The sequence below is a fragment of the Gossypium raimondii genome, chromosome 4, assembly GCF_025698545.1.
Source record: "Gossypium raimondii isolate GPD5lz chromosome 4, ASM2569854v1, whole genome shotgun sequence".
NCBI lineage: Eukaryota > Viridiplantae > Streptophyta > Magnoliopsida > Malvales > Malvaceae > Gossypium > Gossypium raimondii.
In genome coordinates, this window is record NC_068568.1 from 31,775,175 (window position 1) to 31,847,263 (window position 72,089).

The following is a 72,089-nucleotide window of genomic DNA, read 5'->3' on the forward strand; positions in this document are numbered from 1 at the left end:
AGTGCTCTTCGATTATTAACACATTTATGTTTTCTGTATAATACTTTAGTGCTTTCTGTTTAATAATGCATAATAATGCACCTCTATATCAGTTCCGTATATCCTAAGTGTTCTATTTAATCTACTGGGCCTATGGTAAAAAGGTAAATAATTTTCGTTTCAAGGTAAAGGTTTATCTCTGATTCATGTTTGAAATATTGAATTAAAAATAAATTGTGAAATGAAAGAATAAGTTCATGATCAAAAGAAAACAAGGAAATTTTGAGGATGAAATTTATTTTAAGGGGGAGAGAAATGTAATACCCAAAAATTTTTATAGTAAAATATTATCTTTGATATAATAAAATAAGGAAATAAAGCGATAAAAAGGGGAAATTTTGGAGTTATGTCAACATTGGCAAGCATATTATGACATATTAGTTCAAGAAATGATTAAATAGCAAAAGTGAGAAAAGTTTTGTTGCCCAAGAGAAAATACTGAAAAATTGAGGGGTTAAAATGTAAATATGAAAAATTTGAAGGACCAATGGTGTAAATATTTCAAGGGTGGAATGATCTAAAAATTAAGGAAAATGGATGGATTAGAACCAAATTGAAAAAGGTGAAGAATTTTGAGGGACTAAATCACAATTTTACCAAATCAATTGATGACTCAAGGATAGAATTTTAAAAGATCATAAGGGCAAAATGGTCAATTAGAAGAGAGAGAAATCTAGAAGGTAATGATGTTGTTTGAGATATTTTATATTAAATAAATAAATAAATATTAGTTTATTAGTATTTTAATTTGATTTTTAAATGATATTTTATTATTTTATTATTATTTTATTTAGTATATATATAAGAAAAGGAAGATGAAGAAGCATGCAACCCACCATTTTTCCATGCACCAACTTGAGAAAAAGAGAGAAAGAAAGAAAGTTTTGCTTTCTTTACAATTTGGTCCTTCCACCAAAAATTCACCATTTTCATCTACAAATCAAAAGAATTTCCATAGCCACCAAAAGAGAAAATTGATAAGGAGACTATTGGGAGCTAGAATATCAAGTTAGATTTAAGAAATAAAGGTTGGAGGAGAGAGAAAATCAAGTTGAAGATTGAAATCAATAGAGCAAGGTAAGAACATTAAGATTTCAATATATTTTTGAGTTTGATATTATTGAAACAGTAGGGAATTGATGTTAATGTAGGGATTTATTATATAAGGTTCTATGTTCTTGATATGTTGGTGAAGGGAAGCAAGAGGAATTGATAGAAAATAGTGTAGAGAAAGGAAAGGAGGGTGTTATAAATTTGATTATCAACATCTTGCACTAAAACAGTTTTGGACAAATGTACTAGGTTAACTTTGAAAAATCACCATAAATTGTGGAAATTGAATTAGAGATTGAATAAGATATGAAATGAAATTTTAATGAGTCTATTTTTACATAATAGAGACAGAGCAAGTAAAAGAGTTATATTTGAGATATTTGAATTTTAGTGAGGCAGGTTGGATTGATTTTAGAATTCCTATTCTAAATTTTATAAATCATTATAAATTGTAAAAAATAATTGTAATTTTTAATTTATATGATTAAATTTATTAATGAGTCTAGTTTCAAGAGAAATAAACGACACTACCATCAGAATTTTGTAGTAAGAGATATTCGATTTTTAGTGAAGAGATGTTAGAAACGGCAGGCAATGAAATAGGAGAATCTTTAAAGAATAAACTATACCAATTGGCTAAACTAAAAATTCTAAAAATTTTACGGTAAAAATATATATGAGTCCAATTTCAAGGAAAATTAACGGTGCATAATTTTGAGTTCTGTAGCTCAAGATAAAAATAATTTAGTGATACTGACTCAGATTGACAGCTTTGAATATACTTAAGGGTGAATAATGAAACTTTAGAAAATATTATTTCTAAAAGTGTTAAGTACATTAAGGATGTGGAATGGATTGGAGGAGGAGGAAAATATATGAGAATATTCTGATAATATAAGTTTATTTTAAAAATAGCTAATTTATATGTTTTAGGTTCAGGGACTAAATTGAATAAAAGTAAAATTTTTAGGGTAATTTTGTAAAAATGGAAAAAAATGATGAAATTTAAAGAATTGAATTGTTTTACTTTCTAAATTAATAAATTGAATGAAATTATTAATTTAGATCAAGATCGTGTGGAAAGTCGAGGGAAATGGAAAATTTTCGAAATGCCCCTGTATCATGGTATTTCTGCAATTTAGCCTAGTAAGTTTGTATTATTGTAATTCAAATCTAATTATTATTAATTATTGTGTTTTAATTGAAATACATGGTAATTAAATGGAAATTGCTAGTGATATGATTTGAATTGTGAGCATGAGAAGTTGTGAACTAAATGAAATGGAAATGAAACATTGAATTACATGGGTATGTATCGGGTCTCGTAGGCCCTATTTATTATGAATATAATATTTTAAGGATATATTGTGAAGAATTATAAAAGCATGTTAAAAAATTTGAAAGTTTTAATTTAGATGAAATTGAAAGTTTTAATTTAGATGAAATTTTATAACCTGGTTAAATACGTTTACAAGTGTATGTGTTCTAGTAATGCCTCATTCCCTATTCCGGCGTCGAATACAAGTAAGGGGTGTTACACATATCATCAGATTTAATGAACATAACAATTTATGCTTATGTAATAATGCACATTTCAGAGGATTTCTTACCTATCTACGCTACAAACCAATATCGAGTTCCCCAGAACTAGTCCATTTATAACACACCATTTGTGGACAAGCCACCACATAGACACCGATAAGTGATCACATAACACATCGTGGACAAGCCACCAGATAATTATCGATAACAACCACATAATCGCATTTAAACTGCAACATAGCTTTCTTCCTTCACAATCCCGCCCATGCATATGATATGAACATTTTAACACATATGTTTCACTTTTCACTTTTTTCACATATTCATGCTCGCAACTCATATTTCTTGGTTTTTACACATATGCATGTATCATGCTCACATTTTCACGTATCACATAGTTTTAATTTTAACATGCTTGAATATACATATTTGTATTAAAACATGGATCTGAACATACACATACATATATCACATGTTTAGATCATCACATATCAATCTAGCCATAAATCACAAAACATAAAGTGAAGATCAACATTACATACATCGCATATCACAAATCATGGATTTTCACAACACTTAATAGTTTAGGACACTTACTTAGATTCATGTTTGATTGAGTTTTTCAACTCCACTCGAGTACTTAATGTACTCACAAATTAATTAATTAAATAAAATTTTGTTAAAGTAAATAAAATTATATTTCACTTAAAACGAGAGTTAGATCCCATGCCTTAAAGCGTAGATCCGATTGCCAGAATCCTATTAGAGGAGAATTCACTTGGATCTAAGTCGATAGATGAATCTATCACATCAAACACATTTTTTAGTTAGATCTATCAGATTTTATTTTCAACAATTCAAGTTTCAATTGTATAAAAAAGTTCTCACCATCACTTACCCTTAATTTGAGACTTGGATTAGTTGTCTTCGTTGTCACACTAAGGATCTCTTTGATCAGCGTCATTTGGTCTTTCAAGTTGATACAAAATCATATTAGTACTTATGTTAAACCAATAATAAAATAACTTGATGATATGAAGAAAATTAAAAAAATAGAGATTAGGATGGAAATGAGTTAGTGGACGTCACAAGGGGTGTCTGTAGCTTGGTCAACCATGACTTGGTTCATTGTATCACAATCTTATGGCAAGAGAGGATGTTTTGGAAAGGGAGTGAAACAATAAGTGAAAAAGGGGATGTGGCTCACAACATAAGGCAAGTTTGACTTGCTAAAGAAGGAAAAGAATCCTCCACATATGGCAACAAGGGGGTGGACGGCAAGGCTTGAATGCACATGCCAATTGTGTGCAAAAAATGAATTAAAAAATTGTGTGCCAATTGTGTTCATTTTTGTGCAAATAAATTAAGACATAGGAGATGGCAATTTCATTGTATTACAATTAATAGAAAAAAAAGGGATGTGACAGTACCTCCCTTGTTGTTGTACAATTCTACCACTCCATATGGGTAAACTTTGTCGAAACCATTTTTAAATTTGAAAAAACAGGGATCGACTTTTAAAATGAAAACAGGAGTGCCACCGATCTTTTATTGTGGTGTGCTCGGATCACCTTGAAAATAATTTTAGGTCTGTGAATTTTTGAGAAAACAGGTTTGGGAGTCGATTACGCACGAGGAAGGGTTAGCACCCTCGTGACGCCCAAAATTGGTACCGAATTGATTGTTTAATGTCTTAATGTCGAAATTTTGAAAAGATTTTAAAATACAATCCTTTTATTTTGAATAAAATGAATTGGAAGATAAAACTCATTTATATTGTGGTGTGCTCGGATCACCTTGAAAATAATTTTAGGTCTGCGAATTTTTGAGAAAACATGTTTGGGAGTCGATTACACACGAGGAAGGGTTAGCACCCTCGTGACGCCCAAAATTTGTACCGAATTGATTGTTTAATGTCTTAATGTCGAAATTTTGAAAAGATTTTAAAATACAATCCTTTTATTTGAATAAAATGAATTGGAAGATAAAACTCATTTATTTTAAAAAAATAAATTGTTACACTCAGTAAGTTAGAGTGCAACATTTCAAATCCTCAAAATTAAGCTTATCCTTTGATTTTTAAAACCTATGCGTTTTGAGAAGGATATCCGATTATTTGGGTCAAATGAGAAAATCAAAACCCAGTAAGTTAGGGTTCGATTTTACAAAATTCCTAAATATCGAACATTGCCTTTATTTTTAAAATCCTCGTTTCGAGAAAATAACATGTCATATCCAATGCGTTAGGACACAACGTGTAGAATTCCCGAGAATGGGTTTTTATTTGAAATTTGTATGTTTAAAAAAAATATTCGATTACTTAGATTCGACGAGGAAAATTGGAACCCAATACGTTAGGGCTCAATTCGCTCAAGGATTCCAAACTTCGAGTAGTTTTGAAAGTTTTTGAATGAAATAACTTTGTCATTTGTAATCTTTTGAATGAATAAAAACGATTAAATAATAATGTACAACGCGAAATGATAATTCATAAACTAAAACATACACTAATGAATAGCAAAGGTACAATATATCTGAATAAACAATATCATGTACATAAGAGCAACAATTTTATATCCTACATTATGCAAATACTAACATCCATATTAGCAAGCAAAATGAATTAAAAAGTTAATTTAAAAAAATAATAAGCGAATTAAATGAAATGTAACAAGTTTTAAATAACAAAAAAGCAACATGGAAGAAGGAAATTATATATTAAAATAAGTTTGAAATGATATATATATATATATATGAAAGTTTGAAATAAATCGAAAATACGATTAAAACAAATACTTCATAAAATAATAGTATCCCAATAAATTTAAAATTAAATATTATATCAAAATACATAAAATCGTATACTTATGTTAATTTAAATAAGTAATACAGAGAGGAAAGAAAAAATTAATAATAATAAAGATGATAATATATACACAATAATATATATATATAGAATTTAAAATAAACGGAATATATAAAATAGGGTTTTTTAAAAGAAAATGGCTACATGTATAGAAACCGTTAAAAACACATAATTTGAAATCAATAGTATTTTATGTACATACATATGTATAATAAAAATAATTTAATATAAATTGTATACATAAAAATAATAAATAGGGATATTATCATATAAATCTTTAAAGATGAAATATATAAAAGTAGCTTTTAAAAGTAGATTATAAAAAAGTTATTAAAAATATATTATATTAGATTAATAAAAATAATTCACCACAAAGTAAGATAATAATATATAATAATAATAAAATAAAAGGATTTAAAAAATAATAGTGTATAATAAAGTAATATACATATGTAAAAAAGGTAACCGAAAATGTAATCAAATATAAAAATAATGTCAATAAAAATAACAAATAATAATAATAGATTAATATTAAACTTATTAATAAAACAATGGACTAATTTGGGATTAAAACAGAAATTTAGGGGTAAATCTTAAATAAATAAAAGGAAAGAACCAAATTACAAAGCGCGAATAACATAGGGACTAAAATAGGAAATATTCCTTGCCTAGTAAAACGTAGCGCTGCAAATGGACTAAAATAGAGTCCGCAACAAATTATGTAACCCAATTTAAAGAAGCAACATAAACTAGATTAAGACCGAACAGAAACAAGGAGGACCTGGAGCGCAAATAACCCTCCCCTACCAAAACGCGCGGGTCAAGCTGAATCGGCTCGGGTCATCAGGTTATGGCTTAATACGGCACCGTTTTAGAGCCATTGAAATAGGCCCTAAACGGTTCCATTTCTTATACCCCGTATAAACTAACTCAAAACCCTAAAATCCTTAATGTTTGATCCCCTAATCAGTTTCAGAGCAAGATAGAAGTCAGCCCCTGAACCACCTTTCGGCGCCGCTTCAAAATCGAAGGTCCCTCCCCTCCCATTCAACCACGACCTGAACGGAGGAGGGATTCGGCGATGTTCCAACCCCAGTATGATCCTTAAGCCCTTTTTTCTTTTTTTTACTATCAATCAATCAAAAAAGTACGAAAAAGTAAAATGAAATCAGCCGAAGAAAGAAAATCGAATCACCTTTGAAAAAAAAGTATTTTCTATTGCTTTTTCTTTTTTTTGTTTTTGATACAATCTCGTTCTCCCTTTTTTTCTCTTTTTTTTTCATACAAAGTCTATCTATTTTTCCTTATAGCCGAAATCCATGAGCCCCTGAAAAATAACCCCCCGAATCCCTTTTTTACTTTTTTCTTATTTTTTCATATTTTGCTAGTATTTGCTGTCAATCTCCTATTGTTACTCCTTTCTTTGCTGTTGTTTGTTGTGTACAGGTACGGATGCGGAGACGTGTGACGTGGCTCGGCGCGTACAAAGGTAGCGGCTGGCGTGGAACGGCTCAGAGGCATGGCTCGTGGGGCCGAGGGAAAGCCCCGGCTGCGGCACTGGGACTCCTGAAACCCTAGGGTTTCTTGTTTTCTCAGCCTTGGGCTAATTCAGGTTTTAGTTGGTTTGGGCTTTAGGGTTTGTAGAAACTGCTTGGTCATTGGGCCCTATTGTAACTGGGTTTGGCTTGGGTAATGTATTTGGGTTTAATTTATTTTGGACTGTTATAATTTTTGCTTGGTTTATTTGGGTTTATATTATTTGGGTCTGTTTTGCTGGTAATGACCCGGGCAAAAATGGGCTCTTACAGCTGCCCCTCTTTTCTCATTGTCGTGTAACGGGAATGAAGCAAAGATTGAAAAGGGCCAGTTTTGCCCGGTCGTGCTGGACCTTGGTGCACTTCTTCTTCAAGTAGCCTCATTCCAACCTACTTCATCTTCAAGGTATAGGATTTGGTGCTTCGATCCACTCCACTGTAACATCAAGGAGATAGGATTCATAACTCGTAACCTTAATCTGCTTAACTGTGATGTCGGGGAAGTGAGATTTGTTGTTGTAGCTTCAATCTGTTCCACTGCACTGCCTGGGAAGTAAGATTCGCTGTTGTAGCTTTAATCCTTTTAGCTGCAATGTCTGGAAAGCAAGATTCACCGATGTGGCTTTAATCTGCTCTATTGCACTGGCTGAGAGAGTGAGATTCGTTATTGTTACTTTAATCCTTTTAATTGCAATGTCGGGAAAGCAAGATTTACCGTTGTGGCTTTAATCTGCTTCATGTATTGCCAGGGAAGTAACAATCGCCACTGTGGCTTTAGTCTTTTCAACTGCAATGTCAGTGAGACAAGATTCACGTTGTGGCTTTAATTTGTTCCACTGCACTGCTTGGGAAGTAAGATTCGTTGTTGTAGCTTTAATCCTTTTAGCTGCAATGTTGGGAAAGCAAGATTCACCGTTGTGGCTTTAATCTGCTCTACTGCACTGGCTGAGAGAGCTAGATTCGTCGTTGTGACTTTAATCCTTTTAACTGCAATGTCGGGAAAGTAAGATTTACCGTTGTGGCTTTAATCCGCTTCACTGCATTGCCAGGGAAGTAACACTCGCCGCTGTGGCTTTAGTCTTTTCAACTACAATGTCAGGGAGACAAGATTCACCGTTGTGGGTTTAATCTGTTCCACTGCACTGCCTGGGAAGTAAGATTTGCTGTTGTAGCTTTAATCCTTTTAGTTGCAATTTCGGGAAAGCAAGATTCACCGATGTGGCTTTAACCTTATCTACTGCACTGGCTGAGAGAGTGAGATTCGTCGTTGTGACTTTAATCCTTTTAACTGCAATGTCGGGAAAGCAAGATTTACCGTTGTGGCTTTAATCTTCTTCACTGCATTGCCAGGGAAGTAACACTCACCGCTGTGGCTTTAGTCTTTTCAACTGCAATGTCAAGGAGACAAGATTCACTGTTGTGACTTTAATCTATTCCACTGCACTGCATGGGAAGTAAGATTCGTTGTTGTAGCTTTAATCCTTTTAGCTGCAATGTCAGGAAAGCAAGATTCACTGATGTGGCTTTAATCTGCTCTACTGCACTGGCTGAGAGAGTGAGATTCGTCGTTGTGATTTTAATCCTTTTAACTGCAATGTCGGGAAAGCAAGATTTACCGTTGTGGCTTTAATCTGCTTCACTGCATTGCCAGGGAAGTAATACTCACCGCTGTGGCTTTAGTCTTTTCAACTGCAATGTCAATGACACAAGATTCACCGTTGTGGCTTTAATCTGTTCCACTGCACCGCCTGAGAGGTAAGATTCGCTGCTGTAGCTCTAATCTTTTTAACTGCAATGTCAGGGAGGCAAGATTCACCGTTGTGGTTTTAATCTATTCCACTGCACTGCCTGGGAGGTAAGATTCGCTGCTGTAGCTTTAATCCTTTCAACCGCAATGTCGGGGAAGCAAGATTCACCGATGTGGATTTAATCTGTTCCACTACATCGTTTGGGAGATAAGATCTATAATTCTTCGGTCCATTCCACCATGATCTCAGGGAGATAAGACCTGATGCGATCTACTCTACTCTAACTTTAGAGAGATAAGATCCTCTATTTTAATCAGCTCCACTGTAATCTCAGGGAGATAGGATTACTAGCTTCAATCTGCTCCGCTATAATCTCAGGGAGATAAGATTTCTGGCTTCAATCTAATACGATCTACTCTACTATAACTTTAGAGAGATAAGATCCTTTATTTTAATCCGCTCCATTGTAATCTTAGGGAGATAGGATTACTAGCTTCAATCTGCTCCGCTGTAATCTCAGGGAGATAAGATTTCTGGCTTCGATCTGCTCCACTGTTGCTTAGGGAGACAAGATCTGTAATTTCCCAAATCTGTTCTCTAGGGAACATGACCTGTATAATGAACCTAATTATGCCTAATGATTAGGATGGCATGATCGAAATGAATCAAATGCTCCTAACTAGGCATGTGAATAGTGTTTGCATGAATGCAGAGTTTTATTTTTTCCGAGAATGATCCCGCTTAGGTTGTCATTACTCCAAGTTTATTAAGGCTTTGTGAATGACGTGCTGCAACGTCTTCTTGCTTGACTGGCTTTTCTAAAGAAAGATTTAGTTAGGTTGCCCCCTACTGTAAACCTTAAAGTTTAATCCATTAGGGCGCAAAATTTGTGCCATCATTCTCCCACTGAAATCCAAGGGTAGAAATAGGTGGCTTTTCCTCAATCCTCTCTTATCACAAGTCAAGGATATAGGATCTGAATCGTTTTGGTTTCTTACACCATTCTTAGGGTGTCGTACCAAAGACTTATGCGCAGATGAAGGCTCTCCTCTCCGAGGTAACCTCTTCCTCTTGCCTGATGATCATAGCTTGCTTGTTCATTTAAGCTTTATCATTAACATGACATCTCGTTATTTTGTTCAATCAATGCATTTGACAATAAAATCCAAAGAGAAAGTCTAAATTTAGACTCTTCCTTCTCAAATTTCCAACCTTTAAATTGGGTGTGTTCTAAACAATAGTCCTGTTTTAGGTTCCTATATTATTTAGAAACTTTTCAGAGTAATATAAAAAACTTCATTTGTGAAAGTTTTATTAGTCCATTAATCATTATGCCAATGCAACATGCTTGCAAAAATGGTCATAACAATGTATAAGAATAAAGTTGGTTCTGGGCATATCTCAAAATGAATAAATTATCACAAATAGTAAAGAAGGATAATAAAGAAATTGATTGGGAATGTATATCTTGGAAAAGAAAAAAGTATTCCCAGAACAACAAATTTAATATAAATAATAGGAGAATTGGGTTCCCCAGATATCGTAGCCTGAACTTCTCTGTACAAACTTTCTGAAGATCATTTTGTGTTTGACATGCGTTTAGGAGATCTACAGTGCTCTGTAGATGCCCCAAGATGTTGCCTACCCTTTCCTGTTGATTCAGGTATAACAAGATTACCACATGCCCGAAGATTTCAAGATTCGAGTTGGTCTGATCATTTCATGCCCCATTCTGATCAATATTTGAGCCGCACTTTTCGGGTTTTCAACTCAAATCCCCTTTGGCCTAAGCGCCCTTTGCGGGTTTTCCCCTTAGCCTCTCCATTTTTACTTTTCTTTTTCATTTTCCATTTTCATTTTTTCATTTTTCGTTTTTTTAACTCAAAGTGCCCTTTGTGGGTTTTCACCTCGGTCATTTCTTCTTTTTTAAATGGAGTATTTCTTGACTGGATCCGAGTTTATAGGATTAGCAATCAGGATCAGTGCTCCTCTGAAAGAGGTCTTCTTTACAACATTGGGACATTCTCGGTTTGGCATTCATTTCTCTCTAGGATCTTTTCGTTGAGGAAGGATATTTTTCGACATCCAGCCCCCTCGTGGAATTCTCTGAGATGACCCTGTTTATTATGGGCTTGTATCATTTGTTTCTTGGTACATCCGACCCGGATGAATAGCTTTTAACCCTTTTCCTAGGTCCAGCTGATCACATTGCGATTGGATCCCTCCAACTAATACCTGGAGAGAGGGGATTTCAATAGGCAAAACTACCTTAATCCTGTAAACCCGAGAGAGAGGTGTTGCCCCAGTACAGATGTTCGACAAGCAATGAGGGAAAATGGTGATTTTGCATGCCAGCCCTTGTAAGCCTCAGTCATTTTTGCAATTCATTGTTTTGCAATACAGTGACAAACCGTGGTGTCTGATTTTGAATTGATTACAGCCCTCAGCTATCGTGCTGTCCTTGCATTTTCTCAATACCATCCTCTCTGGGACCGGCATACAATGGCATTGGTGTATGAAACAACCTCTAATGATCTCAAAAAATGAAGCAATGCCCATTAGAAGTCTTCAATAGTGGTGATGTCCCTGCCCCATCTTGCTCAAAATTTGAGTCGCCCTTTTCGGGTTTTCAACTCAAATCCACCTTTGGTTAAAGCGCCCTTTGCGGGTTTTCGCCTTGACCTCTCCTTTTCCTTTTTTGTCATTTTTGATTTTTTTTATATTTTCATCTAGATTTTCCTTTTTTCTTCTTTTCTTCTTTCTTTTTCTCTCATTTTATTTTGATTTTTGATTTTGATTTTTCTTTTTCTTCTTTTTTGTTTTGATCTTGATTTTTCTATTGCTTCTTCTTCTTTTCTTTTCTCTTTTTTTTTGAGATCGGATCTGAACCCATAGGATTAGGCAAGTCCTTGTTATCCTTTTTGACCAGAAGCAATATTTTTCTTGATAAAGTTTCCCACATAAGATCTCTCACTTTCATCTTGTATGCAAAAAACCTTCTTTGGTATCAGATTTCTTTCATAGAGCCTTTTGGGGAGCAACTACGAGAGAAAACTTTGGATCTTCCTCTTTAATCAGAGTAAAATCTAACAACATTTTGAAGGGATAGAAACTCGACTTCAAATGGGCAAAGCTATGCTGAATCAGCAAGAGAGGCATTGCCCTGACAAAGAATTGCATCATTCATACTACAAATTTTGACATTGTGCTGTTGCGCAGATCTCTTTGTCAGCGTTTAACCTGGGCATATCCTGGTATGATCATACGAAGACATCTTTGAACTCTAGAGGTCAGTCAACAAGGTGTCCTTCGTCTTTGCAGTCAGGTTAATTCTAATCTTCACCAATCCCATAATTCCTTGTGTGGTAGGATCTGTCTCTCCTCTTGTTCTACCATCCTCAACAAGTATGAGATAAGTTACAATCTTTGTCATTTTCAAAGTCCTAAGATCCGTCTAAATATTTGGGGACCCATAATAGGTACCAAAGAATATACAAAAGAATGTATAAATTTATGAACAATTATTTATACAATATGATTATGAATGAATGAATGATGTGGAAGAAAATCCAAAAGAATAAAATAATCAGAAATAATTATTCAAATGAAATAACATTGGCTCAAAAGTGATCGCAAAGATGTATTTCATTGAAATAATAACGTTCAGACATGAGCCTTTTTCACAAAGGAATTTCTATCATTTTAGGCTAAAAACAACAAAAATGTTCTGAACATTACTCTAAATAGGTTCTAAAAACTACAGGGCTTTGTTTCGCGGCCTAATTGCTTAGAACACTCCCAAATTTATAAGGGCGGATATCTAACACGGTCCCCTCCTCAGTTGCTTTCGTCGATGTGAACATTTCCCACTCTTCTTTATGCATTGGACTCACTCCATTATCAATTATGATTGGGTAACGGATTTTCTGCACTGGAGTCATCAAACTTGACAACACCCATATTAATGAGCCTTTCAACAAGCTTTTTAAAGATAACGCAATTTTCTATCGAATGTCCCCCAATTCCCGCATGATAATCACACTGTGCATTCGCATCATACCACTTGGGGTACGGAGGTTGCAAGGGCTTTGAGTAAAAAGGGCCGACAATGCACGCATCGAATAAGCGTTGATACAGCTCTTTCTACAACATCAGAATTGGTGTGAACTAGAGCTTCTCAGTACTTGGTTTCACTACAGATTCTTGTCTCAATGAACCTTGTTGACTAGTGACCCCTTTACCTGGATAACTTGCTGACCTTGAATAACCTATGTTATTCATCTCATCTTTTTTTCTCATTGAGACTGATTTTTTGTTACTCTCTCCACCCTCTATTCTTCCATTTCTGATGGCGTTTTCAATTATTTCACCATTCATGATTGTATCTGAGAAACTCTTTGAAGCACTTCCCAACATATGAGTGATGAACGGGGCCTTCCAAGTGTTGATAAAGAGCATCGTAGTTTCTTTATCTAGGAGTGGCGGCTGGACTTTGACTGCAACCTCTCTTCATCTCTGTGCATACTGTTCAAAGCTTTCATTCGATTTCTTTTCCAAATTTTGCAAGGTGATTCTGTCGGGAACCATATCCGTTACATGACCATATTTTTTCATGAATGCATGTGCTAGGTCCCTCCATGAACCAATCTCGGTACGGCTCAACTGATTGTACCATTTCGACGCTGCTCCAATGAGGCTATCCTGAAAACAATGTATTAATAGCTGATCATTGTTAATTTACCCAGTCATTCTCCTACAGAAGATGGTGATATGGGCTTCTGGGCAACTGGCCCCACTATATTTCTCAAATTCAGGCATATTAAAATTGTGAGGGAGTACTAAGTCTGGAACCAAGCTCAGATCTTTTGCATCGATTCCATGGTGACTATCGGTGCTTTCCAGGGCTTTGAATTTTTCCTCCAACCATTTACACCTATCTTCCCACTATTTTGGCAATTCCGTGTTTGCCTTTCCTTCCTCAGCTACTTCATCAAAATCCAGGACGGCAAGATTAACCAGATTATTACCAGGGTGAGGACCTGATCCGATCAGAAAGTTCATCGGTAATGAAACATCGTTTGAAACCTCTGAGGCCCAATTGAAATAGAGGATCTGCGCGGAGGTACCTTAGTCTAAACCTGCGCATACAGAGGCGTAAATCCTGGAGGACAGGAAGGTCTATCCTTGTTTTCTTCTTCATCATTTATCATAAGGCTTTTCCCCTTATTTATTCCTTTTAGTAATTGCGTCAGCTCAGTCATCATGTCCTTTTGAGACTCCCACATCCTTTCTATCATGTCCTGTTGAATTTTTTCCAATTGCTCCTTCATTTGCATCTGTAACTGATCTTGCATATCCTTTTGCATTTGCTCCAATTTCTCTAATCTTTGATCCATTTCCTTAGCTTTGCGACGAGTACCGTAAGGATGTTTAGTTGGTTGGTTTTCCAAATTAGCTGAAACAGATTTACTCATTTAGACTTTTTCAATGGATTTTAATGCATACGATGCAGATGTATGAAATGCATGCCTAAAGAGACGTTGATTCTGATTCAATTACATTTAGGAAACTTTTCTAGAAAACAAATTCCTTTACATAAAGCAGAGGCATGTACGGCTTCGCCCTTATATTCTAAGAGACAACATCGATCTTTTTCTTCGTCCGCATGTTTGAGATAATCTCACCAATAGGTGCCATTACTAGCTCCTTTTCTCGATCTTGGTCCTGATCCATCATCTGCCCATCTTCATAAAGCTCGCCAGCTTCTTTAAGGGAGTTGAAACGTCGATCGCTCTTGGACAATCGTCTCGCACCCTTAGGCCACGAAGTAAAGGTCACGAACTCTCCATCACCCTTCTTGTGTTTCTCAAAATATATTCAGGCAGTCGTATTGTTTTCCACTTTATCAAGGAATCCATATTCCATGACAAGCTTTCTAATTTAGTAATTGAACTTGAATCAATATCTTCTTCCTAAGATGCAAATGCAATGCAGTCACAATCAAAACACAACAAGAGGGGTTCGTACAAAACAGAAGTAAACAGGGAAAACAAAAGTACCTAATCGGGTGATTACTAAAGATTTGGAGTGGCTCTACCTAGGATGGGTCCCTAAGGTCTTCTACATGTAGTTTGGCTCTAAAGTCAAGGTACCTGAACTAGCAGATTCCTCGATCTTCACCCATTATAGGCTCATACAGACCGAGTTCGGTTCAGGGGAATACATTTCCCTATGGCTGCACGGAGATGAAAATCTCATGAAGACATAGGTACGGATGTATTCCGAAAGTGATCCACTATCCTGTACGGAGGTAAAAACCTCACGACGGAGTAGCTTCTCACTCCCACTTAAAAGGGAAAGACTAATAGTCTTTATGCAATATGATGCCGAGGTATAAAACAATAATTATACAAACAAATGCAAAGAGAGGATCGTAAGTTTTCAAATCAAAATTTCAATTTTCAATAATAAGGCAAGAAATAATCAATTTTACGGCTTGACTCTCTAAATCTTCCCCAGTGGAGTCGCCAAACTGTCGAAACCATTTTTAAAATTGAAAAAAAGGGATCGACTTTTAAAATGAAAACAAGAGTCGCCACCCATCTTTTATTGTGGTGTGATCGAATCACGTTCAAAATAATTTTAGGTCTGCGAATTTTTGAGAAAACAGGTTTGGGAGTCAATTACGCACGAGGAAGGGTTAGCACCCTCATGACGCCCAAAAATGGTACCGAATTGATTGTTTATGTCTTAATGTCAAAATTTTGAAAAGATTTTAAAATACGATCCTTTTATTTTGAATAAAATGAATTGGAAGATAAAGCTCATTTATTTTAAAAAAATAAATTGTTACACTCAGTAAGTTAGAGTGCAACATTTCAAATCCTCAAAATTAATCTTATCCTTTGATTTTTAAAACCTATGCATTTTGAGAAGGATATCTGATTATTTGGGTCAAATGAGAAAATCAAAACCCAGTAAGTTAGGGTTCGATTTCACAAAATTCCTAAATATCGAACATTGCCTTTATTTTTAAAATCCTCATTTCGAGAAAATAACATGTCATATCCAATGCGTTAGGACACAACGTGTCGAATTCCCGAGAATGAGTTTTTATTTGAAATTTGTATGTTTAAAAACAATATTCGATTACTTAGATTCGACGAGGAAAATTGAAACCCAATACGTTAGGGCTCAATTCTCTCTAGGATTCCAAACTTCGAGTATTTTTGAAAGTTTTTGAATGAAATAACTTTGTCATTTGTAAGATTTTGAATGAATAAAAATGATTAAATAATAATGTACAAAGCGAAATAATAATTCATAAACTAAAACATACACTAATGAATAGCAAAGGTACAATATATACGAATAAACAATATCATGTACATAAGAGCAACAATTTTATATCCTACATTATGCAAATACTAACATCCATATTAGTAAGCAAAATGAATTAAAAGTTAATTTAAAAATAATAATAAGCTTAATTAAATGAAATGTAACAAGTTTTTAAATAACAAAAAAGCAACATAGAAGAAGGAAATTATATATTAAAATAAGTTTGAAATGATATATATATATGAAAGTTTGAAATAAATCGAAAATATAGTTGAAAACAAATACTTCATAAAATAATAGTATCCCAATAAATTTAAAATAAATATTATTTCAAAATACATAAAATCGTATACATATGTTAATTTAAATAAGTAATACATGTGAGGAAAGAAAAAATTAATAATAATAAAGATGATAATATATACACAATAATCTATATATATATATATATATATATATATATATAAAGAATTTAAAATAAACGGAATATATAAAATAGGGTTTTTAAAAGAAAATGGCTACATGTATAGAAACAGTTAAAAACACATAATTTGAAATCAATAGTATTTTATGTACATACATATGTATAATAAAAATAATTTAATATAAATTGTATACATAAAAAATATGAAATAGGATATTATCATATAAATCTTTAGAGATGAAATATATAAAAGTAGCTTTTAAAAGTAGATTATAAAATAAAAGTTATTAAAATATATTATCTTAGATTAAGAAAAATAATTCACCACAAAATAAGATAATAATATATAATAATAATAAAATAATAGTAAAAAATAATAGTGTATAATAAAGTAATATACATATGTAAAAAGGTAACCGAAAATGTAACCAAATATAAAATTATCATATAAATCTTTAAAGATGAAATATATAAAAGTAGCTTTTAAAAGTAGATTATAAAATAAAAGTTATTAAAATATATTATATTAGATTAATAAAAAATAATTCATCACAAAGTAAGATAATAATATATAATAATAAAATAATAGTAAAAAATAATAGTGTATAATAAAGTAATATACATATGTAAAAAAGTAACCGAAAATGTAACCAAATATATAATAATAGTAAAAATAATAGTGTATAATAAAGTAATATACATATGTAAAAAAGGTAACCGAAAATGTAACCAAATATAAAAATAATAGTGTATAATAAAGTAATATGCATAAAAATCTTTAAAGATGAAATATATAAAAGTAGCTTTTGAAAGTAGATTATAAAATAAAAGTTATTAAAATATATTATATTAGATTAATAAAAATAATTCACCACAAAGTAAGAAAGGTAACGAAAATGTAACCAAATATATTATATATAAAAAGGTAACCGAAAATGTAACCAAATATAAAAATAATGTCAATAAAAATAACAAATAATAATAATAGATTAATATTAAACTTATTAATAAAACAATGGGCTAATTTGGAATTAAAACAGAAATTTAGGGGTAAATCTGAAATAAATAAAAGGAAAGAACCAAATTACAAAGTGCGAACAACATAGGGACTAAAATAGGAAATATTCCTTGCCCAGTAAAACGTAGCGGTGCAAATGGACTAAAATGGAGTCCGCAACAAATTATGTAACCCAATTTAAAGAAGCAACATAAACTAGATTGAGACCGAACACAAACGAGGAGGACCTGGAGCACAAATAACCCTCCCCTACCAAAACGCGCGGGTCAAGCTGCGATCAGATCGGGTCATCGGGTCATGGTTAATGCCGCACCGTTTTAGAGCCATTGAAACAGGCCCTAAACGGTGTTGTTTCTTATACCCCGTATAAACTAACTCAAAACCCTAAAATCCCTAATGTTTGATCCCTTAATCAGTTTCAAAGCAAGATAGAAGTCAGCCCCTGAACCACCTTTCGGCGCCGCTTCAAAATCGAAGGTCCCACCCCTCCCATTCAACCACAACCTGAACGGAGGAGGGATTCGGTGACGTTCCGACCCCGGTATGATCCATAAGCCCTTTTTCCTTTTTTTTTACTATCAATCAATCAAAAAAGTAAGAAAAAGTAAAACGAAATTCATGAGCCCCTGAAAAATTATTTTCTATTGCTTTTTCTTTTTTTGTTTTTGATACAATCTCGTATCCCCTTTTTTCTCTTTTTTTTTCATACAAAGGCTATCTGTTTTTCCTTATAACCGAAATTCATGAGCCCCTGAAAAATAACCCCCCGAATCCCCTTTTTTACATTTTTCTTATTTTTTTCCTATTTTGCTAGTATTTGCTGTCAATCTCCTATTGTTGCTCCTTTCTTTGCTGTTGTTTGTTGTGTGCAGGTATTGATGCGGAGACGCGTGACGTGGCTCGGATCGTACGAAGGTAGCGGCTGGCGTGAAACGGCTCGGAGGCGTGGCTTGTGGGGCCAAGGGAAAGCCCTGGCTACGGCTCTGGGATCTCCCGAAACCTTAGGGTTTCTTATTTTCTCAGCATTGGGTTGATTCAGGTTTTAGTTGGTTTGGGCTTTAGGGTTTGTAGAAACTGCTTGGCCATTGGGCCCTATTGTAATTGGGTTTGGGCTTGGGTAATGTATGTGGGCTTGGTTTATTTGGGTTTATATTATTTGGGTCTGTTTTGTTGGTATGGGCACGGGGAAAAATGGGCTCTTACAAACTTTATAAATTGTATAAGGTCCTTTCCATTGGAATTTGATTTCCCTTAGAAAAAACATTAGCCTCAAATTAAACAAGAGTTCTTTTTGTCCTTCTTTGAATTCATGAGGTTGTATACAGTTGTCATGCCATCTCTTACTTTTTTGTTTATACATCTTGGCATTGTCGTACGGAAATAACATCAACTCCTATGATTCATCAAGTTGTAACATCCTTCTCTCACCCACTTTATTAGTATCCAAATTTAATTACTTTAAATCCCAATGAGCCTTATTCTCCAACTCAAGCGGCAAATGACACGCCTTCCCGAAGACTAACCGATAATGAGTCATTCGTAATAGTTTCTTAAAAGCACTTCGATAGGCCCATAAAGTATTATCGAGCCTTCAAGTCTAATCTTTTCTATTCGGTCGCACTACCATTTCAAGGATTCCTCTTATCTCACTATTTAACCATTCAACTTTCCCATTTGACTGTGGATGATAAGCAGTGGCAATCTTGTGTTTCACATTATACTTGTTAAGGAACCACTTAAGTCATTTGTTTAGAAAGTGAGATCATTCATCTCTAATTATAGCTTTCGAAGTCCCAAACCATGTAAACATGTGCTTATAAAGGAATCGTATGACTATGTTAGCATCATTCGTTTGGTATGCCTCGACTTCAGCCCACTTGGATACATAATCCACAATTACCAAGATGTACTTGTTACCATAAGAAGAAGGAAACAGGCCTAGAAAGTCAATACCCCACACATCAAACAATTCTACCTCTAAAATGTTTGTCAAGGGCATTTTGTTTCTCCTTGATTTGTTTCCGGTCCTCTAGCATCAATCACAATTTTTCACAAAAGCATATGCATCCTTGAATAGTGTAGGCTAAAAGAATCCTACTTGTAAGGTCTTCGTTGCAGTACAGGAACCACCAAAGTGTCCCCCACTCGGAGATGAATGGCAGTGGTACAGAATCTCATCAATTTCACTTCTAGCTACACACTTCCTGAGTATGTTATCTGCACATTGTTTAAACAAAAATGGATCCTCCCAGAAATAATACCGACTATCATGAAGGAATTTCTTCCTTTGTTGGTATGTCATTTCTCAAGGAATTATTCCACATGCTGAATAATTCGCATAATCAACAAACTATGGTATTTCATGAATTCGACTTACCTCAAAAATATACTCATTTGGGAAATTCTCATAATGGGAACAAGTGAATGTGTTACCTCATTTTGTTCCAATCTCGACAGATGATTGGCTACTTTATTTTCAACAACTTTTCTTGTTTGGATATCAATGTCAAATTCTTGGTGTAAAAGTAGCCATCGAATTAGCCTCGATTCAGCATATTTCTTTGTGAGTAAGTATTTAACGGCCGTATAGTCAATAAATAATATGAAATTTGCACCTATGAGATAAGAACGAAACTTTTCAAAAGTAAAAACAATTGCAAATAGTTCCTTTTCAGTTATCGTGTAGTTAAACTAGGCTCATGTCAAAGTTTTGCTTGCATAGTAGATAGGGTGAAATATTTTATCCCTTATTTGCCCCACCAAAGCTCCAACAACGAAGTCGCTTGCATCACACATGAACTTAAAGGTGACTTCCAATCTAGTGTAACAATTATTAAGGCTAAGATTAAGTGATTTTTCAACTCTTCAAAAGCTTCTAAACATGATTTGTTAAAATAAAAAATTGTATCTTTCTCTAACAGCATACACAAAGGCTTAGAAATTTTTATAAACCTTCGGTAAAAACCGGCATGGCCTATGAAACTTCAAACTCATTTCACACTAACTGGTGGTGGTAATTTCTCTATTACATCCACTTTCAATACCTTAGGCAAGTTACTCAAACAAGCATTGTAAGTATTACCAAAAATAGAAAAATCATCCATGAAAACCTGAACAAAATTTTCTACGACAAATAAATATTGCCATCATACATCGCTAAAATGTGGCAGGTGCATTACATAAACCTAAAGACATTCACCTAAATGCAAATGTACCATATGGGCAAGTAAAATTCATTTTATGTTGGTCTTCTGGGGCTACAAATATTTGGTTGTACCTCGAATATCCATCTAAGAAAAATTAATATTCATTACCTGCCAGTTGATCCAACATCTGATCCATAAAAGGCTATTGAAAATGGTTCTTCTGATTTGCTTTGTTCAATTTTCTATAATCAATACAAATTCTCCAACCCATGAAAGTTCTCATTGGGATTAACTTATTACGTTAATTCTCGACAATCGTAAATCCACCTTTGTTCGATACACATTGTACTGGACTTACCCATGAACTATCTGAGATAAGGTAGCTAATTCTGACATCTAACCATTTGATCACTTCCTTTTAAACTACCTTTTTCATGATAGGGTTGAGTCTCCTTTACCCATCAATTCTAGCTCGTTTCCCTTCCTCTAGGATAATCTTGTGCATACAAAAGGGCTTATACCTCGAATGTCAGCTATGGTCCAACCGATCACCTTTTTAAATTTTGTTAAATCAACAATCAATCGCTCCTCTTCATGTTTTTTTAATACTTAAGTTTGAGTTTGGATGGTTCCTTGATTGAGAACTTCTATTCTGAAAATTTGTAGACTTCTTATTCTAGTGGTTCAATCCGTGTTGGCTGAACATAGCTCATCGAATTGGCTTCCATCAACGCCATATTTTCATTACCTCCTTCATCTTCCTATGGCTTAGAACCTAAGGTGTTCTCCAATGGGTCTTCAATATTATTCTCTCGTTTCATAGAAACTAAGGTTTCAAGCTCTTTCGTTACTGAACATTCATCCGTCGGGTCGAGAAATTTCATTGCTTTAAGAACATTAAAAGTTACCTGATTGTCTTGAACTATCATGGTGAGTTCACCTTTTTGCACGTCTATTAACGTTCTCTCTGAAGCTAGGAAAGGTCTCTCTAGGATGATCGACACTTTCCTGTTTCAAAATCTAAGACAATGAAATCAGTAGGAAAATTAAATTTATCTACTCTTATTAAAACATCCTTGATCTATCCTTCTTGGTATGCTAAAGATCGATCCGCCAACTGAAGTGTCACATTTACGGGTCTTACTTCACCTATTCCCAATAGCTTGAAAATAGATTTGGCATCAATGTTATGCTTGCTCCTAAGTCGCACAAAGCTTTACCACAGTAAGATTCTCCAATATTACAAGGTATGGTAAAACTTTCACAGTCCTTCAGTTTCAGAAGTAGCTTATTCTGTAAGAACGCACTGCACTCCTTCCTTAATGCTATAGTTTCATATTCACTTAGTCTTTTCTTCTTCGACAAACTTTCCTTCTTGAATACCACATAATTGGGCATTTTCACTAAAGCCTCCACCAATGGGATATTGGTGTGCAGTTTCTTTAGAACATCCAAAAAATTCTTGAATTGCACCTCCTGTTTCTACTTATTTGGTTGGAATTTTTGAGGATACAGGGGTGTTGAAACTTTGGGTTGAATCGGACAACTTTTTTCAAGAGATAAATCTACATCTAAAGAAAATGTTAGCTTTCCAAAATTTACTGGGTTAGATTTTACCTCATTAGAATTTGTAAGTTCTGGCTCTACTCATGTAGGAATTTCAACTAATGGTTGACTTTCCTCCTTCTCAGTAGGTTCACCTTCAATCACAACCGTCTTGGTCTCCAAAGTCTTACAACTTCGTAAAGCTATTACCTTACAATGTTCCTTACCCAAATTCCTTAAATTTTCTATAGCGCTCCGTAAAGTTCCTTGCGCTCGGTTACGAAGCTCCGTAGCTAAGTCACCAATTTGGTTCTCCAAAATCTTCAGTGTTGCTACTTGGCTTTGGATTAAGGCTTCATTCTTTGCCATGTACTCTTTCAACATGTTCTGGAGCTTGTTGCTTTAACCCTTGGTGTTGAATTGGTCTATGTGCATGTAGTTGTTCAGTCCATTTCCTTGGTTACTCCAAGAAAATTTTGGATGATTGCACCATGAAGGATTGTAGAAGTACTGTTTGTGGGAACAACATACAGTCTTATGGCACAATCCCTATCTTCAACAATAAGAATTGGATTGTGCACATGATTTTTCTCCTCAATACACAAATGGTGCACTATTTGTGAATTAAATTCGATTAAGTCTTTCCACTAACTGCTAGTATTTATCATCTTCTTGGACAGCCTTTTGCATAGATGGTTTCTAGCCATACGTGAACCGTTCAATAAGCCACTAACAGGAGTTCATCGCCATGTTTTCTATTAATTTGTACGCATCCTCGTTCATCCTATTTATAAGAGCTCCCCTTGCTACTCCATCTAACCTTAACCTTGCATATGCATCCAACTTATTGTAAAACACTTGTAGTCACATCCACTCGGGGAATCTGTTGTGTGCGCATTTTTGGATCAATGTTTTAAAATGTTCCCAAGCCTAGTAAAAACTTTCCCCTTCCAATTGTCTAAATACAACAATTTCTCTTCTTAGTTGAACCGCTTTGCTAATAGGGAAAAGATTCTGTAAGAACTTTCCAGCGAGCTCATTCCAGGTTGTGATAGATCCTGGTGCCTGCGAGTCTAACCAAGAAAAGACCTTATCAATCAAAGAAAATGGGAACAACTGAAGACGAATAGCATCATCAGTGACCCTATTGTACTTGAAAGTATCACAAAGTTGGAGAAATTGTTTTAAATATTGATTCAAATCCTCTGTCATTATGCCCCTAAATTGTAGGTTATTCTTGACCATCTGAATCAATTTCAATTTGATATGAAAATTGTTAGTTCTGATACCAAACCTTGTTATGCTCTCTTGAACCATGTCTAGAATTGGTAATACGTAATCTCTTAGGGTTCTCTCGTTACGTGCCATAGCTAAATTTACAGGTAACTATGGTGGTGCTGGTGGATCTCCTAAATCAGTGTTGTTAGCTCCGTTAAACAACAAATTCTTAAGTGGTACATTGACTACAGTAGGTGGTGGTTGATCTTGCATCTGTTTTTCCTACTGCTATTGTTGTTGACGATTTCTCTGAATTATTCTTTCTTAATCTGTGACTGGTTCTATAGGTGTTCCCCTACTACGAGTCATACACTAAACCTAAAAGAGAAGATCAGTAACAATAAAATTAAAATCATATCTATAACTTAGAAAATTTCTGAATTAGTCTTACTAAATTGAACTACTGACGTTCCCTCCTCGACAATTGGCACCAACAACTTGACCGCCTGCGGACGTGCTAACGTCTAGAGTGTGAATACTACATCAAAAGATAAACCTGAATGAGGTGGTGTCCGCAAGTATACGGGTCAGGTTGTAAAATAGTTACAACAGAGTAGGTACATACTACGAGGATCATACCCAAAGGAAGATAGTACTAGATCAATTTTAACCTAAACACCAAAAGTTCTAATTAATACTTGAAATAAGTTATATTATGAAAACATAGATAATCAAGATTTTAGGGATTTTTTTATGATAATAGTAATAATAAGCATATAAGTATCGAGAAATTAAAGAGTTAATTTGATCAACTCTGATTATAGGTGATTAGCTTGCTTTGGTAATCTTCATCAACCATGGGTTCGAGGTTCTCGTCAATTAACTAGTCGATATCCTAGCAGGATCTTCCGATACGTCCACTAAGATAATTAGTCAGCAAGGACTACTTATCTTTTGACCTCATAATCCAGACCAATTTGAGGTAAAGTTGTTCACAGATAGGCCATACCAAATTTGGGTTAACTCCCACCTTGATAACTTCCTAGGGTTGTCAAGCTTAGGGTTTAGGTTTTTCCTTTCCCAAAAATTTGATCCGTTGAATAAATGTAACGCGTAGGTTTGTGCAAGTGTACACAGTCGTTATCAAGTAATAAGTAAGTATCGAGTTATCGTCTCTACAGGGATTGTATTTGTGCCAAGTCACTTAATTTGTAAAATTATATTAACAATTCGGTAAATAAAAACACAATATAGTTGAAAAGTGGTGATTAAAATATATTAAACTAAATGCAATGATCCCTAATGCAAATTATCCTAAGTATGCAAACTAAATGAAATAGATTTTAGTAAAATTAAACACAATTTGCAACAATTATAACTTAAATAAACTAGGACAATCACTTTAATTAAACTCAATTTACAAGCTTAATAACATTTTGAAAAACATTCCATGGTAACTCGATCTTTCATGAGTTTGGAAACCAAATTAGATCCTTTCAGAATCCTTTACTTAGTAAATACGCATTTTACTAATCCTTATTTACTAAGGGCTTCTTAGTATTCGTGTGAAATAATAGGGACGTGTCAAGTTTGAAACAATTTAATCACAAAAATCTAAAAACTATGTAGATAACAGAGCTTCGTCAGAGTTTTTATTCAACCTACAATTTAATTGGGTCAGGATCTAAATTGAGCATGCATATTTCAATTATGTGTCCATTAGCCGTCGTCTGGTCGAGATCGCTCAGCTAATTCAGGTGCATTCAAATCACGTATGAACGAAATACATGGTTTTAATTGAAAACATGATCGATTGAGGCACAAACATTATAAGCATGAATCAAATAAATATTATTTAATCAAAGCAATCATCCTAGCTTAAATAAAATTAAGCTAACATTGTTGTAAAAAAGAACAAAGAACACATATCAAACATCTTTAGATTAAATTAAGGAAAAGAAAGATTAAACCCAATTCAGAGTGGCTGTCACCCAAGACTTTGACTGACGAGGCTCCTTCGCTTCTTGGCTTTGCTCCTTTGCTGATGGTTCTCCAAGGTGGTCGACCAAGGGTTCTTTAAGAGGCTAATTTTGCTAAAAATCCTTATGGAAGGATGACGATAGGCACGAGGGGGAAAGATAGCTAAGAGAGTTGAGAGATGAGAGAATGGTGAATGAGTGAGGGATGATTGAAAAAGTGAGAAATGAGCTCTTATTTATAGGTGAGGCAATGGAGTTAATTTGCTAAACATAGGAATATCCATCTTTTAAAACTTCTTCCGAGGATGGACGGCCATGAATTGAGGAAATGTGGCCGATTCTTCTTGATACTTGGTCAATTTGAGTGCCACCACAACTCAGGACTAAGACTCAGTCACCAGCAAATCTTCGGAAAAATCTTTGATTTCTTTAACTTTTCAAGGACCTTGTGTAATTAAACCAAAAATTGATTTATGATCAGCCATGTTCAGCCAAAAATTGGGTTGACTTGGTCCCCATTTTGGACGGTTTTACAATTAGAAGAAAACTCTTAGACCTGTCCAAAAATAGTAAATAGTTTAGATGACCAAATAATATAATTTTAACCACATCAATTAATTAATTTACTTAATTAATTAAAACCAAATTTGTTAATGAAATATTTATAATGAATTATTAAATATAACTTTATATTTTATTATTTAATTTAATCATGCATGGCCCACTTTATAGCTTAAAAATATAATATGCTCAAACTAATATAAAATAAGTCATTTTAGGCATGAAAATTATATAATAAAACATAAAATCACATTTTAATAATTTCCATGTCCTAATTTCATATTTTGCATATTTCATTAATTTATTAAACAATTACTTGTTTTAACAAAAAAATTAAGTAAAAAGGTGATGAATTATATAGGAAAAATCCTATAATTTTTTAGTTTACACACCCCCAAACTTAAATCATTGCTCATCCCGAGTAATGTTCATGCACAGCACAAGGTCTTGCTAAGGCAAATTTTGCTAAGAGTGTAAGTAGCATCAATCTTCATCTCATAATCATGCATTAATAAATTCATGCACATAGATCTTCTTTATTAACAAGTAACTCATATACAAACATTTTGAAATTTTATTCTAAGTTTCAACATATGCCAACATGAATCATAGTTTGCATGTATGTCACAGCCGTAGATAATATTCTTCATTCAACACAATTTCTCATAAGGCTTATTTATGATATTCATATGTTGAACTTAATACATTCTCTCCACTAATGCAAGTGACATAATTATCAAATCAATAGGTCTTTTATAAGGTTGTAATGGGGCTCGATTAAAGGTAGGGATGTTAAGAGATGGGACATTTCGGTTTAAAAATCTTAACCTTTAATTTGTCTTGGATTTCTCGAAATTCAAACTTTTTCTTCAAATGAAGCTTTGGAACTCCCCCAAATTTATTTTGAACTCATACTCATATATCTTCTTTTTGGAGACTGAGCAAAATTTTCTTCACTTTGTCTCTTTTTTTTAAGCACGATCACATACATCTTCTGAAAATTTCCCTCAAAATGTTAATTACCAAGACAACTTTAGTTAAGGCGGTGCACAAAATTAGGATAACTTCAAAGACAGAGATACGACTTGTAATGTAGTTTTATTACAATGAACAGGCCTTTAAGCTCAAAATTATAGTTTCAAGGGTCTAATATAATAAGGTGGGGTTGAAAAGGCTCAAACAATCCAAAGAAAAATGGTGCCTATATCATTTTAGATTTTTATGTCTCCTAGGATTTAGCCTCAAGAAAGTTACTAAGTCAATTCTAAAGATATAAACCTTCATGCATGTCTAATCTTAAGAGAAACTAAGTTTTCATGGCAAACATTACCTACAACTAAGATCATAAAAACATTCCATTCTTCATGATTACATACAATCACCCAGATAAAATCATCATTCATGCTTGCATACAAGCTATCTTATTAAAAATAATTTCTCTAAACATTCATTTATTAAAACATACTTATGAAAGAAATGATTTGAAACATACTTTGAAATTTTTAAAATTTTGAGCATTTTGCCTTACCCCCTTTAAAAAGAAGCAATTTCCTAATTGCAAGAACAAAGTAATGAACGAAAATTGAATACAAGGTAGGGTTGTAAAGAAAGAGAGGTGAGTAATAAGACTACTTCAATACCAAGTCTTTCCTCATAACCCAATCCTAGACACGTTCATTCTCATTGCCACATCACTTAGTCTTTTTCTTTCTAAAGAAGTATTTATTCATGCTTGGTATGTTTTATTTTATAGAAATTAAATCCTAATTACTAAAGATATAAATTTCAAAAGACCTAAAAACAATTAAATAAAGAACAAGACAAGAATCCCCTCTTTTATTTTTCTGACTCATTCCCTTTTGTCATTTTGCATCTTCAGTATCTTCCGTCCATGTCTCAAAGGTAGCATTTTGTGATTGCAAGGGATTTACGGTGGTGACAACAACGTGTGACAGCAATGGTGGTGTACAGCGACGATAAGGACTATATGCGATGATGACGTCGATGCTCAATGATTCTCTTGCGAAGGCACTAGGTGGTCTCGGTAAAAGAAAAGAAAATGACTAAGGGTTTCTTTGGGATTTAAGGCTAGCGACACAAGAAGGAGGTTTGGGATTTTTTCGGGTTAAGCAAATTTCTTTGAGATATATGAAAATAGTAGAATGAGAAAATGTTTATATAGGGAAAAATTAAGGCAACATGTAGCAAAAATTTAGCCATAATAAGGTTACTTGGGTGACAAACAATGGAAGTGGCGGCATTAGGTGTGGATTTTCCCTCCTTTCTACTGTCTTGGGCCTCAAATTCAAACTTGTATTTACAGACTTATTCAACAAAGAGAAACTGATTAGTACTTGGGTCAAATTTGACCTCATTTATTAAAATAAAAATTTAAAATTAATCAAAATAAATTAAACTAGAAGAAAAAAAACATTTTAAAACTTAAGTAGAAAATTTCTTCTTAACAAATTACATTAAATTAATTCCCAGGAAAGGTTGGCGGGGTCACAGCGGTCCCACTTAAGTTCCAATATCCTTAGACAGAATTAATTAAATGTACTTAATTAAGAAAATAAATTTTAATTATTTAGTTATTTACAAGACGAGTTCATGAAAAATCAAGGGTCTGTTAATTTGAATGAGGATTCAACTTGCTCAACTTCTCCATCCCAATAATGATTGAGATGTTGACCATTAACTTTAAACGTACCTCCATAATTCTTGTATAATTCAATAGCTCCATAAGCATAAACTCGGTAAATTGTATAGGGTCCTTTCCATCGGGATATCAGATTCGCAGGAAATAACTTCAGCCTTGAATTAAACAACAACACCTTCTAACCTTCTTTAAACTCGCGAAGTTGTATATGAGTATCATGCCATCTCTTTGATCTTTCTTTGCATATTTTGGCATTCTCATAGGAAAACAACCTCAGCTCTTCCAACTCATCCAGTTGTAACATCCTTCTCTTACTGTCCTGCTTTAGATCAAAATTTAACTGCTTCAAAGCCCAATGAGCTTTATTCTCTAACTCTAATGGCAAATGACATGCCTTTCCAAAGACTAACTAATAAGGAGTAATTCCTAACAGAGTCTTAAATGTTGTTCGATAGGCCCATAATGCATCATCGAGCCTTTGAGACCAATCTTTTCTGCTAGGGCGTTCTACTTTTTTAAAGATACCTTTGATTTCATGGTTCACTCTTTCAACTTGCCCATTGAACTGGGGGTGATAGGCAGTAGCAATCTTGTGCTTCACATCATATTTATCAAGCAACCACTTAAGTCATTTGTTCACAAAGTGAGAACCTTTATCACTAATAATAGCTCTTGTTGTCCCAAATCGTGTAAACACATGCTTATGTAGAAATTGCATGACTACCTTAGCATCATTTGTAGGGTATGCTTCAGCTTCAACCCACTTGGATACATAGTCCACAGCAACTAAGACGTATTTGTTCCCATACAAAGAAGGAAACGGGCTTAAGAAGTCAATGCCCCATACGTCAAATAACTCAATCTCCAAAATATTTGTTAAGGGCATCTTATTTCTCCTTGATATGTTTTCAGTTCTTTGGCACTTATCGTAGTTCTTTACATAAGTGCAAGCATCTTTAAATAGTGTAAGCCAAAAGAAACCTACTTGTAAAATCTTTGTTGCAGTACGTAAACCACCAAAGTGTTCCCCACTTGGAGATGAATGGAAGTGATTCAAGATCTCAGCAATCTCGCTTTTAGCTACACACTTTCGGATTATATTATCTTCACACTGTTTAAACAAAAACGAATCCTCCCAAAAATAATACCGACTATCATGAAGGAATTTCTTCCTTTGTTGGTATGTCATTTCTCGAGGAATTATTCCATATGCAAGATAATTGGAAAAATCAACAAACGAAGGTATTTCATGAATTCGATTTACCTCAAATAAATGTTCATCTGGGAAATTCTCGTTGATAGGCACACATGACTGAGTTACCTCATCTTGCTCCAACCTCGACAGTTGATTAGCTATTTGATTTTTGACACCTTTTCTGTCTTGGATCTCAAGGTCAAATTCTTAGAGTAAAAGTATCCAACAAATTAGCCTTGGTTTTGTGTCCTCTTCATGACCAAGTATTTAATGGCCGCATGGTTAGTAAATACTGTAACTTTGGTACCTATAAGATATGAAAGAAATTTGTCAAAAGAAAAAACTATAGCGAAGAGTTCCTTTTTGATTATAGTATAATTGTGTTGGGCTCCCGTCAAATTTCTACTTGCATAGTAAATAGGGTGAGACACTTTATTTTTTCTTTGACCCATCACAGCTCCAACAGCATAATCACTTGCATCGCACATCAACAAAAAAGATGTTCTCCAATCGGGTGTAATGATTATTGGGGATAAGATTACCCTCTTTTTATCTCTTCAAAAGCTTCTAAACATACTTTTTTCAAATTGAACACTATATCCGTATCTAACAACAAACACAGCGGCATAGAAATTTTTGAGAAATCCTTGATAAACCTTCGGTAAAAATCGGCATGGCCTAAGAAACTTCTGACTCGTTTCACATTAATTCGGGCCGGTAATCCTTCAATTACGTCCACCTTTTCTTTATCGACTTCAATTCCTTTCTTTGAGATCTTATGACCTAAGACAGTCCCTTTCTTGACCATAAAATGGCATTCTTCCTAATTAATGACAAGGTTTGTCTCTTCGTATCTCTGTAGTACCTTAGCCAAATTACTCAAACATATATCATGAGTGTTACAAAAAATAGAAAAATCATCCATGAAAACCTCAACAAAATTTTCGACCATATTAGTAAATATTGCCATCATTCATCGTTGAAAAGTTGCAGGTGCATTGCATAAACTGAAAGGCATTCACCTAAAACAAAACCTATCGTATGGACAAGTAAAGGTTGTTTTATGTTGGTCCTCCGAGGCTACAACTATTTGCTTATATCCCGAATAGCCATCTAAGAAATAATAGAATTCATTATCTGCCAGTCAATCTAACATCTGATCCATAAAAGGCAATGGAATATGGTCCTTCCGAGTGGCTTTGTTCAACTTTCTGTAATCAATATAGATTCTCCAACCGGTAATAGTTCTCGTTGGAATTAACTCGTTCCGCTCATTTTCAACAATCATGATTCCACCTTTCTTCGGTACACACTGCACCGGACTTACCTATGAACTATCTGAAATGGGATAGATGATTCCTACATCTAACCATTTGATCACTTCCTTTCCAACAACTTCTTTCATAATAGGATTGAGCCTCCTTTTCCCATCAATTTGAGTTCTTTCACCTTCATCTAAAATGATTTTATGCATTCAAAAAGAAGGGCTTATACCTCGAATGTTAGCTATGGTCCAACCAATTGCTTTCTTAAATTTCTTTAAAACAGTAATCAATTGTTCCTCTTGATCTTTCGTTAGTTCTGCTGAAATAATCACAGGTAAAGTAGAACAGTCACCTAAATAAACATATTTCAAATGGGAAGGAAGTACCTTTAGTTCGAGTGTAGGTGGTTCATCGATTGACAACTTGGGTTGCATAAATTCTCTGAATTCTAACTCCAACGGTTCAAACCGTGTGGGTTGAATAAAATTTCCTGGATTGGCTTCCATCAAAGCCATGTTTTCTTCACCTTCTTCATCCTTCAAAGGGTCAAAATATAAGGCTTGCTCCAATGGACCTTCTTCAAAATTGCTTTCCATAGAAACCAATGTTTCTATCTCTTCCATAACCGAACACTCTTCTGCCGGATTGGGAAATTTCATCTCTTTCAGAATGTTAAAGTTTACCTAATCGTTTTGAACTCGCATGGTGAGTTCTCATTTCTACACCAATTAAAGTTCTTCCCGTGGCTAAGAAAGGTCTCCCAAGGATGATCGGTACTTCCTTGTCTGCTTCAAAATCTAAAACAATGAAATCAATAGGAAAAATAAATTTATCAACTCTTACCAAAACATGCTCGATCTTTCGTTTGGGATATGCTAAAGATGGATCCGCTAGCTGAAGCGTCACAGTTGTAGGTCTTACTTCACCTATCCCTAACATCTTGAAAATATACTTAGGCATCAAGTTGATACTCACTCCTAAGTTACACAAAGCTTTGCCAAAGTAGGAGTCACCAATGTTACAAGGTATGGTAAAGCTTCCTGGGTCTTTCAATTTCGGTGGCAGTTTGTTCTGTACGAACGCACTGCACTCCTTTGTCAAGGCAACAGTCTCATACTCACTCAGTCGTGTCTTCTTCGATAGTATATCCTTCATAAACTTCACATAATTCGACATTTTTTCTACAGCCTTCTCCAAAAATATATTGATGTGTAACTGCTTCAGAACATCCAAAAACTTCATGAATTGCACCTCCTATTTCTGCTTGTGTTGCTGCAATCTTTGCAGATATGGAGGTGATGAAACATTTGGTTGAACCGGACAACTTTTTTGAATAGGTAAATCTACATCTAAGGAGATGTTAAAATATCTAAATTCGCTAAGTCAGGGTTTACCTTGTCAGACTTTGCAAATTCAGATTCCTTTGGTGTAGAAACTTCAAAATCTGGTTGAATTTCCTCCTTTTCAACATGCTCATGTTTGACATCAATCAATCGGGGTTCCAGAGTCTTACCATTTCACAATGCCACTACCTTGATATTTTTTTACCCAAATTCCTCGGATTCTCAATATTGCTCAGCAAGGTTCCTTGTGGTCTATTACGAAGCTCCGTAGCCAATTGACACATTTGGTTTTCCAAATTTTTCAGTGTTGATGCTTGGCTTTGGATCAAGCGTCATTCTTTGCCATGTACACTTTCAACAAGTTCTCCAAACTGTTTGATGCCTTAGCTTAAGGTGGTTTTAGAGCTTGCTGATTAAACCCTTGAGATTAGTTGGGTCTTTGCTGTAATAAGTTATTGTTAAATCCATTACCTTGGTTGCTCCAAGAAAAGTTAGGATGATTACGCCATGAAGGATTGTAAAAGTTGGACTGGGGTCCTTGTCCACTCCTATTTTGATATTGGTTCTCCACATAGTACACTGACTCAAGATTTGATGGACAATTCTCAAAAGAATAACCATCCCCACAGTACACACAGGAAACTACTTCAAACAGACTTAGTGGCTGAGCTACAAAATTATTAGTACTATTAACAGTTAACTGTTTTAACATAGAGGAAATAGACGATACCTAAGTTGATAACGAAGTGAGAGAGTCAACTTCATGAACTCTGGCCACACGTTTTCCCGAAGCTGTTCGATTTGCTAGCCATTGATAGTTATTACTCGTGATCCTCTTGATGATCTCATAAGCCTCATTAAAAGACTTAGACAAAATTGCACCATTCAATCTTGTATGTGCACTGAGATCATTCTAGAATGTCTGTAACTAGACACAATGAGGAATCCCATGATGAGGACACTTACGAAGTAACTCCTTGAATCGCTCCCAAGCCTCATACAAAGACTCGTCATCCAATTGTTGGAAAGTTGTGATCTCGTTCCTCAACTTAGCGTTTTTGCTTGATGGGAAATACTTAACCAAAAATCTCTCTACTAATTCTTGCTATGTAGATATAGAACTTGGTGGCAATGAATTGAGCCATGCTAGTGCTCGATCTCGCAACAAGTACGGAAACAACTTCAACCTCTATGTGTCTTCAGTCACACCGGCTATCTTGAATGAATCATCACCTCCATAATTTCACAATTTAACCACGATATCTTACTAATTTTACAAATAAATCCCTAAATGACATTTTCAGCAAAAATCACTTTACAGAACTTGTTTATTTATAAAAAAAACTTATAATCTTTCATTAAACTTCAAAAATCATACAAACATGTTCATGGAAAAACCCTAATCCTTTAACATTTTTGCAAATTAGTCCCTGGGCTAGCTAGATTAAGCTACAATGATTCTGAAAACATAAAAATCATTAAAAATGAGACCAATTTCACTTACAAGCAAGCTAGCAAAGTGACCGAACCATGAAAACCTAGCTACGACTTTTATCGCTTCAAAATTTTGGTGGAAGATGATGCTTTTGTTTATTTTATTTTAACTTTAACTAATTTATTAATTTACTAACTGAACCTTCATTTAACATAAAAAATTAATTAATACTTAGCCATATACATTGACTAAATTCATTAATGGTCTAATTACCATCTAAGTCCTGTAACATTAAAGCTTCATAGCCATTTGATACCTTTAACTACTAGAATTCTATTTTTTCACCTTTTACGATTTAGTCCTTTTTACTTAATTAAGCCTGAAAGCGTTAAAATTTCTTAACGAAATTCTTATTTGACCTTAATAGTATTCCATAGACATTAAAATAGTAATGAAATAAATATTTACTCGACATATTTGTGGTCCCAGAACCATAGTTCTGATTTCACTGAAAATAGGTTGTTACACACGGCCTACGACACAGCCATATGACCCTATTTTGAATACACATGGGCTGGGACATGGTCGTGTGTCCCAAATTTGAATGTTAATACAATCTGGGCTATGTCACATAGTCGTGTGACCCCTATTTTGCAAATTTTCAAGTATTCCTAAAATTGTTTATTTTGTTTCGTTTTGACCCTGGGTTGTTCCTAACTTAATTTTAGGGCCCTCTAAGCCTGATTTAAGGCCCATAAGTTCATAAATACCATGAATTGACTTTTTTGTTATATGTTTATAAATTATTTGTTTAACTATTTTAAAATGAAGTGAAATGTCTTGTTTTGCTTTTGTAACATTTTGTAACCCTAATTTAATAACGGAGACAGGTTAAAGGTGTTACGTTTAGTGGTACCAGAGCTACATTTTAGTCGACTCTAAGACTAACGTAGCATGTAATGGGTCTAGAATTTACATGCCACATATACCCTGTGATAGTGTGATGCTTTTAATTCGTTTTAACATTGTATTTTCTTACAGATAAAAGATGTCGGCCGAATCAAACCGGGCCATAGTTAGTGAAGCTGAGAGCAATGTTCAAGTTTCCATCTTGGAAGTAAGTCAAAGTGCATTAGTTTACAATCATTTGGTGATGAAATGAAAAGTGTATTTTTCTGTATGATGAATCAATGGTTCAGTGAGTTTTAACAAGTGAACCCTACGACTCTATAAACTTCTGGAACTTGACATAATTCATAATGTTTTTCATATTTTGATATTTCGACATTACCGTTCTTATCTGTCACATGTTCTAACTACGAATGAAATTGAGATACAACCCGATTTGACTTAGGATGAGGAACTGGTGAAAATCTTAGCTCGAGAAATAAAAAAGTTGAGAAATATGTTTGTACCGTTAGTTAAAGTCTTGTGGCATCAACATGGGATAGAAGAAGTGACGTGGGAAATAGAAGAAAACATAAAATCTTAGTTTCCGAACCTTTTCTCTAGTAAGATTGTTTAGGACGAATATTTCTTTAGGGGGAGAGTTGTAATATCCCATTTATTAGTGGTGTCGAAAATGGTGGTTTCGGGACCACAAATTTGATATGTGAAATTGTGTTTTATGATTTACTCAATGTTTATGGAGTTATATTAGGGTCGTGTTAAGTTTTAGTGAAGAAGTGTCAATGTTTACTTAGTTAATTTAAGAAAAAGGACTAAATTGTAAAAAATGCTAATGTAGCTTTTATTAGTTAAATGTGTTTGATTGCTAAGGAAAAAACTAAATTAATGGACATGGTTAGTAAATAAACCTAAATGGTGGTTAATGGAAAAATATGGACATGCTATGTTAATTATTTAGTTCAAAATTTAGGGGTCAAGTAGTAATTGAATTAATAAATGAAAGAAAACAAAAACAAAATTTATGTCATCTTCCTCAATTATTTTTTTTCCTCCACCGAAACCACCATAGAAAATTCCTTCAAGCTTCGGTTAACCCTATTTCATTGCATGTAAGTGTTTCTCTCACTCGTTTTTGATAATTTTTACTTTTTTGAGATAGTTGCAACTAGGTCTTCTTCTTTAAAACTGTTAAGAATTTTGGATTGTACCATTGATAAGCTTTTTTTATATTGATGTTAAGTGATGAAATTTAAGTGTTAGTTGTTTTTTTATTTAGTTTATTAATTGAATATTTTTATAATTTTAGTAAATGGAGTTAAATAATAAAATATTTAAAATTTCATGGAAATTGTATAATTAGCGAATAATGGTGGATTGCTCTAGTTTAGAATAACATTCAGTTAGCTTGGGATATTTAAGACTTCTATTAAAATTGGAATTTTTAGCTTAAGGACTAAATTGTGATAAATGTAAAATTTTAGGAAAATATGTAATTAATGAAAAGTTAGGGTCATATGCAAAAATTGAGTGTGAGATGTATGTGAATTTAATAGATTGTCTTTAAATTATTATAGAGATCAAGAACTGAACCAAAAAGTCAAAAATCGAGGAAATGGGAAAATTGCGGAGTACTCTCTGTGTTTAAATAAGAAGTGAATCGTAGGTAAGTTCATAGTATTTCAATATGTAAATGTAATTTTCTTGTGATTGTTTATTGTTTTCTATTTAATAGTAGATAAATATGTGAAACTTCAATAGTTGTGTACATTTTTCAAAGGCGCAATTAAGTACGTATGGAAATGTATAAATGATGTTAGTATTTCTGGTGATTTTACATGATGGAAATAATTATAATAGAATTCTAATATCAGTACGAAAATGATGAAGTGCTTCTGAATAGATGAAAAAGTAATAAAATCATGTTTACTACCCAATTGAACATAGTAATCGCAGGGGCAAAGCCAGAACAATTTTTTAGGGGGGCGAATGAAATTTTAATTTGTTATAGTCTATATCTTTATAATTTTTAAAGGATTAAATAAAATTTTTATAATTTTAGGAGGGCCAAATTACAATTTTACCTTTACTAATTTAAAATTTTGAAAAATTTAAAGGGCCTAAATAGTAATTTTTCATGTTGGGGGGCCGGGGCCCATGCCAGTCCCTCTAGAATCGCCTCACAGGATACGATTGGCATGCCAATAGGGTTAGTATGCACGCTTGTACGGGATTTGCACTTCGGTGCCTCTGATCACACATTCGTTCTTCTGTTTGTACTTCGGTGCCTCTACTTGCATATTTGTGCCTCTGCTTGCACTTCGATGCCTCTGATATGCATCTATGATGCCTCTGGTCTAGTGTAGTTACCTGAGTATCCGATTCGAGTTACTTAGTTCATTAGGCTAAATGTTAATGAAATGTATAGTTAATTTGGGGATTTAGATGTGATGCATATTCAATATATTTGAAAGTGTTAAATGTTTAATGAAATATTTGTTTATAGATGAGCACTTCTATACAAATGATATGTTGATTATTGAATTGATATGTTAATTGTGATGTGAATTATCATGTTTACGTTGTTATGTGATCATGAACTAATGAGATTGGTGAATGTGTATTTGGATATCAGGAAATATATGTTATCTCTTTATATCAAATAAGGTAAGTTTAGTTTGATGATTTCAACTATGAACTTACGAAGCTCTATTAGCTTACTTGTTTCGTTTTTGGTTCTTTTGTTGTTACCTAATTTGTGGACTGACCGGATGGATCGACAGAAACCTCACACTATCCAACCATGTTGGTAGCTTTATTTTTCATTTTGAAATATGGCATGTATATAGGTGTTTTGTTGTAAATATGAAATGTTATGCTATAATGATCTTCCTAGTGATATGTGTAGTTCTGAATGTGCATGTTTGTAGTGTTTTTGAGTGGTTGATTCCTATTGGTCAAAACTAGGTGATAATATTTTGGTATGGTTAAATTATGGGTGTGTTTATGTTTGGACAATTTGGTTAATGGTTTGTGCATGAATGGAAAGTTAATGTTATATTGTTTCTTATCAATGATAGTTGAATGATTGAGCTTTAATTGAGGTGCCTTTGAATGGCATATTGGATAAGCATAAGATGAATGAAATTTTGGCATTAAACTGATGATTTAAATGTGTTTTTGTTTTTGAACCTAGGAATTGATCTAGACTTCGAGAACAAAGGAATATCGCTTTGCCAAGAAACAATGCAGTCATACCCCCGATGCAGAACCAAAATGCTAATGACCCACCGTTCCAGCAAGATGTTCAAATAGAAAACAGGCCTATACAAGATTTTGTAGTACCTATCTTGGATGACTTACAACCGAGAGTTTTTAGGCCAACAATTCAAGCTAGGAATTTTGAACTCAAGCCAGTAATGTTCTAAGTTTTGAATTCTAATGGGTAATATGTTGGACTGCCACATGAAGATGCACCAAAACATCTAAAATGATATTTTATTGATTTGTGCTTCCTTCAGTCAACAAGGCGGTCCTGATGATGCTTTGAAGATGGAGTTATTTCCTTATTCCTTGCAGGGAAGAGCTCATACTTGGTTCCTTGGGTGACCTGCCAGATCAATTACTTCTTGGAATGCACTAGCAACATAGTTTTTTTTATTTAACTCACCGACAATGAATGCTCATCTCCAAAATGATATTATAGCTTATTATCAGCTAGATGATGAAAATCTTTACACCACATGGGAACGTTATAAATCTTTGCTTCAACGTTGTCCCATGCACAAAATTCAACAGGAAACACAAATTGAGATTTTCTATAATGGGCTGAATTCACACACGAGAAATCTTGTCGATTCATCAGCCAATGGTCCTTTGCAAGATTGTAATTATAATTTTGCTATTGGAATTCTTGAGAGAATTACTCAGAACGATTATTAATATCCTATCCCTAGAGCTGCATAAGCAAAAGCTACTTTAGGAATTATTGAATTTGACATAATATCTGCACTTAGTGCACAAGTTTGTTCTCTTACAAATATAATAAAAAATATGCAAGGGACTAGTGACGTTGCACCTATACAAGTCACTCAACAAGTTGATATTCTGACCTTTTGTTATGAGCTTTGTAGTGACAACTACAACTATGAAGATATTCCACAACATGCACAAAATTTCGTTTATGTTAGTAACATCTGCAACAATTCTTATGGCACCTCTCATAATGTTGCTCCATTTTGATATGGGAATATATCTACTCAGGGTAGTTGTAATCCAAGACTAGGGAATTACAATCAACAACAGCAGAAATACAATCAACACCCTCCGATGCAGCCACAACAAGGCCAGATGAATCCACACCAAAATCAGACGCTACCAAAATCAAGAACATCGATGACAACAATACATACATGCTTCTCATTCTAACCTGTTATCAACTCTTGAAGCTCTAAATCAGGAAAATATGACTCATAAAGAAGCTATTCTGAAAGGGAATTCATCTTCTATTCAGGCATTGGAGGCACAATTAGGACAAATTGCTTCGAATCTAAATACTCTACCACTAAGCACATTACCTAGTGACACAGAAAGTCCCAGTCCGAGAGAGAAAGAACACTGTAAGGCTATCACTCTTAGGAGTGGTAAACAAACTGGTGAGCCAACTACAGACTCTGCTGTAGCACCTCAAGGTACTGGTGAAGTGATCCTTGGTAAGGAGGTTGAATCTGAAGAGCCTGTTGATGTACCAAACAAAGAAGTTTCACAAATTGTCACTGATATGCCTCATCTCTGACCCTCAAAACTATTGATGTTATAAAGGGTGTCGGCACAATCAGATGTATCTATACTTTTACCTTTCTCACAAAGATTCAGGGAGAATGAGCATGACAAGCAGTACCCACAGTTCCTGAACACACTGAAGCAAATTCAGGTCAATATTCTTTTAGTAGATGCTCTTGTGCAAATTCAAAATTATGGTAAATTTATGGAGGAGCTCTTGTCCAAGAAAAAGAAGGTTAGTGACATGGAAACTATTGCACTCATAGAGGGTTGTAGTGTTGTTTTGACAAATAAGTTGCCCCCTAAAATGAAAGATCTTAGGAGTCTTACTATCCCATGTTCCATTGGCAACCATTGTTTAGGCAAGGCCTTATGCGACTTAGGAGCAAGCATCAACTTAATGCCACTATCTACTTTCAAAAGTTGGGAATTGGTCACATGAAACCTACTGCAGTGACATTACAACTAGTTGATCAATCCTTGGCTCAACTTGAAGGGCAAATTAAAAATGTCTTAGTCACGTGGATAAATTTGTTTTTTCGGCTGATTTTATCATTCTTGACTACGAGGCAGACAAGGAGGTTCCATAATCTTGGGATGATTATTTTAGCCACCGGACGAACTCTTATTGATGTTTACAAAGGTGAACTGACCATACGACTTAATGATGGGCATGTTACATTTAGTGTTTTCGAATCTATTCAATGCAAGGAAAAATAAGAATGTCATATTGTCGATGCACTAGATGATCTAATTACGAAAGAATTCAATGACCAAAGCACAATACTTTCTAAGGAGTCTGTAGTGACATCGTATAGTAGCCAAAAAAATTACTACAGTAAGAAAATAAGATAATATTCCTAATATAGTAAAATAAGGAAATAAAGTGATAAAAAGGGTAATTTTGAGTTATGTCAACATTGAGAAGTATATTATGACATATTAATTCAAGAAAGGATTAAATCGCAAAAGTGAGAATAGTTTTGTGGGCCAAGAGTAAATACTCAAAATTTAAGCGGTTAAAGTGTAAATATGAAAAATTTGAAGGACCAATTGTGCAAATATTTTAAGGGTAGAATAATCTAGAAACCAAGGAAAATGGATGAATTAGGACCAAATTGAAAAGGTAAAGAATTTTGAGGGACTAAATCGTAATTTTACCAAATTAAGTGATGACTCAAGGGTGGAATTTTAAAAGAACATAAAGGGCAAAATGGTCAATTAAAAGAGAGAGAAATCTAGAAGATAATGATGATGTTGGTGAGATTTTAGATTAATTAGATGAATAAATAATAGTTTATCAATATTTTAATTTGATTTTTAAATGATATTTTATTATTTTATTATTAATTTATTTAGTATATATATATGTGGAAAGAAATATGAAAAGCAACCAACCCATCATCTTCCATGCATCCAACGTGAGGAGAAGAGAGAAAGAAGGAAAGCTTTGCTTTCTTTACAATTTGGTCCTTCCTTCAAAAACTTATCATTTTCACCTAGAAATCAAAAGAATTTTCATATCCATCAAGAGAGAAAGATAACAAGGAGACTATGGGGAGCCATAATATCAAGTTGGATTCAAGAAATTGAAGCTGAAGGAGATAGAAAATCAAGTTAGAGATTGAAATCAATAGGACAAGGTAAGAACATTGAGATTTCAAAATATTTTTAAGTTTGATATTATTGAAATAGCATAGAAAAGATGTTATAGTAGATTTTTCTTATATAAAGTCCTATGTTCTTGATATATTAGTGAAGAGAAATAAGTGAAAGTGATGGGAAATATTATAGAGAAAGGGAAGAAGGAAGTTATAACCTTAGTAATTAATATTTTGCACAAAAATAGTGTTGGACAGTAGCAGTAGGTTAACTTTGAAAAATCACCATAAATTGTGGAAATGAAATTAGAGGATAAAAAAATATGGAATTAAATCTTACTAAGTCTAGTTCCTCATACAAGAAATGGTGTAAGTAATGGAATTGTAAATCATGAGATATAATAGATTTTGTGAGACAATGTCAGAATGATTTCGGGTTCCCCTATTCTGACTTTGGAAAATCATAAAAAATTGTAAAAAAATAATTATGGGTTATAATTTATATGTTTAAAATACTTAAAAATTATATTTTCAATAGAAATAAACATGAATATCATTCAAAAATTTTACAAGGAGATAATTAAGTTTTTGTGAAGAAGGGTCGGAACTGTCAGATAGCAGAACAGAGGTGATTTTAAAGAATACACTGTACTTATTTGCTAAACTAAAAATTTTATGGTATGAAGATATGTGAGTCTAGTTTCAGAGAAAATTAATGGATCTCAATTTTAAGTTCTTTAGCTCAAGATATAAATAATTTAGTGACTATGACTCAAGTGGACAACTTTGAATGAATATATAAATAAATGGTGAAATTATAGATAATGTTACATATAAGCATGTTATATACATTAAGAATGTGGAATGGAGAGGAGGAGGAGGAAAATATGTGATTATTCAACTAGCATGAGTTTTCATTAAAATGACCAATTTACATGTTTTAGGTTTAGGGACTAAATTGAAAAATGTGAAACTTTAAGGGTAAATTTGTAAAATGTCAAAAATGACCAAATTGCATGAAATGAATTGTTTTATTATTTAAATTAGTAAATTGAATGAAATGTTAATTTAGATCAAGATTGGGTGGAAATTGAGAAAATAGAAATTTTCCAAAATGTCCCTAAATTTTGCTATTTCGCAATTTAGCCCGGTAAGTTCGTATGAACTATATTTTGTATAACTTTAATAGAAGTAAATTCTATTTGGTAATGAATATTATATATATGTGTGTTTTATTATTGGAATTGAATTATTGTTGGTAATATGTATAATTATTAGATGTTTTGAAATGATTATCGAAGCTCGATTGGGTTGGAAGCTTATTGGAGATATATCACATTATCCATTGGTTCTATTAGTAATTTTGGATGATTTGATTCTGGTTATAATGACTGTATAAGTTAAATTGGTTAATGTTAGCTCATAAATGTTTTTATTTTGATTGGTTATAAATATGAATGCTTGATGAAATGAAATGTCTGAAAATTAATTTGTAAACTCCGGTAATGCTCTATAACAGTATTCTGGAGAAGGATACGTGTTAGGGGTGTTACACATCAGATGATGAATTCTTAGATGATTGTGATAGTATGGTTGAAGCTAATAATATTGAACTCAATCATGGATGGCAGATCGAATCTTTAGATTTAGCCAACAGAATAGCTCTAGTTTTCAAGCCATCTATCGACGAAGCTCCTACTCTAAATTTGAAACCATTGCCTACTCATCTTAAATAAGTCTTTCTTAGTGATAACAATACTCTTCCAGTTATTGTCTCTGCAACACTGGATGTAACTCAATAAGAGAAATCGGTCCATATTCTTAAGCAACATAAACGAGCTATTGCTTGGAGTATTGTCCATATCCGAGGCATTAGTCCATCTTTTTGCATGCATGAGATCAAGTTGGAAGATAAAGGCTAGCAATCAATTGAGCAACAAAGAAGGTTAAACGAGAAGATGAAGGAAGTTGATAAGAAAGAAATTATAAAATGGCTTGATGCTGGAATTATTTACCTTATTTCTGATAGCAATTGGGTAAGTCCAGTGCAATGCGTTCCTAAGAAAAGTGGCATCACTCTGGTTAGCAACGACAAAGGCGAATTAATTCCTACACACATTCCTACAAGATGGCGAGTTTGTATAGATTATCACAAACTTAATGCTACCACAAGGAAGGACCACTTCCCACTTCCTTTCATTTGCAAAATATTGAATAGGCTTGTTGGAAAAGCCTATTACTATTTCTTTCACGGCTATTCTAGATACAATCAAATTGTGATTGCACCGAAGGATCAAGAGATAACAATTTTCACCTGCCCTTTCGGTACTGTTGCTTTTTTTTGATTGCCTTTTCGTCTTTGCAACCACCAACCAAAATTTCAAAGGTGCATGATGGAAATATTCTCGGTTATGATTGAAGATTCTTTAAAGTTTTTTATGGATGATTTCTCAGTCTATGGGAATGATTTTGATCATTGCGCTGACAATTTGGATAAAGTATTGCAGCAATGTGAAGACACACATCTTGTCTTAAATTGGGAAAAATGACATTTCATAGAACCTGAAGGCATTGTGTTAGGCCATTGTATCTCTTGTCAAGGTATTGAAGTAGACAAAGCTAAAGTGGAAATCATTGATAAATTACTTCCACCAAAAAATGTGAAAAGTATTCGCAGTTTTCTTGGGCATGCAAGGTTTTACCGAATATTCATTAGAGATTTCTCAAAAATTGTAAAACCCGTATGCTCATTTCTGGAACATAATCAAAAATTCTTCTTTGAAGATGCATGTCTAGATGCATTCATTCAATTGAAGATGCAGCTAGTAAATGCATCCATTGTCATTGTACTCGATTGATCTCAATCTTTTGAAGTTATGTGCGACGCAAGTGACTTTGCTGTGGGTGCTGTTATAGGACAGCGTAAGTAAAAAAAAATTTCACTCCATTTATTATGCTAGCAAAACTCTTACAGAGGCTCAAATCAACTATACCACTATAGAGAAAGAATTGTTTGCTGTAGACTTTGCTTTCGATAAGTTTTATTCTTATCTTATCGGCACAAAGGTTACCGTATTTACTAATCATTCACCGTTGAGATATATTTTTGTGAAGAAGGATGCAAAACCAAGATTGATATGCTGGATCTTACCGTTACAAGAAATCGAAATCGAGACAAAAGACCGCAAGGGTTTAGAAAATAAAGTTGCAAACCATCTGTCTAGATTGGAAGTTGGCAGCAAAGATGGAAACATAGTTCAAATTGTCGACTCATTCCCAACTGAGAACTTATTTGTTGTAAATGCAACCCCTTGGTATGCAGATTAGGTTAATTATCTAGTGTGTGGAAAACTCCCATTGGGTGTCACAGGCCATAAAAAAGAAAGATTTCTTGGTGAAGTAGTGAAATTCAAGGTATGAAATGACAACATTATTCGGCGTTGTGTTCCGGAAGAGGAGATGCTTTCAATCCTGAAGCACTATCATGATGCTCCTTGTGGAGGTTATTTTGGTTGCATGTGAACTACTGCTAAGGTTCGCCAATCAGGATTCTACTGGCCTTCATTATTAAAAAACGCCCAAAATTTTGTGAATCAATGCGATAGATGTCAGTGCACGGGTTCCATATCCCGACACAATGAAATGTTACAGCACCAATTATGGAGGTTGAATTGTTTGATGTTTGGGGTATGAATTTTAGGGGGCCATTTCCAAGTTCATTTGGAAATCTTTATATATTAGTAGTTGTTGACTACGTCTTGAAGTGGGTTGAAGCTGTTGTAGTCCCAAAGGATGATGCAAAGACAATGCTTAATTTTTTTTCACAAGCAAATACTCACCCACTTCGGCACACCAAAGGCATTGATTAGTGATTAGGGTACACACTTTCATTGCAACCAAATGGTAGTCGCACTGAAAAGATATGGAGTCAATAATAGAATGGCTACTACTTATCATCCACAAACTAATGGGCAAGTCAAAGTGTCAAATCGACAAATTAAAATCGTACTTGAGAAGGTTGAACCCTTCGAGGAAAGATTGGTATTCCAGACTTGATTACGCTTTATGGGCATTGCGGACAGCATACAAAACTTCATTAGGGATGTCACCGTATTAATTGATTTTTGGGAAAGTATGTCACTTGCTAGTTGAACTGGAACACAAAGTAATGTGGGTGTAACGCGTAGGTTTGTGCAAGTGTACATAGTCGTTATCAAGTAATAAGTAAATATCAAGTTATTGTCTCCACGGGGATTGTATTTGTGCTAAGCCACTTAATTAGTAAAATTATATTAACAATTTGGTAAATAAAAACACAATATAGTTGAGGAGTGGTGATTAAAATATATTAAACTAAATGCAATGATCCCTAATGCAAATTATCCTAAGTATGCAAACTATATGAATGAAATAGATTTTAGTAAAATTAAACACAATTTGCAACAATTATAACATAAATAAACTATGACGATTACTTTAATTAAACTCAATTTATTATCAACATGCTTAATAACATTCGGAAAAATATTCTATGGCAACTCAATCTTTCATGAGTTTGGAAACCACATTAGGTCTTTCCAGAATCCTTTACTTCGTAAATACGCATTTTAGTGATCCTTATTTACTAAGGGTCTCTTAGCATTCGTGTGAAGTAACAGGGACATGTCAGGTTTGAAACAATTTAATCACACAAATCTAAAAACTATGCAGATAACAGAGCTTGGTCAGAGTTGTTATGCAACTTCAAATTTAATCGGGTCAGGATATAAATTGAGCATGCACATTTCAATTATGTGTCCATTAGCAGCCGTCTGATCAGGATTGCTCACCTAATTCAGGTGCATTTCAATCACGCATGAAGGAAATGTAGAATTGATTTTAATTGAAAACATGATCGATTGAGGCACAAACATTCTAAGCATGAATCAAATAAATATTATTTAATCAAAGCAATCATCCTAGCTTGAATAAAATTAAGCTAACATTGTTGTAAATAAGAACAAATGACACATAGAAAAAATCCTTATATTAAATTAAAGAAAAGGAAGATTAAAACCAATTCAGAGTGGCTGTCACCTCAGACTCTGACTGACGAGGCTCCTTCGTTCCTTTGTTTTGCTCCTTTGTTGATGGCTCTCTAAGGTGGCCGACCAAGGGTTCTTTAAAAGGATTAATTACTAAAATCTCTATGATGAGATGATGCTAGGCTTGGGAATGGAAAAGGCTAAGAGAATTTGGAGAAAAGAGAGAATGATGAATGATGAGAATGAATGAGGAATGATTAAGGGATGCTTGAAGGATGATGAATGAATGAATGAGAGGGTCTTATTTATAGGTGAGGAAAAGGGGGCAGTTTGCTAAAAATAGTGGATGTTAACCTCTTCAAATCTCTTCAAATTGTGGTTAACCATGCTTTGTGGCTTTTGACTTGATTTTTTTGCTTGATTTTTAAGCAATTTTGGATGCCACACAACTCAGGAATGAGACTCGGTCAATCGTAAATCTTCAGGCAAATCTCTAATTTCTTCAACACTGCAAGGACCTTGTGTAATTAAACCAAAGAATGGTTTAAATGGACGGCCATGTGTAGCAGAATATTGGGTTGACTTGGTCTCCAATTTGGACGGTTTTGTAATCTGGCAAAACTATCAAACCTATCCAGAATAAATCAACAAGTTAGAGGAAAAAAGAATAAAATTTATCCAATTTAATTAATTAATTATTAATTAAAACCCAAATTATTAATGAAATATTTTAAAATGAAATATTAAATATAATTTTCTATTTTATTATTTAATTTAATCACGCATAGCCCACTTTATGTCTTAAAAAATATAATGTAACAACCCGATTTTGGGCCTAGTCAGAACAGTGGTTTCGGGACCGTAAATATGACGAGTAAAAACTTATTCTTATTATAATTTTCTTGTCTACAATTTCACAGAATAATGTCGTGAAAATTTCGTTAAAAAATTTCAACGTTTGAGCACTGAATTTAGTAAAACGGACTAAATTGTAAAAAGTGCAAAAATTGAGTTCTACATGTTAGAAGTGTCCAATTGTTATGAAATTTTAGATTGGAGATCCTTATATGGTAAGTAGACCAATGTTTAAGTTGGTGGACAAAAATGGACATGGTTAGGCATGTTTCCAAAGTTTTTCATTAAGGGCATTTTAGTCATTTAGTAATTAAAATGAATTGAAAACAAAATTAAAAGCCAATTTTTGTCCATCTTCAAGCTAGGGGCCGAAATTTGCATGGAGAAACCATGGCTAGGGTTTTTCAAGCTTCCAAGCTCGATTGTAAGTTCGTTCTAGCCCCGTTTTTAATGATTTTCACGTTTTTAAAATCCTTGTAACATGATTTATTTATTTCTACCATTTATTTCAGATATAATGAAGGTCTAGGTTTTGAACCATGTTAGAAATTTGTTTATTTTGATGGTTAATGGTAGATTATGCATGTTTATGGTTAAACAACTTTTACTAAGTGATTTTCGGTGAAAATGCATAAAAGGACTAGTTTGTAAAATGATTTTAAAATGTGTGTAAGTGTGTGAATAAGTGAAAATTGTGGAATGATATAGTTATGAAAATGGTTCGGCTAGGCCTAGAATGCAAGGAAATTGAATAAAAAATATTTTACGAGCCTAGGGGTAAAAGCGTAATTTTGTGTAATTTTAGGGGCAAAAATGTAATTTTTCCAAAGTATGATTTTTAGAATAAATTGAATAACGTGAGTGTTAAGTAAGTTTGTATGTGAATAATGCATTGTTTTAATTTTATTTAATATATTGTTGAGATATGATTGAATATAGAATAAATATTTGATGTAGATTACAAAAATGTGGTTAAATTTGAAAAAGTTGGTAAAATGTTGTAAAATAAGGTTCCCGATTGAACACTCGGATTAGACCGAGATTCATTGAATGTAAGGGATTGCTAAGTGCAGATTTCCTGAATCACAGATCAAAAAGGGGTTGCTAAGTGCAAATTTCCCGAATCATTGATCGAAAAGGGGTTGCTAAGTGCAGATTCCCCGAATCATTGATCGAAAAGGGGTTGCTAAGTGCAGATTCCCCGAATCACTGATCAAAAAGGGGTTGCTAAGTGTAGATTCCCTGAGGGGCTGCTAAGTGCTGTTTCCCCGAATTATTGATTCTAAAGGTGGTTGCTAACTGCTGATTCCACCGTATCCTTGATTGTGAAAGGGGTTGCTATGTGCTGATTCCCCGTATCACTGAATATAATCTGGTTGCTAAGTGTTGATTTCACCGAGTAACAGTTAATATTCCAAAGTGTTCATCGGGGAAATTGGACAAGTGAAAGTACATGTGAAATGAATAAGATTACGTGATGAATATTGGGTTCGATATTTAATCGACCCTTGAGTAAGATGATATGAAGAAATGAAACTATTAAAGAGTAAATTTAGAAATAAAATAGTTTTGAACAATAGTTGTTGTGTGACTTTGAAAAATCACCAAAAATTGTGGAAATTGAATTAGAGGCTGAATAATATATGAAATTAAATCTGAATGAGTCTATTTTCACATAAAAGAGACAGAGCAAGCAAAAAATTTTATATTATGAGATATTTGAATTTTAGTGAGACAGGATTAGAATGATTTCGAAATCCTCTATTCTAACTTTGGAAAATCATTAAAATTGTAAAAAAATAGTTATGGGTTAAAATTTATATTTTAGAATCTTGAATGAGTCTATTTTCAAAATAAACAAACGAGAACATTATCTAAATTCTGTACAATGAGATAATTAGTTTTTAGTGATGAAGGGTCGAAATTGTCGAGCATTGAAATAGTGGAAACTTTAAAGAATAATTTGTACTTATTGGTTAAGCCAAAAATTCTATAAATTTTATGGAAAAATATATATGAGTCTAGTTTTGGGGAAAATTAACGGATCTTAATTTGGGGCTTTGTAGCTCGAGATATAAATAAATTAATGACTCTGACTTAGACAGACAACTTGAATTTACATAAAGGAAAATAGTGAAAGTATGGATAATGTTGTTTAAGTGTGTTATACACATTAAGGATGTGGAATGGAGAGGATGAGGAGGAAAATTGGAAAATATATGAATTATTTGTGTATAATTAGTCATACGTTCGATTATAATTGATAAACGATGAAATAGAAATGAAGCTTATGTTTAAGCTCATGTGGGAAAATAAAGTTTCATAGTGCGTGTGTATGGTATATTGGGTATATGATTTGGCATGAAGTAATGTCATGAATGGTTTATGAATGAACTCATGTTGGTAAGTTTGGTACATGAACAAATGTTGTGCTCTTCCATGCTTATAATGCTTATGCTATATGTTTATTTGGCTAACATATTTGGTGTATATGCTTAGGCTTTGGCCAAGTTGTGGCTAGATTATGCCATGTTAAACTTATAAGTTATGCATTGAAATGGTAAGTGCCTAAATGGAAATATGCATGTGATCAAGAAAGGGGTGATAAGATTTAAATTATGTAATCTCTAGTGAAATGGTTTATCATGTGGTTAGTTCCAAAAAGAAATATGTTTAAATTCACTAGCTTGCGACTATGGTTGAATGATATGTTTATGTCTTGTGTGATATGCATAGGAAACGGGTATAGAAAGGTAATGAAATAGTAAGTTCATACTTGAAGTGTAAAATGACGAAAAAGGGGATAATGAGTTGAATTGATGTTGTTATTTAAGCTAAAGTGATATTTTCATTGCAAAATTGAGAATTTCATAGATGTGTTAATGAATGGTATAATCGATAAACATTGAGTTAAATGGTAAATACGTATTAGTATTGATCTTAATGATATTAAATTATAAGTGAATTAAAAGGAAATTGCTAGTGATATGATTTGAATTGTAAGCATGAGAAATTGTGAAATGAATGAAAAGGAAATGAAACATTGAATTGCATGGGTATGTATCGAGTCTAGTAGGCTCTATTTATTATGAATTTAATATTTTGAGGATATATAGTGAAGAACTATAAAAGTATGTTAATAATTTGAAAATTTTAATTTAGATGAAATTTTATAACTCGGTTAAATAAGTTTACAAGTTTATGTGTTCTGGTAACGCCTCGTACCCTATTCCGGTGTCAAATACGGGTAAGGGGTGTTACATATAATATATTCAAATTAATATAAAATAAGCCATTTATTGCATGAAAACTATATAATAGGGCATAAAATCATATTTTAATAATTTATATGTCCTAATTTCATATTTTCACACATTTCATTAATTTATTAAACAATTACTTAGTTTTAACAACAGATTTAAGTAAAAAGGTGATAAATTAGATAGGAAAAATCCTATATATTTTTCTATTTACACACCCCCAAACATAAATCATTGCTCGTCCGAGTAATGTTTATGCACAGTAAAAGGTCTTGCTAAGGCAAAATTGCTAATCATGTAAGCAGCATCAATCTTTGTCCCATAATCATGCATTAATAGCTTCATGCTTATCGAACTTCTTTATTAACAAGTAATTCATATGAAAACATTTCTTAAGATTATACTAAGCTTCAAAATATTCCAACATGAATCATAGTTTGCATGCATGTCATAGCCATAGATAACAGTCTTCATTCGACATAACTATCAATCAAGCAAACAATTTCAAGGTTTATTTATGATCTTCATATATTGAACTTAGAACTTCCTCTCCACTAATATAGGTGACATAATCATCAAAACAATAGGTCTTTTATAAGGTTGTAATGGGGCTCGATTAAAGGTAGGGATTTTAAGTGATGGGACATTTCGGTTTTAAAAATCTTAACATTTAAGTTTGTCTTGGTTTTCTCGTAATACAACCTTTTTCTTTAAGTGAACCTTTGGAACACCCCAAAACTTATTTTGAACTCAAGCTTATACATTTTTCCTTTTTAGAGACTTGGCGAACTTTTCTTCGCTTTCTTTTTTTTTTTTAGCATGAGCACATACATCTTTATGAAAATTTCCTCAAATGTTGATTCCCAAGACAACTTTAGTTAAGATAGGTGCACAAAATTAGCATAATTTTAAAAAGATGGTAACTGGCTTATAATATAGGTTCATTGCAAAAACAGGCCTTTAAGCTCAAAATTACAGTTTCAAGGGTCTAATATCATAGGGTGGGCTTGAAAAGGCTCAAACGGTCCAAAGAAATAGTGCCTATATCATTTTAGATTTTTATGTCCCCTAGAATTTCACCTCAAGAAAGTTACTAAGTCAATTCCAAAGATATAAACCTTCATGCATGTCTAATCTCAAAAGAAACTAAGTTTTCATGGCAAACATTACTAAAGCTAAGATCATACAAGCATTCCATTCTTCATGATAACATACTTTCACTTAGATAAAATCATCATTCATACTTGTATACAAACTATCTCAGTAACAAAAAAAATATCTTTAAACATTCATTTATTAAAACATGCTTATGAAAGAAATAATTGAAGCATACTTAAAAAAAATTAAATTTTGAGCAATTTATTTGTCTTACCCCTTTAAAAAGAAGTAATGTCCTCATTGCAAGAACAAAGTTATCTGAACCATTTTTGAAAAACAAAAAATTAGTTGTCGACTTAAAAAAAAAAATTGGAGTCGCCACCGATCCTTTATTGAGGTGTGATCGGCTCACCTTAAAAAGATTTTGGTCTACGAAATTTGAGAAAACAGATTCGGGAGTCGGTTACGCATGTGGAAGGGTTAGCACCCTCGTAACGCCCAAAATTGGTACCGAATTGATTGTTTAATGTCTTAGTGTCGAAATTTTTAAAAGATTTTAAAATATGATCTTTTTAACTTGAATGAATTAAAATAGTAAAACATTCTTATTTCAAAGAAATAAAATGTCACACCGAGTGAGTTAGGGCGCAACATTTTTTAATCATCAAAATTAAGTTTGTCTTTTGATTTTTAAAACTCATGCATTTAAATTTGAAAAGGATACTCAGTTATTTGGGTCGAATGAAAAATCGAAACCCAGTAAGTTAAGGTTCAATTTCCCAAAATTCCTAAATACAGAATATTACTTTTATTTTTAGAAATCTTTAACTCAAGGTAGCAAAATGTCATATCCAGTAAGTTAGGATCCAACATTTTGAGATCCTGAGAGAACTTTTATTTTGAATCTGTGTGATTTTATTGCAAAAGAAATACTTGGCTATCTAAATTCAACGAAAAGAATCGAAGCCCAGTAAGTTAGGGCACGACCCTCTCGGGAATCGTGAACACCAAGTATTTTGAAAATTTTCGGAATAAAATGATTTTCATACTTTAATGCATCATAATTTTTAAAACAAATGTAGTATGATGAAATAGTAATGTATGTCGTAAAGAGGATAATTTGTAATCCAAACGTGCACTAAGCAATAATAAACAAGCAATAAGTGAATTCAAGCAAGGATAGTAATACTAATATTAAACACATTATACAAATTATACCAAATTCTTATAAAAGTATATATATATTAATAAATAATGAATTAAATAATAACAAGTCAAGTTTGAAAATAAAAGTATATAATAGGCTTTTAAAAATAATGTATGATAAATTTAAAACATGTTACTAATAATTTAAAATAATAGTATATTATATCTTAAAATCATATTAATAGTAAGTTAAAAACAATGTCAAGTTAAATATTAAAATAATATTAGAAATAATGTAATAATAATAATGGATTAAAAATACAATTGGAAATTAAATAAAAATAAAAAAACTACAAATAGAAATAAAAGGTAAAATACTGATAAACTAAATTTTTAATCGACTTGAAAAATGAGGGACTAAAATAGAAAATAAACGCAAAAATCTGAATATTTAAAATCAATCGTAAAAAAAATGACACCGTTTAAACTTGGATCCAAATGTAATCAGAATCAAATATGCGATATAAATTAAAACCTGAACAAAATCGAATTGAAACTACATAAAACAAAAGGGGACTTGCTGTGCAAATAGACCAATAAACCAAAACGTGCGGATCTTGCCCTCGGGTCGGGTCACCGCGCGGGTTGCTGGGTTAATTGATAATATGACACCATTTTAGAGCCACTGAAACAGGCCCTAAACGGTGTCGTTTTATGTACTATATAAAAACCCTTTATAACCCTAAAATCAGAACCCTAAAATCAGTTTTCTATCAAACACACACTAACTCTCCCTATTCCCTTTTTTACGTCGCTTCAACATCGGAGCCCCCAACGATCAGGTTCCGATCGGAACCAACGAGGGATTCGACGGTGGACTTTACCAGGTACGGGTTCTCTCTTTTCCTTTTTTATTATTTCACATATGTATACGACAATGAAGAACATATCAGAGAAAATGAAGATAAAAAAAGACCCACAGAAACAACTTTGAGATTCACCTTAAAAAACCGATCTTTGATTTTTTTTCTGTATTTCAATATGCGTGTCCATAAAAAAATACAAAGGCTTTTATCGATTTTTATAGCCGTGTATGATAAAAGAAAAGAAAATACAAAACAAAGTTTCTATGCGCTGCGTTGTTCTCGTTTCATTTGCAGTCACTGTAACGAAGGTGTGTGTACGTGATGATGGCGCACGTGCAAGGAAGGCCACAGTGGGCTGCGGCTACTGGAGGTTGAATCTTGCTAGGGTTTTTGCTGTGATTCGGTGTTGGGCCATTTAATGAGTTGGTTCGCTGGGCTTAGAATCGGGTTTAGATTTGGGCTAGATTAATGTTTGGGTAGTTTAGGTTAAAAACGATTTGGGCTACGTTGGGCCCATGTATTTGGACTGTAGATGTTTAATTATTATTATTTTTGGTTTTTATTATCTATATCGGGCTGGGCAATATCGGGCCATTACAGCTGCCCCTCTTTGCTCGTTGTCGTGTAACGGGAATGAAGCAAAGACTAAAAAAGGCCAATTTTGCTCGTTTGTGCTCGACCTTGGTGCTCTTCTTCTTCAAATAACCTCATTCCATCCTACTGTACCTTTAGAGGTATAGGAATTGGTGCCTCGATCCACTCCACTGTAACATCAAGGAGATCAGGTTTGTTGTTGTAGCTTCAATCAGTTTATTTGCAATGTCGGGAAAATAAGATTCACTGTTGTAGCTTCAATCTGTTCCACTACACCGCCAGGGAGGTAGGATTAGCTGTTGCAGCTTCAATTTATTTTACTGAAATGTTAGGTAAGAAAGATTCGCTGTTATAGCTTCAATCTTTTTAACTGCAATGTCGAGGAAGCAAAACTCGCCGTTATAGATTCAATTTGTTCCACTGCACCGCCTAGGAAGTAAGATTCACTGTTGTAGCTTCAATCTTTTTAACTGCAATGTCGGGGAAGCAAGATTCGCCATTGTAGCTTTAATTTGTTCCACTGCACTGCCTGTGAAGTAAGATTCGTTGTTGTAGCTTCATTCTTTTTAACTGCAATGTCGGGGAAGCAAGATTCGCTGTTGTAGCTTCAACATGTTCCACTACATCGCCTGGGAAGTAAGATTCAATGTTATAGCTTCAATCTTTTAACCGCAATGTCGGGGAAGCAAGATTTGCTGTTGTAGCTTCAATCTGTTCCACTGCACCGCCTAGGAACTAAGATTCGTTGTTGTAGCTTCAATCTTTTTAACTGTAATGTCGGGGAAGCAAGATTTGCCTTTTTAGCTTCAATCTGTTCCACTACACCGCCAGGGAAGTAAGATTCACTGCTGTAGCTTCAATCTATTCCACTGTAATGCCAAAGAGATAGGATTCGCTGCCCACAGCTTTAATCCACTCCACTTCAGCTATTCCATTCCAATCGATCTACCTCGTTTCCATTACAGGAAGATAAGATCCGCTATCTTCAACCTATTCCACTACTGCTCAGGGAGATAAGGCTAGTGTCTTCGATCTGCTTCACTGCCAGTACAGGAAGGCAAGATCTGCTATCTTGAACCTACTCCACTTCTCCTTAGGGAGATAAGGCTGGTGTATTCGATCTGCTTCACTGCAAGTACAGGAAGGCAAGATCTGCTATCTTCAGTCTACTCCACTGCTGCTCAGGGAGATAAGGCTTTGTGATTTTATCGATCTGTTCTCTGGGGAACATGACCTGTATAATTCATTTTATGAACCTAATTATTCCTAGTAATTAGGATGTCATGATCAGAATGAATCAAATGCTCCTAACTAGACATGTATGAATTACATTTGAATGAATGCAGAATTTTTTTTTTCGAGAAAGATCCCGCTTAGGTTGCCATTACTCAAAGTTCATTAAGATTTTATCACTGACGTGCTATAACACCTTCTTGCTTGGCTGTCATCTCCAAAGAAACACTTAATCAGATTGCCCCCACTATAAACTTCAAAGTTCAATCCCCTGGGGGACAAAATTTACTCCATTTTTCTCTCACTGTGACCTAAGGGTAGAAAAATGTGGCATTTTCCCAATCCTCTCTTATCACAATTCAAGGATACTGAATGTGAAGCTTTTTGGTTCTTTTACACCATTCCCAGGGCCTCATACCAAATACCTATGCACAAATAAAGGATTCTCTTCTCTAAGGAGACCCATTTGTATTGCTTGGTGATTATTGCTTGCTTATTCATTTAAGCCTTGTCACCAACCTGTCATCTTGTCATTTTGTTCAATCAATGTTTTTGACAACAAAATCCAAAGAGAAAGTCCTAATTTAGACCTTCCTTTTTAGATTTCCAACATTTAAACTTGGTGCGTTCTAAACAATAGTCCTATTTCAGGTTACTGTATTATTTAGAAACTTCTAGAGTAATATGCAAAACTTCCCTTGTGAAAGTTTTAGTAGTCCATTAATCATTATTCTAATGCAACACGCTTGCAAAAAGAAAAAAATGATGGATAAAATAGAATTGATTTGAGAGCATAGCTTGTAATGCATAAATTATCGAGAATAAAAGAGGAATTGACTCGTATCTTGAAAAAGAATAAAATGTTCCAAGAACAAAAAATTCAATATAAATAGTATGAAGACTAGCTGCCCTAGATATCGTAGTTGAACTTCTCTGTACAAATTTCCTGTAGACCATTCTGAGTTTGACTTGTGTTTAGAAGATCTACAGTACTCTGTCGATGCCCTAAGATGTCGCGTACCCTTTCCTGCTGATCAAGGCATAGCAAGATCACCGCATGCCCCATTTTGATCAAAATTTGAGCCGCCTTTTTCAGGTCTTCAACTTAAATCCCCTTTGGTCTAAGGCGCCCTTTGCGGGTTTTCACCTTAGCCTCTCCATTTTTACTTTTTCCTTTTTCCATTTTTCATTTTCATTTTTTTGTTTTCTTTTTTTTACGACTCAAAGTTCCATTTGTGGGTTTTTACCTTGGTCCTTTCTCTTTCCTCTACCCACTTGGTGAAGTAATTGATAACCTCAAAAATAAGGCGATGCACATTAGAAGCTTTCGGTGATATTGACCTGATGTCATCCACGCCCCACTTTGCTCAAAATTTGAGTCGTCTTTTTTGGGTTTTCAACTCAAATCCACCTTTGGTCAAAGTGCCCTTTGCTGGTTTTCGCATTGACCTCTCCTTTTCTTTTCTGTTTCTTTTTCTTTTTCCCTTTTTTATTTTTGATTCTGATGACTTTTTATTTTGACTTCAATTATTTTCTCCTTTTTTTTGATTGAATCTGAACTCATAGGATTAGGCAAGTCCTTGTTATCCCTTTCGATCAGAATCAATGTTTTTATATAAAGTCTTCTACATAAGATCTTCCACTTTCATCTTGTATGCGAAAAATCTTCTTTAGTATCAGTTTTCTTTCATAGAGCCTTCTAGGGTGAAATTTAACTGTGACAAAAAACTTTAGATCTTCCTCTTCAATCAGGATAAAATCCAACAAAAACTCGAAGAGATGGAAACTCGACTTCAAATGGGCAAAGCTATGATGAGTCAACGAGAAAGGCATTGCCCTGGCAAAGAATTTTCATTGCATCGTTCACAATGTTAATCTTGAACATACTGCAAGTTTCTGACGTCGTGCTATTGTGTAGATTTCATTATCAGTGCTTAACCTGGGCATATCTTGGTATGATCATACAAAGACATCTTTGATCTCTAGAGGTAACTCAACAAGGTCTTGCTTCGTCTTTGCAGTCAGGTCAATTCTAATCTTCACCAAGCTCATAATTTCCAATGATTCCTTGTGAGGTAGGATCTATCTATCCTCTTGTTTTACCATCCTCAACAATTCCAGGGATAAGCTACAACCTATGTCATTTTCAAAGTCATAAAATCCCTCTAAACACATGCATTGTTCAAAAATAAATTTTGAGTATGTAGCAGCATTACTCATGTGATTGATATCTGGGGACCCATAATAAGTACCAAAGAATATACCAAAAAATGTATAAATTTATGAATAATTATTTGTACAATATGATTATGAATGAATGATGTGGAAGGAAATCCAACAGAATGAAAGAATAATTATTCAAAAAGATTGTAAGAATATTGGTTCAAAAATGATCGCAATGATGCATTTCATTAAAATAACAACGTTCAGACATGAGCCTATTTCACAAAGAAGTTCTTATTGCTTCTAGGTTAAAAGCAACAAGCGCGTTCTGAATATTACTCTAAGTAAGCTCTAACTACTATAGGAATTTCTTCCCAGTCCAATTATTTAGAACACCTCCAAGTTGATAAGGGCGAATATCCAACAAGGACCCTTTTCGATTGTGTCTTCATATACGGCATTGATGTGAACGTTTCCCAACACCTCTTCATACATTGCATTCACTCTATTATCAATCATGATTGGGTAGCGGATTTTCTGCACTAGATGAGTCATCAAATTTGACAGCACCCATGTTGATGAGTCTTTCAACTAGCTTCTTAAAGACAATGCAATTCTCTATTGAGTGCCCCGTAATTCTCGCATGGTAGTGACATTGTGCGTTCGCGTCATACCATTTGGGATAAGGAGGTTGTAGAGGTTTCATATAAAAAGGGGAAACAAATCGTGCATCAAACAAACCATGATATAGTTTCCTATACGATATTGAGATTGGCGTAAATTGGAGCTTCTCAGTCCTCGTGCCATGATCCTGCCTTGATGAAGCTTGTCGACTAGCGACCACCTTTCTTGGCTGACTTACCGTAACTAATCTTGAGTAACCTATGTTATTCACCTCATTTTCTTTTCTCCTTGAAACCGACTTGTTGTTACTCTTTCCACCATCTATTCTTCCACTTCTGATGGCATTTTCAATCATTTCACCATTTATGATTATATCTGAGAAACTCTTTGAGGCACTTCCTAACATGTGCGTGATGAATAGGGCCTTCAATGTGTTGATGAAGAGCATCACCGTTTCTTTCTCTAAGAGTGGCAGCTGAACTTGAATAGCGACTTCCCTCAATCTTTTTGCTCATTTCCTGAAACTCTCACTCGGTTTCTTCTCCATGTTTTGTAATGTAATTCTATCAGGGGTCATATTTGTTACATGACTGTACTATTTCATGAATGCCTGTGCTAAGTACCTCCATTAACCAATCTTGGTACGACTCAATTGATTGTACCATTTAGACGCTGCCCCTACCAAACTGTCTTGGAAGCAATGTATTAGCAGTTGATCATTGTTGACGTAGCCAGTCATCCTTCTGCAGAACATCGTGATGCGAGCCTCGGGGTAACTAGTTCCATTGTATTTTTCAAATTCAGGCATTTTGAACTTGTGAGGGAATACTAAGTCTGGAACCAAGCTCAGATCTTTAACGTCGATTCCATGATGACTATCAGCGCTTTCCAGGGCTTTGAATTTTTCCTCCAACCATTTACACTTATCCTCCCACTGTTTTGGCAATTCCACGTTTGCCTTTTCTTTTTCAGCCGCTTCATCAAAATCGGGGATAATAGGATTAATCGTGTTATCTCCCGGGCTTGAACTTGATCCACCTTGGAAATTTATGGGCATCGAGGCACCGGCTTGGAGTTGTTGAGGCCTAATTGTGACAGGTGGTCTCCTTGGGTACATTTCAGCTTGGGTTTGTTCATTTGGTGGAGTAAAACCCGGAGGATATAACGAATCCTCATTACCTTCTCCAGGATTGGCTATAGGGCCCTTTCCCTTATTTACTCCTCCCGTTAGTAGTTGGGTCAACTGAGCCATCGTATCTCTTTGAGATTCCATCAGTTTTTCCATCATGTTTTCTTGGATTTTATCTAGCCGCTCTTGCATTTGCACTTGTAACCGTTCTTGCATATCCTTTTGCATTTGCTCCAGTTTCTCTAATCTTAGGTCCATTTCCTTAGTTTTGCGGCGAGTACCATATCGATGCTTAATTGGTGAGCTTTTGTCAATTTCCAGATTAACTGTAATGATTTTAATTGATTAGGATCTTTCAGTGGACTTTAATGCATATGACGTAATGTAATGCAAATGCATGAATGCAAAAAGGCATCGATTCTAATTCAATTCCATTTAGAAAGCTTTATTTGGAAAACAAAATTCTTTACATAAAATAGATTACACATATAGTTTTGCCCTAATGCTCAAAACTTTAATTTTCCTAAGTAGTGAAACAAGCTATTTTCCTCGATCTGATTCTAACTCGTATTTTACACTCAGTGCATCAGCCTGTACTGCCAAAGTCTGTAAGTAATCGGCTACCCCATGAATCTGGGCCACGGCTTCTCCCATAACGTGATCTCTGTTTCTAACTTGGCTCTGATAAAAGTGAAGCTGCTCTTTCTGACGTTCTTCATTTTCTTCAAAGAATTCAATCCGTATATCATAGTTTTGTAATACCGTCTCTAATTCTTCTACTCTTTTCTTCATTTCCTCAATCTCGCTCAAGCTCGCTCTTAGCTCTACCGCGGTATTACGATTTCGGTAACAATGAAGAGACCTTTCAAGTTCAGCTACTCTTGCCTTTAATTCATCCTTTTCACTCCGGCTTTCTGACAAACTCCTCTCTAAGGCCTCGTTTTGCACATGAGTCTCTTGGCTTTTGTTTTCCCACCTATCAACCTTGCCCTTTTGTTCTGGAATCTCTTGTCACGACTGTTCTGAAGTCTTCCCTAGCCCAGCGGTTCTCATTGATAGACGCAACTTTTTGTAATCCATTTTTAAGCTATCCAGGTCCTCCTTGGCTTTATTCTTTCCCTTTCTTAATTTTTTAGCCTCTAATTTTTTAACATCAGCATCTAACCTCAAATGCATCTTTTCTTCTTCCAACTATTCCATCTTCTTTTCAAGCTCCAGATTCCTTCTTTTGAAGTCCTGCTTTATAATTTCTAATTTTGATGGAATCACTTGCAAGTACTCTTCCATTGGTCGAGCATCTTCTAAATTTGACTCCGGGGTATTACCGTTGATTCTTTTAGTCTACCATTCACTGTACTCGAGGGTCGTCATTGAGCCCACAGCCAATCTTTTCATCCAGCGAGTCTGGTTCCAAGCGTTAGAAATCTCTTTTACCCTTTTCTTATAATTATCTCCTTGGTACGAAAACTCAGAATGAGTTAACCCATGTGTTGCCGGTACAAACTGCCTTGAACCGTATTGCCTTAGTACAAGAAAAACAACATACCCAGTGGCTTCCCAAATTCCAAGCAAAGGAACCAAATCAAAGCTCCCACATCGGTAAAGAATTTTGTCAGGAATCAACCAAGGAGCTTTCCACTCGACGTCCTCTTCTTCAAGATTTTGGAGAAGCGCTACCTAATTTTCCTCTGATATGTCGTCCCTTCTTGGCGTGGCCACTATTTCTTTCAACGGGGAGTAATTCTCAGAGAAAACTCGATACGAAATCTTATCCACCTTCCAGAAGTGGCTATGAAAACAAACTAACAACAGTTGTGCGCACCCTATAAATCTGCCCTCACCAGCTTGTCTACACGCATTCAAAGATCAAAATGTCTCTGCCAAGATTGCAAGAACAGGTGTAACCCCTCTATCAAGTCGATCAAAAAGATCTGAGACCGCTTCATCAACATATCCTAATGCCCTAGGTAAGATCATGAATCCGTAGATACTTAAAGCAAACACATCAACTTTCTTTTTCGTATATGGATGCGTCAAAATCAAGTCTCGTAAATTCTTCCATGGAATACATTTACACTCACCCTTCTGCTTAATCCTAGCTGTAATCCACTATTCACTCATTCCCGTAATGCTTGCCATTTTCTTCCAAAAGGCTGGGACATATGCAGCTCTGGAATAAGCTTTATCTACCTGAAACCTCAAACAACGCAGTAAGGCTGTATGTTCCTCCACAGTAGGCACCAAGTCAACCCTCCCAAAAGCAAAGCAGCTATATTCATGGTTCCAATATTGAGCAAGGGCTCGGAACAGGTGTTCATCTACCTTAATATCGAGTAAGTACGGCAAGTCCCCATAATTAGAGTAGAACAACTGCTTAATCTCATCATTCCACTGATCCCATATCTCTTTCAACTCTTGGAGTCTGTTCTACATCACGCTGATATGGGTGTAGTCCCATAATTCTGACATGTATCCTTTGGCTAAACTATCTCCCCTTTCTAATTGTGTTTTCTCTAACCATATACGGACAACGGCATTATCCTCCACTTTATCAAGAAATTTGTTTTCCATGACAAACTTCCTAATTTAGCAATCGAACTTTAATTGACACCCTTTTGAATGTGAAATGACATGCACACATAGCAACAAAACACCATAAGTTTGTATAACATATAAGCAAAATTCACAGTAAATACAAGAGAACCAAGCATTTATCTGGCAATCACTAGGGTTTGGGGTAGTTCTACCTAGGTTGGGCTCCTAGGTTTTCTACATGTGGTTTGGTCCTAAAGTCAAGGTACCCGAACCAGCGGATTCCTCGATCCTCACCCATTATAGAGTCATACGGACCGATTTCGGTTCAGGGGAATACATTTACCTATGGCTGCACGGAGATGAAAATCTCACGAAGACATAGATACGGATGTATCCCGAAAGCAATCCACTATCCTACACGGAGGTGAAAACCTCACGAAGGAGTAGCTTCTCACTCCCTCTTAAAAAGGGAAGACTAAACAACCTTTATGCATTATGATGCCAAAAAACAATCAATTTTACGGCTCGACTCTCTAATCTCGTCCCCAGTGGAGTCGCCAAGCTGTTTGAACCATTTTTGAAAAACAAAAAAATTAGTTGTCGACTTAAAAACAAAAATTGGAGTTGCCAGCTGTCCTTTATTGAGGTGTGATTGGCTCACCTTAAAAAGATTTTGGTCTGCGAAATTTGAGAAAATAGGTTCGGGAGTTGATTACGCACGATGAAGGGTTAACACCCTCGTAACACTCAAAATTGGTACCGAATTGATTGTTTAATGTCTTAGTGTCAAAATTTTGAAAAGATTTTGAAATACGATCTTTTTAACTTGAATGAATTAAAATAATAAAACATTCTTATTTCAAAGAAATAAAATGTCACACCCAGTGAGTTAGGGCGCAACATATTTTAATCTTCAAAATTAAGTTTGTCTTTTGATTTTTAAAACTCATGCATTTAAATCTGAAAAGGATATTCAGTTATTTGGGTCGATTGAAAAATTGAAACCCAGTAAGTTAGGGTTCAATTTCCCAAAATTCCTAAAGACAGAATATTGATTTTATTTTTAGAAATCTTTAACTCAAGGTAGCAAAATGTCATATCCAGTAAGTAAGGATCCAACAATTTGAAATCCTGAGAGAACTTTTATTTTGAGTCTGTGTGATTTTATTGCAAAAGAAATACTTGGCTATCTAAATTCAACGAAAAGAATCGAAGCCCAGTAAGTTAGGGCACGACCCTCTCGGGAATCGTGAACACCAAGTATTTTGAATAGTTTCAGAATAAAATGATTTTAATACTTTAATGCATCATAATTTTTTTAAAAAATGTAGTATGATGAAATAGTAATGTATGTCGTAAAGAGGATAATTTGTAATCCAAACGTACACTAAGCAATAATAAACAAGCAATAAGTGAATTCAAGCAAGGATAGTAATACTAATATTAAACACATTATGCAAATTATACCAAATTCTTATAAAAGTATATATATATATTAATAAATAATGTATTAAATAATAACATGTCAAGTTCGAAAATAAAAGTATATAATAGACTTTAAAAATGTATGATAAATTTAAAACTTGTTAGTAATAATTTAAAATAATAGTATATTATATCTTAAAATCATATTAATAATAAGTTAAAAAGAATGTCAAGTTAAATATTAAAATAATATTAGAAATAATGTAATAATAATAATAATAATGGATTAAAAATAAAATTGGAAATTAAACAAAAAAAACACTACAAATAGAAATAAAAGGTAAAATACAGATAAACTAAATTTGTAATCGACGTGAAAAATGTGGGACTAAAATAGCAAATAAAGGCAAAAATCTGAATATTCAAAATCAATCGTAAAAAAAAACAACACCGTTTAAACTTGGATCCAAATGTAATCAGAATCAAATATGCGATATAAATTAAAAAACTGAAGAAAATCGAATTGAAACTACATAAAACAAAAGGGGACTTGCTGTGCAAATAGACCAATAAACTAAAACATGCGGATCCTGCCCTCGTGTCGGGTCACCGCGCAGGTTGCTGGGTTAATCGACAATACGACACCGTTTTAGAGTCACTAAAACAAGCCCTAAACGGTGCCATTTTATGTACTATATAAAAACCCTTCATAACCCTAAAATCAGTTTTCTAACAAACACACACTCCCTATTCCCTTTTTTACGTTGCTTCAACATAGGAGCCCCCAACCATCCGGTTCTGATCGGAACCAACGAGGGATTCGACGGGGGACTTAACCAGGTACGGGTTCTCTCTTTTCCTTTTTTATTATTTCACATATGTATACGATAATGAAGAACAGATCGGAGAAATTGAAGATAAAAAAACACCCACGGAAACAACTTTGAGATTCACCTTAAAAAACACGATCTTTGATTTCTTTATTTTTCTGTATTTCAATATGTGTGTCTGTAAAAAACAAAGGCTTTTTTCGATTTTTATAGCCGTGTATGCGAAAATAAATGAAAATACAAAACAAAGTTTCTCTATGTTGCATTGTTCTCGTTTCATTTGCAGGTACTTGTATGAAGGTGCGTAGCGTGAAGGCGTGGCACGTGGCGGTGGCGCACGTGCGAGGGAAAGCCCTGGTGGTTGTGGTGCTGGAGGCTGAATGCTGCTAGGGTTTGCTGCTGTTGATTCTGGTGTTGGGTCATTTGGCTGAGTTGGTTTGCTGGGCTTAGAATCGGGTTTAGGTTTGGGCTAGATTAATGTTTGGGTAGTTTAGGTTAAAAGCAATTTGGGCCACGTTGGGCCTATGTATTTGGATTGTAGACATTTAATTATTATGATTTTTGGTTTTTATTATCTATATAGGGCCGGGAAATATTGGGCCATTACAAAAGTAATGAATGAAAACTGAACTCCAGGTTGGGTTGTAAAGAAAGAAAGGTGAGTCATTAAGACTGCTTAAATACCAAGTCTTCCCTAATAACCCAATCCTAGACATTTTCATTCCCATTACCACATCACTTAGTATTATTCTTTCTAAAGAAGTGTTAAGTTTGTTCATGCTTGCTATGTTTTATTCTGCAGAAATTAAATCTTAATTACGAAAAATAAATTCCTAAAGACCTAAAAATAATTAAATAAATAGCAGGACAAGAATCCCCCCTTTTATTTTTTTGACTTATTCCCCTTGTCTTCTTTACCTCCATCTCCGCTTGCATCGTCAGTATCTTCCGTTCATGTCTTAAAGATAGCATCTGGGAACTCAAGAACAAAAGTATTAGAGATATTCTTAAAGGTATTTCAAATTGAGTCATCTCTAGTTTTTGCATATTTCCAGTAAGCTTGTTGTTGATTGTGCATGAACTTGCACATATCCATCAAAATTGACAACTCTGATTTCCTTGAAGCACTTGCAAAAGTCACCATGGGAGTTGTATATTCAGGTTCAACACTTAGCTTGACTAGTTCTTCTTTTGGCTCAACCCTTGGTTCAGAAATGTTCGGTTCCTTATCAAATTCTTCCTCTTCAATGTTTGTGACTGAATTCACTTCAGTTTTAGTTCCATCTGTTGACTCCTCTGTATCCGACTCAGTTGGCTCTTCTTGCTCGCCTTGATTCAGTTTAATACATATACAAGTGTATGTGTTTTAGTAATGCCTCATACCCTATTCTAGCATCGAATACGGCTAAGGGGTGTTACATCTTCCGTGGGCATACCACTAAATTGGCCCACCGTTTGCAGCATTTGAAACATCACTGGTTTCAATTCAAACTGGGAGTAAATCAAAAATAAATAATTTCACTAAAAAGTGGCACAGCATATTGTCTGATGCATCGATCTCTATCATTGGCAATGAGGATAGAATTTCGTACTTGATCGGCTTCATTACCTTGGTCTTGATTCTAATTTCCAAGGTCCATCTCGACTTATCTTTGAGCTATTCGTTCACGTCTTCTTTGTCTGAAATTTTGCTCAATTTTAGGGTCTACAGGGAGTAAATCGATAATTCGATCTATACTCATAAACACCTTAAAAGAAAATCACAAAAATTAAAAAGAATAAGTTAGTAATGTTAGAAATAAATCAAATTGAAAATAAATAATTTCACGAAAAAAATGACTATGGCAACAGTTGACAATCCTAGGCAACGGCACCAAAAACTTGTAACGCGTAGTTTTGTGCAAGTGTACACAGTCGTTATCAAGTACTAAGTAAATATCTAGTTTTCGTCTCTACAGGGATTGTATTTGTGCTAAGCCACTTAATTTGTAAAATTATATTAACAATTTGGCAAATAAAAACATAATATAGTTGAGAAGTGGTGATTAAAATATATTAAACTAAATGCAATGATCCCTAATGCAAATTATCCTAAGTATGCAAACTATATGAATGAAATAGATTTAAGAAATTTAAACACAATTTGCAACAATTATAACATAAATAAACTAGGACAATTACTTTACTTAAACTCAATTTATTATCAACATGTTTAATAGATTCGAAAAAACATTCCATGACAACTTGATCTTTCATGAGTTGGGAATCTACATTAGGTCCTTTCAAAATCCTTTACTTAGTAAATACACATTTTACTGATCCTTATTTACTAAGGATTTCTTAGCATTCGTGTGAGGTAATAGGGACGTGTTAGGTTTGAAACAATTTAATCACACAAATCTAAAAAACTATGCAGATAACAGAGCTTGGTCAGAGTTGTTATGCAACCTCCAATTTAATCGGGTCAGAATCTAAATTGAGCATGCCCATTTCAATTATGTGTTCATTAGCCGTCGTCTGGTCAGGATCGCTCAGCTAATTCAGGTGCATTTCAATCAAGTGTGAACAAAATATAGACTTGATTTTAATTGAAAGCATAATCGATTGAGACACAAACATTATAAGCATGAATCGAATAAATATTATTTAATCAAAGTAATCATCCGAGCTTAAATAAAATTAAGCTAACATTGTTGTAAATAAGAACACATAGCAAACATCTTTATATTAAATTAAAGAAAAGGAAGATTAAACCCAATTTAGAGTGACTGTCACCCAAGACTCTGACTGACAATGCTCCTTCGTTCCTTTGCTTTGCTCCTTTACTGATGGCTCTCCAAGTTGGCCGACCAAGGGTTCTTTAAGAGGCTTAATTGCTAAAATCTCTATGAAGAGATGATGCTAGGTGTGGGAATGGAAAAGGCTAAGAGAATTTGGAGAAAAGAGAGAATGATGAATGATGAGAATGAATAAGGAATGATTGAAGGATGCTTAAGGGACGATGAATGAAGAAATGAGAGGGTCTTATTATTTATAGGTGAGGAGACGGGGATAGTTTGCTAAAAATAGTGGATGTTAACTTCTTCAAATCTCCTCAATTTGTGGCCGGCCATGCTTAGTGGCTTTTGACTTGATTTTTTTGCTTGATTTTTAAGCAATTTTGGATGCCACACAACTGAGGACTAAGACTCGGTCAAACGTAAATCTTCGGGTAAATCTCTAATTTCTTCAACACTACAAGGACCTTGTGTAATTAAACCAAAGAATGTTTTAAATGGATAGCCATGTGTAAATATTGGGTTTACTTGGTCTCCAATTTGGGCGGTTTTGTAATCCAGCAAAGCTATCAGACCTATTCAGAATAAATCAACAAGTTAGAGGACCAAAGAATAAAATTTATCCAATTTAATTAATTAATTAAAACCAAAATTGTTAATGAAATATTTTGAAATAAATTATTAAATAAAAATTTATATTTTATTATTTAATTTAATCATGCATTGCCCATTTTATGTCTTAAAAAATATAATATATTCAAATTAATATAAAATAAGCCATTTATTGCTTGAAAACTATATAATAAACCATAAAATCACATTTTAATAATTTCTATGTCCTAATTTAATATTTTCACATATTTCATTAATTTATTAAACAATTACTTAGTTTTAACAACAGATTTAAGTAAAAATGTGATAAATTCCATAAGAAAAATCCTATATATTTTTCCGTTTACACTGAGAAATTAAGCAAGTGAACATGAACTATGAAGCTGCTAGAAGAAAAGGTTATTGGATATCACTGAACTAAAAGAGATTAGGTGAAATGCCTATGAAAACGCTGCACTTTCCAAGGAAAAGGCCAAACGATGGCATGGTAGAATTATTCTGTAGCGACAATTTATCGTGGGCCAACAAGTTTTATTAGTTAATTCTAGACTTAAACTACACCCGGGTAAATTGTGCTTACATTGGCCTGGACCTTTTGAAGTTGTTGAAGTATTTCCTCATGGTGCGGTCACAATCAGAGATTTACATGATGGACACCAATTCAAAGTGAATGGTCAACGATTGAAACATTATCTTGGGAATATTGATCAAAAGAAGGCAGAGACCATTAAATTGGTCGAAAAATTTTATTTTTTATTTGAATTTATCATTATGTTGTTTTATTTTATTTTTGCAAAATAATTAGGTGCCATTGTCGATGCACTTGGGCTTTATTGTCAACGCAGTTCCTACTATTGTACTGTCACTTCTAACTCAACAAAAATGAGGGCAGATCAAAAATTTTAGGTTCCACCATTTGATCAAAAGTCACCTAGCCGTCTTATCTGTCTCAGCAGGCGCAATTCTTATTAGAAGTATTTATTCCTGCAAGCTTTATTTCCCTTTAGAAAATCATGTTTTTCCATCTTCTTCTTTCACTCACTATAAACCCCTCTTCACTATGCCGACTGTGAAACAGCCAAGTAGCAATTTTTATTCACTTTTCCTTTCTCAAGTTAGTAGCTTTACACCTTTAAACCATCTTCACTCCACAAACCAATCAAACTATGGCAAGAACGAAAGGATTAGTCAAGAAAGCCACCAAGCATGTTGAAGAACAACTCTATTGTAGCCACATTACGTTAGTTAAGCCCCACCCCACTCCCAGAATTTCCAATGTTCCCACCGATTATTTGAAAGTATGAACCCTCCTCTGAGGATGATAACCTAGGGGATTGAGAAAGATTGGTGGAATCCCTTCCCATTGTGTACATCTCTGATGTTAAGAAAGAAGAAGACTCGAGGGATGTTGAGGAGTGCATGTGACGGATTGATAGCCTGGTCAAGGGTGTCTTCATTGTAGGTCAAAAAGCACCTACTGTTGAGGAGGAAGTTGCTATGGAAAAGGAGGACATCCTTATTGAAGTTTTGAATGAGAAGGCGAGGAAGAAAATACTGAGACAAAAGCTGCTTAGAAATAATCTGTTGAGGACATTGTCAATAGATCCGAGTTTGTGGATACAACTACTGATAATCTAGAGCGAGATGGAGCTAGACTAGCAAAAGATGTAGAGGCATCCAGTGAGGAGCACCACAAATCATTGGCGATCTTGGTCTATACCAGGCCACTCAAGGTGACCCCTCCTACACAAGAAGCAACCGATGATGCTAGGGCAGAGTCGGAACTTAAGGAGCGATCCAAGGATCGTGCAAAGCCCAAAGAAAAGAAGAGAAATCACTACAAAGATAAAAAGCGCAAGAAGGAGGAGAAAAATAGGAGGAAAAAGAAACATCGTGTAGCCACATTGATGGCTGAGGAAAACTGAGTTAGTTTATTTTAAGTTTTAGTTGTAGTATTTATGCATTGCATGTAGCTGTAATTTTTATTTTGTTAGTGAACATTGTCGTTGCATTTTTATTGTTATTGCATTTCAATCATAGTGCATTGGGGACAATGCAAACTTTAAGTTTGGGGGAATGCATATAGGGTTTGGAAATACACCCGCATTTCAATTTTTTTATATTAATGAAACATGCAAAGTTTATTTGTGGTTAATGCAAATGTGTTGAAATTTTTTGTTACATTCGATGCTTAATTCTTAAATCATGTGAACTATCATTGAATGAATTGGATAAATTTGATTGAATGTTGTATCTTCAATTATTTGATAATTGATTTAGGTTGCATTAGTAATGGATAACTAGTAGTATTCCTTGAAACTTGAATAGATCTGCCTTTTACAGCTACTCATATGTATTTATAGTTATCAATAAGAGACACTCCAAAGTGGGTGTATGGTGAAATGTTAAAAAGGGAACACTCCAATGCAAGCGTTAGAAAAATGAATCTGGCCAAAGGCTGTCGTTGCATGAGTGTGTGTCGGCACAACTACGTATTCCCTAGGGGTTTGTTGCACTCCATCATTACTTCTCAGGAACAAGGGTAAAGTAATTCAACAATATCCCTTATTAACAAAAAAAAAGACATAAATTGTACAATAAATGTTGTATTGGTAGATAGAATTTAAGATTTAAAGCATGATACTATTTTTAATGAAGTTGCAATCTTATTCATTCATACTTATGTATTGTCGATGCAATATTCTGTCATCTGAATGTGACTCATTCATTGGGATTTTAGGTGATTCAAGTTGCTAGAATAATCATTTGCCTTAGTGAATTCTTGTGTAGCCTTTCTAGTTTTTGTTTTACTTGAGGGCAAGTAAAAACTCAAGTTTGGGGGTGTGATAGTACTAGAAAGAACATATGTTTTCTCCCTACTTATTGGTTAATTTGTACCATTTAGTTATCATTAGCACATATTTAGCATTTTCAGTTGAGTAAATTCTATTTTATAACTCAATGGATCTCAACCTATTTATCCTTAATTTTGTCATGTTTTGGTACTGATGTCGCTGCATGAGTGTTTTCAGATTGCGCCCAAAATTGTAGCCGTACCTGACAGCTATCTAGATAACAACAAAGAAGTGTGAGCTGTCCAGTCTGGTACAACTAACTTGTATGTATAGAGGTAGCATGAGTCTAATGAAAGGACACCTATGCTATTTGGATAAATATCAATATATTTATGTGAAAAAAGGGGAGGACAGAGGATCTTTATCTTCTTGAACCTATATTTTGAAGCTTTTCAGTGATGGTAGCTTAAACCTCCTACGGGTGAACCGAGGTGAAAGGGATGCAAGTTAGCTCTTGACGAGGAGCCCTGAGTGCAACACAAGAGGGAGTTGAGAGATCAAGTCGAATTTTCTAGGAATAGTACTCTCCACTTGTTTCTTTTATTTTTTTTTGTAAATGATGGTAATTACTTTCTATTTCTTGTTTATACGGAAGTATACATGATTTTTGGGTTAAATGTTATTTTAGTCAATCTTGCTTCAACTATTTAATCTTTGGGTTTGAATGTTTTTAGCATGGGAGTGTTATTGCGGTCACTGACACTGTAGCAACAGTTTAAGCTAACAAGCATGACAACGGAAGTTTCTTGAGGATTAGAGGAATTTAATTCACTTATTCTTAATAGTGTTTCATTGCCATCATCGGAAGGTGTGGTTAATGTGCATCTTTAAGTCTTAGATTAAAAATAGAGGTTAAGCTTGGTAAGATATTCATTGCAATTTAATGCATCAACAATACCTATCGTTTTTTACCTTGTGAGCACTTAGCATTCTTTTGAATATTCATGTTGGGGATCCCATTTTATCATTATCATAATTTATCTTATTATTTTCATGTTATTTCTTCAACAACTACACCCACAATTTATCTCGTTTCTACCTATTTATTGCACTGACATTGATAGACAAAAGATAACCATCCTCGAGGAATTGATATCTGAAAAACTCATATTTGTCTACTTTACTTGCATCGAAAGTGTACGCTTGTACATTACTGCTGTGACATTAAATAGCCGATCAATGGCCAAAGCGGTCTCTGATCCAATTGATGTAAAAAAACCATAACAGTTGATGTAGCCGCTAGCATAAAAGTAGATGTAACCACTAACATTGAGATTAAACTAATTTTGAATGAAAGTGTAGAAGAGCCAATACACTTTCTGGCCATAACAGAGAAGGTACTAGCCGAAGAGATAGATGAGTTCAACTCATTCTCATCTAACAAAGGCAACAAAGCTCGAGTGACCAAAACTTCACGCGAAATGGAAGGGAGGAAGCTCGAGGCAATAATAGCCTAGAAAATGATTTGAGGTTGGCTTTGATTTGGTACCAAATGGCTTGCAATGTGGATGCCGCATCAATAAAAAATAAGGAAACACAATTGGAATCAAATGAAGGGGCTAGTTCATATATATCGACAGATGAACAAATGTCAGATCAAAGTGTCGAAAGATAGCTAGAAGTTCTTTTATGGTGGCTACGTGAATCCTCCTAGTTTTTAAAGAAATTATATTTCCCACTTTAAATTTTGTTAGTTTTTGGTTTTTTTCTTTTTCCCACCGTAGATGTAGATACCATCGAGTGATAGAACCGAAAAAAAAATTGAAGCCATAAACTGGGCTCGATGTCACAACATTGCACCCTAGTGTCGCTACATCCTAGACATAAGACAACCTTGCAACGTGGAAGGGCCAAGTTCGTCT

At 34.2% G+C, this 72,089-nt stretch overlaps 1 non-coding gene across 1 annotated transcript; it reads left to right on the top strand.

Moving 5' to 3' along the window:
- The first annotated feature begins 33,421 nt into the window (after window positions 1–33,421).
- LOC128040876 (small nucleolar RNA R71) lies at window positions 33,422–33,528 on the top strand. The gene has a single exon (XR_008195682.1). It is a non-coding gene; the product is annotated as a small nucleolar RNA R71 (small nucleolar RNA).
- Window positions 33,529–72,089: the final 38,561 nt, after the last annotated feature.